The sequence below is a fragment of the Lycium ferocissimum genome, chromosome 4 (genome assembly GCF_029784015.1).
Source record: "Lycium ferocissimum isolate CSIRO_LF1 chromosome 4, AGI_CSIRO_Lferr_CH_V1, whole genome shotgun sequence".
NCBI lineage: Eukaryota > Viridiplantae > Streptophyta > Magnoliopsida > Solanales > Solanaceae > Lycium > Lycium ferocissimum.
Window position 1 is genome coordinate 70,003,254 of NC_081345.1, and position 72,089 is coordinate 70,075,342.

General features: G+C 39.2%; 1 non-coding gene across 1 annotated transcript; it reads left to right on the forward strand.

The window, feature by feature from the left end:
* The first annotated feature begins 19,413 nt into the window (after positions 1-19,413).
* LOC132055006 (small nucleolar RNA R71) lies at positions 19,414-19,519 on the forward strand. The gene has a single exon (XR_009414474.1). It is a non-coding gene; the product is annotated as a small nucleolar RNA R71 (small nucleolar RNA).
* Positions 19,520-72,089: the final 52,570 nt, after the last annotated feature.

A 72,089-nucleotide genomic window follows, 5' to 3' on the forward strand; every position in this document is an offset into this window, starting at 1 on the left:
CGTTCCTAAACGATTTCAAAACTACGAACGTTCATAACTTTCGACTAAGGGCTCGGATCGCCTTGATTTCTTCGCAAATGGTTTCATGACGAGTAAGGACTCAAATTTTCATAGGCGGGCCCGGATTGGGTTGACGCTCGTCCGTGGGTCCCGCGACTTTTTATGTTAGCTTTAAATGACCTATTTTTTTATATAAAAAAAGGAATTTAATACAACTACTTTTCCGATCCCAAGCATGATTATTTATTTATCTGTCGAGTTGGAAATAAGGATTTTATGTCCATGATTTTGATATGTCCTAAAGCGAGAATCGGGAGAAAAACTTGATTTGACTATGGTTTTGGATTTTCAAAAAGAGGGTTCGTTTTGATCGTTCGGTTGAGTCCGTGATGATGTCGATGTGCGTGTGGTTACTTACGATCGCTCGTGCGTTCTATGTTGCCTCTTTCACACGGATCGGGCGGTATATGATCGTGCGCATTATGATATATAGGTGTTATGTCGTGTTACGGTTCCGAGACCTCGCCATAGGGCGGGTTCACCGTTTATGGAGTTATCTTTGTGATATGGCTTATGATGTGTTGTGATGATGTGTTGTGTTCGGGGATACGGAGATTTGAAACACGGTGTTATCTTGTGTTGTGGCGCGGATAGGGCGCGACCACGTTCGTCCGGGTCTATGGGCGCGTATTTGATATGTGATGATGTATGATAAAATGATGAGTTTGTTCACCGATGGTGGGGCAAACCCAATGATGAGGTAAAATTCCACATTGGTTTAGGCAAATCCCACGTCGGTTAATCTTATTTCGTATGGACGATTATGATGTGTTCGGTGTGAGTATGTATAATTTATGCGTAGGATGTAAGTACTTGGGTAATTGGGTCGTACGACTTCATTTACGTACTTTATGCTTTTACATACTCAGTTACATATTCCGTATTGACCCCTTCGGGGGCAATTTGCGTTTACATGCCACGCAGTACCCGCGGATAGTAGATGAGGTTAACGGGAAGATGCTCCGAACTGGATTGGCAAGCTCCACTTCCTCCGGAGTGCTTTGCGCCGAGTCCGAGTGCGTGTATGGTATCGAGACGTTAGTAGAGACTTTGCGGACGTGTCGAGTGTATGATATGTCGGGGTCTGTTTGTAAGCGGCTATGGCGGGGGTGTGTTTGTATGCATTATGCTATATATATACCGATGTGTTAGGCAAGCGTGTTTATATGTTTTCCGAAAGTCTTGTTGTGCCTTATATCACAGTTTTCATACGACTGCAGATTCTATTTGGTTTGAAAGAAAAAAAAACGAAAGGCATGTTTGTTTTCTGAAAAATTTTCATTGCGTGCGTATGTTTTGTTTTGTGGGCCCAGTATGGTTATGTGGATTACGAGAGTTTGCGGGTTCGCTCGGCCCTAGGTAAGGGTCGGGTGCCCGTCATGCCCTATCAGAAATTGGGGTGTGACATTTCTTTTCCCTTATCTAGGACATTCTCTCCTTGAGTTCCAATTGGTTCCTGGGGCGAACTTTCCGCCGCATCCATTAACTTATTAGCCTCTTTGATCTTAGCCTTGACTGCTCTAATTTGCTTCTCGAGCTCCTGAAACTTCAGTGAAGCGAGACCTGATTCTTTCTCATAGCTTCCAATTCTGGTGCGTTCTTGATGTTCATCTTCAGATTCTGAGAAGGTTGCTAGACTTAGTACGGGTATATTTTGTTCATTGTTTTTCTTTGGGAGAGTGGACGGTAGTTGAGATCAATTAAGCATTTAAGAGAAACATATGAAAGTAAGTCGCACAAAGCAGTTTAGAAAATTACACTACTCGGTTCCTAAACACACTAATCGTTTGAAACATAAATATGCCATTTGAATTCAACCATTGCCCCATAATGATTAATAACAATATTCTTCCCCCAAAGGTTACAAAAGATAAAGTAAAGACAGTGCATAATGTAAATCAGCAAAAGCGTCCTCCGGTGAAGGGTGATGAAGCCTGATCTAAATTGGTCTTGGCTTTCTTCACCTTTCGAAGGGTATTCTGGATATGAAGATGGACCGATGTCAAAGTGGCTTCCATCAGAAATCCTTTCTGTGTGAAAGTCAGTGGAGCAACATCATCTAAAGTCTTCTTCATCAGATCATCGAGCTCAACCAAACAGTTATTAGTAAGCTCCAACTCATGTCTCAGACTCTCTATGACGGCTTTGTCATGCTCAATCTTCTCTAAATACTTGGCATCTCTGTCGTTAGCTCTTCTCTGTACCAAATGGGCTCGAATATCGGCTTGCGAATCCTTATCTTGCACACAATGTAGAGAATGGCTCTGGAAGGAAGTGCACCTTGTAAGTTGGCCCTCAACCAATTTTTATACTGCACAACACAACCCGGACAAAAACTAACTTCGGCTAAGGTATCGGGACCCAAAATCATGCAACCCTTTCATTCTCGTATGCAATCCAATGCCCTTGACGTTCTATCGATGTCATAGTCAATGATAAAATCTCCCATGCCTCCGAACAGGGGTACGACTTGGATCCTCCCAAATTGTCTCAAGACCCTAGCAGGTGCATAAGGGTGAATCCCTCGAATTCCTATAAGCGGTAAGAATGGACACTTTCTACCCTTAACCATAACATTATCTGACACGAAGTCATGGAACATCCATTGAACACTTTCTTCTTTCAACCTGGAAAAGGTGAATGTCCAACTTTGTCTGTTTTGTTCCCCTAAGTTCAGGCAAAAATTCAGAAGGCCATCCCTTTTGACTGGCTTACTTAAGTGTTGTTCATCCCTAACTTTGATCATATGCTTAAGGATCCACCATTGTAGGAGTAAGTTACAGCCTTGGAAGTATCTGTAATGATTTTGGCAGAGGCTTAAGGCTCAGTACAAGTCGGCTAGGATGATTGGGGTTAGGTCAAAGTATTTGGTTTCTTCTTGTTGGGTTATGCCGTAGAAGATGGCATGAGTGATCAAAATGACTCGGGTGTGTATGGCTAAGGACCAATCTTTGGGATAAACCATGGCTCCCAGAAAGCAAATGGCGAAAGCTAAAGGTTTGGTGGGCATCCATTCGGCATAACTCTTGAACTCCCCGGATGTTCGACAAATCCATTTGGGCTTCCAAACCTTTTGTATAACTCTTTAAAGGGTATGGTTGGACCATGGGCCCAATTGGCGTAGTTCAAGGAAAATATTTTGCAAATTTGGGAGTAGGTGGGTTTTTATGTGATTAAGGCATTTTGGTCAGGTCTCTTTTTTCTTTTTAATCCCGAGCCTAGGCTAGTCAACACATCCGTGAACTCCTCTAAAGTCGGCATCATCTCGACGTCGTCCCCAAATTGAAAAATCGTCCTATCTCTGTCCCAAAACCCGATAATTACTTCTATTAATTCTTTGCAAGCCCGTCATTGTCATGATGGATGTTAGATTTCCTAAATGACATGAAATCCCTTTTTCTCCTCCTGGGACATTTGGCCCCACCAAATACGCAACAACTCGGGTGTGATCAAAACCATGTCAAAATTCAAATTAATCGATATCTACAAAATAGAAGTCAAGGTTAATCCCCCCCCCCCCCCCGCCCACTAGGCAATGGCTCTATTCATAGGTACATTACATGTTTCCAAATAACATATAATATGAGATGCGGTGTTTTCTGGGTCATGGACCGTACTTGACACAAGGTAGTTTTCGTATCGGGTTCGGATATGTCTGAAATATAACAACCACCCGGTCTACTTCATATTTGGATTTGGCTTTGTTACACCTCTCGTTTTCATTGTTGTGGAACCTATGGTTTCCTAGTCGGGTATACCTTTGGACTAGAGACCCGAGCCCGAGTTTGGACGTAGAAGGTGTCTTGCCTCGTGTACAAGGGTACCAACAGGTATTCCTGGCAATTTTCAGGATTAGAAGTTGAGCGAATCGAATCGACGCGATCTGAACTGAATCTGAGAAAATCTGCAGACACCAGTCATCGTCGACGGGTCATCGACATGTTCGACGGACCGTCGATGTGCGGCGTCGACAGGGTTTCCCAGCCTTGCATCTACAGGCCCAGGTCGACGGAGCAAGTCGACGGACCATCGACAAGTCGACGGGTCATCGACCCGCTCTTCGAATCGGACCGCTATAGCCTTTTTAATTCTGAGTATAAATAGGTGGTTCACGATTTATTTCTCATTTTTCCTTCTTCCAAATCAGAGAAAACCCTAATATATTATCTCCCAATATTTCCTATCATATTAATGAAGATTTGGCAAGATCCAAACCCCGAAAACCCGAGCTTGTAAAGGAGGGGGTTGATTCTAGGGTTTTTCTGAGGTTGTGAAGCTTAGGAAGTTGGATTTAAAGTGATTCTTGGAATCTTAGACCCCTCAAGGTAGGTGAAGGATTTCTACCCTTGTATTGAGTTTATTATTAAGAGTTTTAGTGATTTTAAGTAGAGAGAGGATACTTATGGAAGTGGTAAGTTGATGAAGGGTAATATAGTGGTTTGGGGTTATTTTAAGAGACTATTGGAATTGGATTTAGGTATATTTTGATATATATATGTGTTGTCATCGTGTTGTGGGTATTGTGGTCGATGTTGGATTGAATAAGGAGTTGAAAAGTTGTAAGATTGTAAAGGAAATCATTGTCTATAATTCGGTAGGCCTTATATGTATTTGAGGATGGTTAGTAAGCGAGGTAAGTAGTCTAATTAAGGCCTACGTTATCTTAATTGTAGATTTACAAGTTCAAGAGGTAGAATGTTACACCCCGTACTTCTAAAGAAGCCCTTGTTAAATTTAAGCGTAAGTATGTCGAGCTGTGGCTAAGTAAAATAACTTTGGAATATATGAAGCGAAGTATTATTAAGTATATTTTATGAGTAAAGGACATATATAAGGAATACCAGAAGATCCTATAAGGAAATGAGTAGAAGAAGTTGAGTAATATGACTTTGGAGAAAAGATGGGCAAGGTTTCTTACGATAATTCTGGTCCAACTTGGGGAAGGAATATCTTTTAGAGTATGATGATTTTTGAGGTGAAACAAAATCCTAAAATGAAGTTCGTTGAGTCTAGTTTCTAATTCAACAAACCTCTCATCGATAGGACATCAGAGTAGAGAATTATGGATGTTACAAGTTCGGCTGACAGAACAGAAACGCATGCTACAGTAACCGCTACAGTGACCCGCCCCAAATTTGAACCAATATAAAAGGGACTTGCCCCTCTTTTTTCAGCCAACACCTCTTCCACACTACTCTAAATCCTCTAGAAAGTTCTCCAACTCCTAAACTCAAATTTCAAGCCTAAATCAACTATAATTCTCAAATTTCGGTCCAGGCAACGTATAGTTGCGAGTATAGAATCGTATGGCGACGCGTGTGGTTCGAGTTTAAGGTGAAAAAAGTGACGATATAGCGATATTATCAAGATTAAGGTATGAATCTCCTATTATTAATGTTAATTTTGGTTTATTTACGGAGATAGAACCGTTAAATAGCTGTATAATAATTCTATTGGTGGAGATGTAGATAAATATTATATGGGAGGTTTTATGGAGTGTTTGGTATTGAGAATAACATGGTTGATATTGGTCTTGTTGTTGTTGTTGTTGGTTACTAAATTGTAATTTCGGGTTAGGCATATGAACAAGGGAGATGCTGCCCGAATTTCGACAGATTCTAAAGGGATTTCATTAAAAGGCTTAGGACAAGCATATGACGATAAGCCTAACAACAGTATGAATGGGTTTATATGTAAATTACGAGACTGCGAATGATCTTATTTAGCCTGCAAGACAAGAAGTAAGTTGCAAAGTCAAGAAGCAAGATTCCAGGTATGTTAAGGCTATCCCTTCTTTTCATTGGCATGATTTCTCTTTTGTTGATCCACCTTTGACCATTCGCAACAAGATGTGCTATTCATGAAGATTATAATCGGGTTACCATAACCCTATTGCGATAACTCTCTTAAGTTAAGGACGGGTATAAGAATAGTCAAGTTATATAAGATGATAGAAGGTATAACTAGTGTATGTGTTGTTTATAGGCTTTTATGTTGCCTTCGAGTTATCATTATATGTTTATTGCCTGGCCCACGGGTCATGGAGTTGTTGCCTGGCCTACGGGTCATGGAGTTATTGCCTGACTGATGGGTCACGGAGTTGCGCATACCTGACCTATAGGTTATAGAGTTGATTATACCTGACCTACGGGTCATGGAGTTGATTATACCTGACCTACGGGCCATGGAGTTGCTTATACCTGACCTACGGGTCATGGAGTTGATTATACATGGCCTATGAGTCATGAAGTCATCTATGCCGACCTTTGAGTCACGGAGTTATATTTATAAATTATGTTATCTTGCCTCAGATGAGAGGCAACCCGGGTAGAGTACCTCCAGATGCTTTCTTGAGATATTCGGAGCACGGCATTGTTATTTCATTTCGGTGGTTATCTTGCCTTACATACTCGGTACATTATTCGTGCGCGCGTCCCTTTCGGGGGCGCCGCGTTCATGCTGCGGTACGGATCGACGGTTGATTGAGAACTCCTCAGTAGACAGTACTTGACATCCGCTGGCGGTGATCTCCCTTTTGTTCGGAGTTGCTAGGTCTGTGTGGAGTCTTTCTTTTGTGTTTATGGATGACGGGTGAGCCGGAGCCCTGTCCTGCCCATGACTCAGTTATGCTTCTTTAGAGGTTTGTAGGCACATGTACAGTACAGTCAGTCAGTCCGTGGCCTCGTGGCCCATCCTTTGATCCATAGTTACTTATGAGAGCCGTTTCGGCTTATACAGTGGTTTGAGAAGTTTCGCATATATTCCATGAGGCGGCCGGACCGCATACAATTACGTTTTGTTGAGGAGGCGGCCAGACCGTAGAGAGTTACATGTATATATCTGAATTGGGATTTTTCTGAGTGCAGGTGGCCACTTTAGGCCTATCCACGTTCTTAGATAAATGTAAGTTTAAATGTTGGTTCGCCCGATCCAGGTAGGCACCGGGTGCCGGTCGCGGCCCTCCAGATTTGGGTCGTGACATAGAAGTCCGGCGATTTGATATACGTCGAGGTATGTAAGACTATCCTTTCCTTCTTTTGGCATGATCTTACGATATGAACCAACAAATGAGTAAGTGAGCTTCCATATTACTCCACTCTTAGAAGCTTAGGGAGTACCTCAGTCTTTGATGTTCATATACCCCGTTTATGTTTGCTCCGCACATTCATGGGTCTAGCTTTATGTATACAGTTATTCATGCATTACATTCATTCGTATATGCGTATATTGACCCATGACCAGAATGCGTTATACACGCAAGTATTACATGTATACGGGTATGGAAAATGGGTAGGCGTTACATACGCATTACCACCTGATCAGCTGGTGCACCATGATGATGATATATGGATCGGGCCGTACGTTCCTCGGCATTACTATTATATGATATATGGATTAGGCCGTACGTTTATCGGCATTACTATTATATGATATATGGATCGGGCCGTACGTTTCTCGGCATTACTATTATATGATATATGGATCGGGCCGTACGTTCCTCGGCATTACTATTATATGGGATATGGATCGGGCTGAACGTTCCTCAGCGCTATGACCTATATTTATGTATATGAGCATGATTATCATTGAGAGCATGCATATTGTGCGCCCACAGAGGCATAGTCAGTTGTACAGGTTTATGCAGAGACATACAAATACTAGTTCATACAAATACATGCAGACAGTTATTCCAGCTTATCAGTTCAGATCCTATTCATGATTCTTATATGTACATGATTATTCTTATGCCTTTCATACTCAGTACATTATCCGTACTGACTCCCTATTGCTCGGGGGGCTGCGTTCGTGCCTGTAGGTTCAGGTAGACCGACAGGTGGTCCAGCTTAGTAGGACTTCTATCCAGCAGTGGTCAGTGCGCTCCATTGATCCGGAGTTGCTGTTTATTTTTGTATGCTAGACTTTTTGGATGTATATGCATATAGGTATGACGGGGCCCTGTCCCGCCCTTTCTACAGCTTTCATTCCAATAGAGGTCTGTAGACAGTTGTATGTATTAGTCAGATGATGTAGCCTTGTCGGCTTCCATTCTTTTGTGTACAGTATATGTAGCGGCCTAGCTGGCCTGCACTGATCTTCAGTATGTATGTGTATATACAGATTGTACAGAGTCTTGAGGTTTCCCTTTTATGAGATCAGTTTATGCCAATTACGGGCCCATGATGTTCAGTATGGTTTAGATACGTATTTAGAGGTGTTTGGTCGCTAGAGGTAAAACACTCGTCACGACTCATCGGCTTGGTTCGTGACAGGCTTAGCTCTAACTTAGGCATATGCAAGAGTGGGTTTTTCGAATTGACCTTGGACTGGAGCAAACTACTCAGGGTGAACTGTTGTCGTCCATTGGGTGACAGCACACAAACTTAACATTCAACGTGTCCCAAAGAAAGGTTGTTTCAGGTTTTTAGTGAAGGCTAAACCGCGATCGCGCGTGTCCCTTTTAAAACCATGCATTTTGCCAGGAGTGGCGGAGTTTATGATATGAAATGAATGATAGTTATACTTGCAAAAATTAAACACATAGGCAAACAATACAATTAAAAATCATATTATATTGAAACCCTTATGGTTAGAACCTAGAAAATCCCCAGCGGAGTCACCATCTGTTACGGTTCACTTTTACGTGGGTGCACAAAAGCTACTAAGAGGTTGTTGGTGCTCTAAATTGAATTTCAATGTTTTTAGAGTCGTCACATAATTTATTAAAGGAAATTAGCAAAATCGGGTTTGAAGAATTTTTCAAGCGAGAGAAAAAGTCTTATTGGACCAAAGTTTGAGGTAAGGGTTTTGGTGATCCCCTAGGGAAGGTTTTACTCACCGTAGTATTAAAGATCCGTAGAATACAGTTGACCTACGATCTTCAATGTGTGATTAATGTATTTATTTGCTAAAAATATTTAACTTTCCGCAAAAAATGTCATTCATTCTTATCAAAAACCCAAGGAAACATTTGGCGAAAAGTTCCCCTTTAACAAAGGGGTCTTTGGGTTTTAAAAATCCACATAAGTGTTCAACTCACTTTATTCTTGGGACTAGGACACACCTGGGATTTCTCCCAGGTAGAGTTGCTACTATTCTAGTCCTAATAAAATGGGTTATTTCTTATGGTTTTTATTAGACATATATAGGAAAATATGGAATATATCTCCTTTGTATACATATATACATATATATATATATATAGGAAAAAATGAAAGTTTGTTCAAGTCCAATATCATTCACTTTGAAGCTCATTTAGATCAATCCCATTGTAAATCCAGAATCTGACTTAGTCTCAAAAATCAGTCCAGCAAGTCCTTCTGATTTCAGTCGAATTTTAATGTTGGGCTTCCAGGCCCAAAGTCCTTTTCAGAAAATGGTACCAGAGTCTAGGTCACAAAACAGTCCAGATTTTCTCTTTGAATCAACATCATTCCTTAAGGCCAAAATGTGCTAATTTGTGTCTTAATCCTTAGCCCAGTTTTATAAAATCATTTTTATACCAGTCTCATAGTGTATTTTTTGAAGTCTGTTTTTGTTAACATGAATACAGTTCCCAGCAGTTAAAAAGGATCAATTTTAGTCTTAGGAAAAAAGCCATTTGAACTTAGGCAAATTTCACTTCTTTACATTCCTTAAACCGTGACCCTTTTTGAAAGGAACAGTTTTAAACCAATTAAGTTAAAGGATGGTTATTGGCCATTTTTCAGAAAATTAACTAGTTATGTCAACTTTCCTAACTAACTAGGTGTTTCCTAGGTCCTAACATACATATGGGTTCCAATAATTTCAAGCATTCTTTTACAAATACAATTTTCCACACAAGAATCAAGAAATAAAGAGGAGTTTAGGCTGGTGGGTCTACTAAGCCCACCAGTTACTATTTTCACCCACAGTTGGGTCTTCAATATATTTGCTTCCCTTTATATTATCTCAATCAGAATCAATGAAGTAAATTAGTTGGGTCTCTGGCCCAACAGGTTTATGTACGATGTGGCCCGAATAGCCCAAGATAGAGTCACATAGAACAAGCAAAAGATAAGGATTAATAACTAATCTAAATGCTTAATAACACAAAGTTTTATAATTTTAAGAAGGGTTAAATGAGCAAACGAGGCCATCATATAAAACAGATGAGAGAATTGAGTCATAGATCAGCCCAGGCAAGTATGTTCAAAACCCAAGTAAACCATCAAGTAGAAAACAGGCAGAATGGACCGAAGCAAATCAAGCAGAGACCCAATCAGAAAAGAGAAGAAAGGAAGCCCAAAATTAAAAAAAAAACTAATTTTAACAACAACCCATAATAAAGAGTGATATGCTAAGACTATGCATGCTTCACAGTTATCAATTAAATAGGGCCAAACAGGTTTAGAGCATGGGCAACATACCAAACAGATTTCAGGATACAAATAGTATACACAGATCCACTTAAATAAGTAAAAATATGATCATTTCAAGACATGAATATAAACCAAGTAGACAGAATATACATGGAAATCTTCTCAACATGTTCATCAACTCAAAACAAAACACCCTAAACTAGATTTTTATCCATTTATGTCCAGAATTTCTTCAAGGGATCCTTTAAGTTATTTGAGAGGGTCCCATGAGGCATGGATTTCAATGAGGGAACCCTAGAAACCTAGGATTGGGAATCTAGACTGAGTTAGCTTGAAACTCCAAGTCCTCATCCCTTTCCTTGGGTCCTAGGTAAGTCACACTCATTTGCATCCATCCTCAAGTGCCAACCTCCTACTAATCCATGTACCTTATAGTTTGTAATAGTACTTAAATCCTAAGGTTTGTTTTAAATATGCAAACAGCATACAAAGTGTTTCCAGTATGAGTATAGAAACCCTATACATTAGATCCTTTCATATAAGTCAAGCAAGGGATCATGCCATATCACTCCAATTTACACAATGTCCTTAAGGGCACAAACAAACTCAGGTTTGTCATGAAAGTGATCACATAACATGCAGTTAACATGATTATCAATGGAAGACCCTAAACAGTCATCACAAACTTCATAAATCACCAAACAGGTTTACAAATGCCATAAACTACATTTTTTAGAAATCTTTTAACCTTTCTGCATATATTTCAAAACCCAGAATTCCAGACCAGTTAAAAAAATTCAAATCATAGGCTTCACAACTTGAGAGAGGATCATACAGAAGTCTTGGTTTCAAAACAGGAGCCTTTTTTACTTTAAAGGAGCAGTTTCTTTTTTAGGCTTAATAACACAGAGGTTCCATTTTTATTATGTCTTTGCTATAACATCTATAGGGGCAGTAAAACAAGTCATCATAGAGGAAAACAAGTATGGTGTGCCCAAATAGGGGCTATGAACAACCTTAAATACCAAGCTAAAAAACATATCATGAACATTAAACTAATCTTTATACTATCATAGATTATGTAAGGAATTTTAAAGGTGTTAATCATGTTGTCATAAATAAAGGGTTCATTGTCATATTAGTACATAGAACATGGTAATGATTCCGCACAAGCGATACTTAAACAACATATGAAGCTATAGGACCCTTAATGCACAGAAAAGGACACAAATAGACATTGCATTGGTCTTTACTAGGCATCAATACCTAAGACCACAGTTTGACACCCTAGGCATGGTAAATAGACCACATGACCTAACAAACAAACTAAACACTTGACCTGAATTTTTTAATAACATCTCCACATTATATCATATAAACAGGATGACCATTTGACATAATAGGGACTAACAATATCATAAATTGGGCCATGTCCCAAAAACAAACATATATGTTAAGCTAGATTCACGCTAGCAATATGATAGGAAGCTAAATAACCTAAGTCATACTGTCTCTACAGCTAAGTTACACATAAATCATGCTTAAATTAGCAATTAAATTAATCTAGTCCATCAATATGAGCAGGCTAAGCAGGATCAACAAGTTAACATGTAAGCACTTCTAAATAAACAACCAACTTACACATAACCATGTTTAAACTGAATGGAATAATTATATAAGAATAATGAAATAACATCTAAAGCAACATAAATTTAACTAGTACTATCATATCAACAAATTTCTTTATCAAACAGAGCTAATCCATACTAGTTTGTATGCTTTACTCATAAGAATAACAAACTAGCATACATAAACATATTGGATTTAAACAGCAGATAATTACAACATGCTTAACCAACTAGACTAATTTAATAATCATATTTATCTGCACAAGCTAAACTATAGAAGCACATTTAACTGAGCTAAACAAGCATCTAAAAAGGGCTAAGATATCAAATTGAGCTAAACAAGGAACGTCATCTAACACTTAAGCAAAACAACAAGAAAATCATACAAAATAACAGAAAATAAAGGGAAAAAGAGAATTACCTCTTTTGTGCGCAGCCGTGAAGAGAGTTGGACCTGAAAGCTTCAATAGTCCACCCCAAATACTCAAGAACATAGAACCCATACAAGAAAATAGAGGATAAAACTTTAAAATTTTACAAACTCAAAGTCCTAAAATTTTAAAGCTAAAAGCTCTTAAATTTAGGTATTTCGAGTATATGATTGAATATATGTAAATATTCAGTCCAAAGCTTTTCCATTTTTTTTTTGTCTAACAATGTAACTTTGGGCCCATTTGTATAGAAACCCCCAAATCCTTCAAACCCTAACCGCATCGATGTGTGACAAGTCCATTTTTTGGACTTATTTCCTTACAATCATCAACGTGCGGTGCGGATTTGGCACAAATAAAAAATAAAAGGCTATATTTAAGCCTCCTTTGATCGATCTACTCGATTCCTCATGAACCAATGAGGATCGAGAGTTCAAAATTTAATAACAACAAAAACCATTAAGAAAACTCAATCAATCGACTGTTGTAAAGCAAAAGCAATGTGAAAAAGAGGTGGTAATACCGTGTTTGGGCTAAGTTTTAGTAGTATTGGTTGAGAAATTGCATAGAATTTAATGCTCTTGCCATTCTCGGTCAAGTTCACAGGTGCAAAAGCCATACGGTCCCTTATCTTTGCCATATCCGACAACATGACGTAAGAGAGATGGTGTGGGGAGGGGTGGCCTCGTTAGGGTTTGTAACCCATGAGAGACGAAGCATGTGGGGTGTGTTTGGTTGATGAAGAATGAGGAATGATAGGGGTATTAACCCTTTATTGGACGGCTAGGCTGGGTCAAGTCCATATCGGATTGGGCCTGGCCAATTTTTAAAAGAGAAGGAGGAGGGGCAATTACATACATGTACATATACGTGATATACATGTATACACATGTATATCCGTATATAAGTGTGTATATGTATGGAATGACTCAGATACCCAATTAAAAAAATAACCATAATTAAGGAAGTTAATGAGTTTAACCCTTCAATTAGTAGCCAAACATAACTTAATTAACCAATTAGCCAAACTAATGGATATGGTTAATACGTAAAAGACTTAAATTACAAATATGGCATCAATTGACTCCTACAATTGATTATTTCAATTGTGGAACCATAGGCAATTTATGAATTTAACCACAATTAAGCACATAGTTAATTATGAGCAATCTAAAAATTGCACAAATGCAAATTGATTATGCAGAATTGAGATTTGAGAGGAAAAATGACTAATTCATTTAATTAATCAAATTTCTTGAATTAAATGGAGTAAAATGCTTGTTAACTAAACCTCCAATAATTTTAATAATTAATTAAATATTTTTTTTGAATTATCTTTTTTTTTTTTTTTAATATTTGACAAATGCTTTAAAAAATGTGAAGTGATTTCTAAATGATTTATAATATTATCGAAGTTATTCTACTAAATGAAAATGGCAAACTATTATCTAAATAATTTTATAAAATTATTTGACTAGTAGAAAATACACATTTTATTTCGTTTGATATTCAAGGTCTCTGGGTAATTAAAATGAATTATGGGAGGTAAAAAATTAGCAGTCAACACTATGTCATTAATCAAATCAATCTCAACAGCACCACACATGGCACACAAGTGATACCACTGATAAGACTACACAATAAGCCACAATGGAATCACAATTCTCAACAGTAACCTTTTTTAAAAAAAGGTCACTGGTGGGACCCAGTGATTGTTTTATTACTTTATCCAAGCTGTCCAACATAAAACAAATAGCCTACATCTAAAGACAAAACAAAAGAAAAATAAAATTGTTCCCCCAAAAGAGTAAAGTTGAACCGACGGAGATGGCAAGTTTACTCCGTCCGAGGTGTCTCCGTCGGTGAACTATCCATGGTTTTCGGTGTTCTCTGTGTGTATTCCATTGTCGTGAGCTCCTATGCAGTTGTTGGAAGCTCAAATTCTCAACAGTACCTCCCAGGGCACACAAGTAATATCAATGATAAGGCTACACAATAAGCCACAATAGAGTCACAATCCTTGTCTCAAAGCAATAACAAGTAAGGTGCTACAATATCATCATCAAGATATATCACTAGTCACCAATATCTACCATCGCCACGTGGCAACAACCAATAACAATAGAACAAGATAAGCCACAACACAATGGGGTGGCTAACCCCAATCACACAACAAGGCCCAACCTAAGGCAATATCCAACCCAACTTCATACATGAAGGTTTACATGCATTCTCTGATAGTATCGTCTAAATATATGCTTCGCTAAAATAAGTCTCACCATAGAGTAAACCATAATCTACCTGGAAGGTTGAATAGCAAAGTCTCGACAATCACACCTTACTCTTTCCTTTTCTTTGAGCCTCAAGATAAAGAAGGTCTAACCACATTCGAAGCATGAAATTAGAATAAAGAAGAACATCAATCAAACCCTACGTCTATTCAAGACTCAAATTCCCAACCTATGGAATAGGGTTTATGAACTAGAAAGGGGAAATTAGGAATCTATGGGCCTCAACAAGAAATTCAAACTCTAGGTGATCAATTCCAATCAATATCTAGAAGAACCAACAAATTACTCAAATTCGGATTCTAGGCAAAACCCCCAAATTTGGGTACAAACCCTAACTCCCTATTCAACAACTAGACCTTCATCAAGAAGTAAACATGCTACTATATCTTATATTCATCAAATCCATGCTAAATAAAGCTAAGAAAATCACTAATTGCAGATTTATAGCCAAAAAATCATTTAGGAAGAAACCCATTAAAACCCACTATTGATACCCAACTTATTGATGAACTATGAATTTCTATGGTGATTTAATAATCACGGAATTAAGTAAAAGGTTGGGGAAACTCACCACAAGGCTTAGCCTCTTCAAGAACACCAAAAACCCTCTCCAATAGCCTTTAGACGAAATGGGGAAATGTTATAGACTTAGGGGTTTTTATCACTTAAACCATTCAGTTACTGCCCGACACCCGTTTCCGCGACCAGTATACCACTTTAGTGGCACAGCTGCGGCGGTCATGCCCAAAATCCCACTGGCTGCTTCAACAATAGGGTGACCGCTATAGCAGTACCGCTGCTGGTGACGCCAAAGCGGGCACCGGACACCAGAAAATCCCAAGAGTTCACATTTTCAACCCGAATTTTTTACTATCTCTAGAAGCCATCTGCTCATATACCCAATATGTAGACGTACATAAAAGCACGCTATGAACGCACTTGTAGCCTCAGAATTTCCAACGGAGGTCTCATTGATCGAGTCAGCCCCTGATACTTTAAATCCATCTTCCCAACCCAAGTTCAAAAATGCACCCGAGTGCATTAGAAATCAAACCAGATTTGCACACAAGTTTTAAAAGGCCATCCGGACCTCTCGAAATAAACAAATTTTTAAAAGAGGTCCATTATCCCAAAAGTCAACTTTGAGTCACCTCTTTTCCGCTTGAAGCCCAATTTTTCCAAAACTTGCCCCAAATCAACTCCGATGACCTTGGGAAGTATGCCAACGGTCCTCGCGGGTCAAATATGAGCTAATAAAGCTCGAAAAAGGATCAAAAGGGTCGAAAACACAATAACGACCAAATGGGTGGTTACATCAAGTTTAGATGTGGAGGTTGTTAACTTGAGAACTTGGTATATGGGTATGAAATATGCTTAGATATAGTATAATGAGCTAGTTCCTCTATATTTGAACATAGCATCCCATCTCTATACTTGTTAAGTATGTCTATATTCTGATATGAATAGGTTAGTTGAAGGATGCTGCTTTATGAGTCTATGTTGAGTCTAAAATAGTCCTGATACTCTTAATTAACTTGACCATCTACTTCTTTGAATGAGTCACATGAGGATTACTATTTGTTTTCACTTGTTTTGTCTGAATATAAAATCCACATAAGCTCGAGGCTTGTCAATGTGATCATCATGGGCCTTGTGCAGGTTTTTTTAAACCTAAGTTAATTGCATGACCATCAGTTGTATGCTCCTATGTTGCCTTCTACTGAATCTGAACCTGTTTTTCATCTCTGCATATAGCTGTTGTCTTTAAAATGTCACATGAACATGCTAAGTGCATATTATTCTCCAGAAACCCTATTTAAACCCAAACTTAGATGTTTGTTAGACTATTACTTAAAATCATGTCTCTATGCTGTCTTATGGGTATATGAGAATAGATCACCCAAATATGTATGTCTTCATTTGGGGAAGATTGAGGATCTTGTCCTATCCTTGCCTGCTTGTTGTCAATTAACACTGTTAACATTCATGCCTATGGTCGTTTGGTTTATATAATACTACATCTCCCTCTGTCCTTTAAAACTTGCTGATACTTGGTTGGGCTGAATGTTTGTCTCTCACGAATAATTTGGACACTTTGTGTATATAGTCATGCTAAGTGCCATTTATGCATCACTGAATCCTGTCAATACCTGAACCTTGAATATTATGTACATCCCTTGCATTCTATCTCTAAAACTGTCACTATGTCTTGTCTAAATGTGTCATGACCTGATGAGTAGCAAAAACTGGGCCTTCTATAAAGTCTACATCATTGTTTTACTTGAATATAAGCTGTGTATATAAAAGGTATACCAATGTATATCAAACATGTACAAGCTCTGTATACCTAAGGTATATATGAACCTGTATATCAAGTGTATATATGGTATACCTCTTAGAAGAATTCCAAATTATGTGTTTTGTGTATCATGATGATATAATTTGGGCCTAGTCCCTATTTTACTAGCCATGTTGGACTTGTTTTGTTTCTGGTCATGTACCCTTCTATATTTGGACCTCATTTCGCAGTTCTGTTTTTAAGTTTGGGCTAGTCTACACTTTGTTTAAAAGGACTAGATTAAAATTGGGCTTTTGTTTGTATTGTTTGGCTTAATTTAAAGTCCATATTTAATTTTGTACATTGTTTTTTTATATACATGAATTATACGCACTTAATTAGTTTTGTACTTAGTGTAAACATCCTCTAATCCTTATCCTTTTATGTGCCTCATGTAAAACAAACAACGGGCCACTCGGGCCATTCTCTTCATTTAAACCTGTTGGGCCAGAGGCCTAACCCTCATTTTTTATTGAGTCCAATTATGAAAATATGGGAAGCTAATATATTGAAGGCCCAACCATGGGTGAAAATGGTAGAAGGCCCAGCTATGGGTGAAAATGGCCAACTGGTGGGCTTAGGCAGGCCCCCCAGCCTAACTCTCTATTTATATTCATTTTCATGTGTATATGTATTTGTAAAGACATGAAAAAATATTGAAACCCCTTATGCATGTGTAGAACTTAGAAAACGCCCAGTATTTTTGGAAGTTGCCTAAATCTTTCAAAAAATCGGTTAACATAACAGTTGCTTGAAATTTGACACTTAATCCGTTTCTTCAATGAATTTTCTAAAATCTGGCTCGATATTGAATAAGGTTAAATATTTTCAAAAATGATTAAGTAATAACTTATTTGGGCCTTTAGCCCTTTGTAGGACTTGGTCATAAAATAACAGATACTTAAAACTGTTTCGGGCCTTAAAGCCCAACTGCTGAAACTGAAAGTTACTTATTGAACTTCTAAAAAATGGAATTTGAGGCAAAAATGAAGGAGTAATTTAAAGTTTGTTTGGCAAAATTATTTTGGGTTAAAACACTTCAATCACTTGGAACAAAATTCTGGAAATTTGAGGATAAGGACTTGTGACCATTTGGCAACAGAAATGGGCTCTTTTGAATTGGACTTAAAATGATTTTTTTTAACTGTTTGGGCCGAGAAGCCCAAAATACTACGGATTGAAAATAAAGCGAGTTCTATTTGGTTCAAGTTTGAAGTAAGAAGGAATTTGGACTAGATTATGAGTTGACCCATATGACCTTCAAATAAAAATTGAACTTGATAAAAACTTTCATTTCTTATGTATATGTATAAAATAGGAGATATACTCCATATTTTCGTATATATATGTATAATAAAACCTATAAGTACTAAACTCATTTTATTAGGACAAAAATAGTAGTGACTCTACTTGGGAGAAATCCTGGATGTGTCTTAGTCCGGTAATAAAGTGAGTTGAACACTAATACGGATTTTCAAACCCAAAACCCCCCTTTTCTAAGGGGACTTTTTGCCAAAATTTTGAATTTATGATTAATGAATGACTTTGCGAAAAATTAAACCTTCTTAAGCAAATAAATACGTTAATCACACATTAAAGCACGTAGGTCAATCGTATTCTATGAATTGTTAATGCTAGGGTGCTTAAAACCTTCCCTAGGGGATCACCAGAACCCTTACCTGGAACTTCGGTCTAAAAGCATTTTTCTCTTTCTTGATAAACCCTTTTAAACCCGATTTTCCTAATTTTTCTTAAATAAACTAGGTGGCGACTCGAACTACTAAAATCCAATTAGAGTACCAAAAACCTCTTAGTAGCATTTATACGACCGCATAAAAGCAAACCGTAACAATTACCTTGTCCCTGTTGAGGTCTCTAATGATTCTGAGTTTGATTTTGATAGCCTCCTTGATAATTCTGCCTTTGGTAACCCCCTTGAGAGTTATTGACATAGTTAGCATCCTTATATTGCATAGGAGGCCCCTCTTGAACTTGGTACATTCCCTTGGGCATTCTCAGAACTTCTTCAACAACATTAACCTTCTTCGCTTTCTTTTTATCAAGTCTCTTGGTCAGCAAAGAAATATTGGTTGTCTGCTGAGTTTCTTAGTTATCCTTCACAATGTGATGGATCATTGGAGCTACATAGGCTACACTGTCAGTACCACCGAATGCCATGCTTGATGAGGTGTAAGCTTATCAAGCAACGAAATGATTCGGGCATAAGTCTGGTCCATAAAACACCCACCAGCTACATTTTTTGTGACTGCTTATGTCAACGTATCTATCCCTCTATAGAACTTCTCCATCAAAATATTTTCTGAAACACCATGATTGGGAGACTTCTGCGAATATTCATTGAATCTCTCCCAAGCTTCAAATAGTTGTTCCCCCGGAAGCTGTTTGAAATCATATATCTTCTTACGAATCTTAGCTTTCTTTCTTGGTGGAAACCATTTCTTGAGAAAATAGCAACAAGCTCTCCCCACGTATGAATAGTGTTGTGGCGCAGCTTCTCAAACCAAACTCTTGCTTCATCGGCTAAAGAGTATTTGAAAACTTTTAGCCGAGTAGCATCATCTGGAATAGCATTCTGCATATGTTGGGCATACACACCCACGAAGTTCTTCAAATGTTGGTGAGGGTCATCATCGTTAGAGTTTCAAAAATATCCCTCAAGTTTTACCAGTTGGTATATATTGGAGTCAATCTTGCTGTATGCATCATTAATCCTCGGTGGAAAAATAGCAGAGGCATATTCCACCTCTTCTAATATATCTGCAAAAACATTCTCCATCTCCACTTCCACTGGTGGGTCTTTCACTTGCACATTCCTATTACCACCTGCTCCACATCCTCCTTTATTGTTCATGGTCACCTGGTTCACAATAAACAACAGACAAGGTGTGATGGAATAGAAAAAGACTTTAAGTTTTAGTAATTTCAAAACCATATTCCTTGACAACGGTGCCAAAATTTGATACGCTCAAATTACACCTATTAAATGATGTAAAGTGAAAGATTTCAAATATAGTAATCCAACTAGGTTGGGGTCGAATCCCATAGGGAATATGGTGTGAAAAGGTTACTAAAGTCGTATAGTACTTTCTTGCGGTCTAGTTTCATATTCCGTTGAGTTTGTAGAAGATTAGTTGTTTATGACTAACTGCTAACTAATTGCTTGGGATTGTAATATATGTTAAACGAAACCAAGGTTGCGTCCCCCTTTAGATAAAGTGTATGCTATGGTGATTGATCATGATATACTTCTAATGGATCATTCTAAGGACATACTTAACCTCTAATTAAATCCCTAATATTTCCTACAGTTAAAGATTACTTCTCTTTACGATTTTCCCAAATATAAAAGAGTGTATGTGAAGAATGGTTAATTCATGCCAAGTAAATTTCTCTTATTCCTAAGTGAATTTATTAAACAAGGGTTAACACCTTGAGTTCTTGTTATATATTCCTGCCAAACCCTACTCACTTTCCCAAGTTAAGCAAAGTTTATCACTTTAATCAATGTTTGCAACCATCAATTATGAACGAAGAACGAAAAATAAATAAACCCTAACAATCCATTATGCATCTATCAATCCCAAACACCAATCACAAAACACCCATCCTAGGGTTCACAATCTTAGTAGAGAAATTAGCAACTCATAGTGGAAGAACAAAAAGCGATAATAGAAATCACAATGCCTACTTTTGATTGATTGGAATTGAGAGAAAGTTTCAAAAACTTTGAGTATTCAATCTTTGGAAAAAAATAGTATAAAACTGACAACTCCCCATAAATAAAACCCTACAATGAACTATTTATAAGGTTCCAAAAATATAAAATCACATAATTGCAAATAGGTCCCTGAAGCCATTATTTATAGTCCGTACAATAAAATATGGACCGTGTAAAGTTAAACGGTCAAGCAGTCTTCAAGTCTTCAGTGAAAAGTACGATCGCCTTATACGGCCCGTATAATATTATGCGGTACGTGAAAGTTTTCCGTATTTCTTCATCTTCAAACCCAACTCTCTGCCTCAGTTGTAATCACAAAATACGGTTTGAAGTACGGCCCATATCACAAGATACGGTCCGTAAAATGTGCCCATAAAATAGCAACTTCAACTGCAACGTTCTGCTTCACTATCCATAATTCACGGTCAGGATTACAGTCCGTATAATTATATAGGGCCTGTGAAACTTCATAACAATGCCAAATCATGCAATTTTTGTGATTTTGTCCTTTAACTCCTAAATTTACCTGAAACACAACAAAACACATCAAAATAACACATATTTGCTTAAAAACCAGTAAAACTTCTCTTAAAAGGGTACCAAATGTGCCATAATTTCACAGCACATCAATTATATAAAGCATATATATTATATACATAGAGTATGTAATTTTTATATATAGCTATACAGAATATATATATTACCTATACATCAGTGATACAGTGAGCTACATCGGTTGCAAACTAGATGTGTGAGTCGTATATATACATTATCTATATACCGATGATACAGTGGGTTACATCGGCTACAAACTAAATGTGTGAGTTGTATATATGGATTATAGGATGCAAATAGATGTGTGGGTTGTATATAGGGGTTATTTCCCCTTTTTAGAAAACCCAACACTTTTTGCTGTTCATCCAACATAGGACGTAATTACTACTCCCTCTATTTCAATTTATGTGAACCCAATGACTGGGCATGCAGTTTAAGAAATAAGAGAAGACTTTTAAACTTGTGGTGTTAAATGAGTTATATATATTTTGTGTGGCTATAAATCATTGCATAAAGGTAAACTGTTTGTGGCACGGATAATAAGAAAATAGGTTCACATAGATGGGAACAGATGGTGTATTAAAAATGGTTCGTGCTGCAACTTTCTTGATAAGTAGCATTACTTTTCAATGTTGGCATGTTCTTCCCTTCATTGTTTTTCCCATTTACCAAGTTCTTGCTACAGCTCTCTCACTCTCTCTTTGGATAAAGTTTTTTCTCTGTGGACAAGAAAATGTTTCCCCTAATTAGCATACAAGGTCTTCTACAAAATTAAACTAAATCTATCTTAATCACAACATTGCTTTGAACTATAATTCATAAGGTCTATAGAAACTTTAGCCCCTACATATAAAGACAATTGATTGCTTTACCATCTTAGCCAAATTTAGCAAAACCATACCGACAGATGCACAAAACCAACACAAAATCATCGTACAATTACAAGCAAAAACAGATATTTCATCCTTAAGGGAAAGAGAGAATTGGCAAGCTTTTTTTTTTAATTCTCATGGTCATTTATCTTCAATATGCGAGGATGTTTTACAACTAAATATGTCCATGACTTCATAAAACGCTCTATTTTTGCAATGACAAACATATATCAAATTATTACTAGATGTGATTAATTGGATCTCTAAGTTGGGGCAACCCATAAGTTTTACTTTCCTTTCTCATGATAAAAGAGTGTACCATAACACTTGTTGATCAGCTGAAAATGGAAAGACTTGAGAGCTTATCATAACCAGCCCCATTTCTCCAAAAATAAAAATCCAACCACCCCTTCACCACCACCACCCATCATTCCCAGTAATAGAGAGTAACAACATTTAAGATTACACAAAATAAAACTAGAACAAATTGAATGTCCTAAATAGCGGTTACCATATACTTCACATAGCTAAATAACTGTCAACTTAGAAGTTGAAATAACAAACGAAAATGTCATATTATAACCCACAAAAAAAATTACCACCTATGTCATACTATGGCATCCTACAATCATAACAAAACATGAAAGAGTTGCTATCAAATGTACTAGCTTAAGCCATTAATTATATCACCAAGAAAATTGCTTAGATTGGACATATAAGTACCAAACCATTACTCTAAAAACATATCAACATAGTACTTAGTGCATCCTTGGCTTAAGTTTATTAAATTTTTCAGAGCTTACAACTATAGATGGTGGCGGGTAACAACTTTATACCCTCCCATTGTGAGGCCTCTTGGTGAGTATGACAAATTTATTGGCTTACTCACACCAATTGCATCACCTATTAAGTTGATAGTTCCTGTATTAGTTACCATTTGTGCTTGTTGTCTCTTCTAGAGCCTTGTTCTTGCCTCTAAAACAACTTTAGGCCTCAAGTCAAGCTCCTCTGCATCTGTAAATTCTGAAAACTCAAAGTCTGGACATGAACCGCTAGGGTAGGCATGAAGAACAAATGTCCGAGTTCCTAGATTGTTGGATTCTTTAGTGGTCTGAGTTGCCTCTAGTCCAAGTAGTTGTGTGTCCAGTGGTGTGTCCATATCAATGTCTATATAATCAACAAATTTTTTCTTCCTTTTCACTTGTTGTTTTCCCTTAACATACTATCATAAACATAAGAAAATTATTACATAATTAAAAGTACATTGTTAATGGATATTAAAAGTAACAGTTACCTTCTTACACCCATTCACAGGTAACTTACACCCATTCGCATTGTGGTTTGATGGTCCACAGTTATTGCATACCATAACCCTGCCTTTCCTGAAAGAAGACCATGCTCTTTGTCGCCTTGATTGCTTCATCTTTTTGTCTATTCCTCTTCACCTTAGGCCTGCCAGCTAAGTTGACAATTTGTGGTGTCTCCACTACATGAGAAGGGTCTACCTTCCAGAATTTATCACCCCTAACAAGCTGCGACTTTATATGAATAAGCTCTTAAGGTTTCCTCTTTGTTGTACCACCAATGAATTTCGGTCAAGGGGTCAATCCTCTTGTACATCAAAGCTTTGGTAGTGTGAGGACATGGTATGCCAGAAAGCTTTCATGTCCTGCAAGTGCATTACTTTGAGGTCAAGCTCATTGTGTGTCTATTATCCCCTTCAACACTCTTATATCCAAAGTCACCATTAAAAAGATGAACACAAGTATGAGAATTTCTCAAATAATCAGCATAAAACCTCATGCATTGAGGGCTGAAGTTAGCAGGACATGCCCTCACCCTCTCATCATGTTCCCTCAACATGTTCATAACTTTCAACCTAACATCCTCTAGCATTATAATTATGGGTTCGTACCTTGAATCTAAGATCCATGCATTGAATGACTCTGTAAAGTTTTTATCCACAGCCATATCTATGCATACAGTGTCAAATAATGCTCTACTCCAAGATTGAGAAAGATAATGAATCAAATCTTTGACATGTTCATCCATGTCCCCTAGCTTCCTCAATTGGTCATACAACTCCTCCTAATAGGTGTACCACGCACTCCACTACATCAACTTTTTCATTTCACTAGATCTCCATCGTTTTATTCAATTATGGTTAGCTTCTGGGTGCACAACTTTCATTGCCTCAAGAAAACCGTACAATTCATAAGAAAACACAACATAAGAAAAGATTGCAAGTAAAAGAAGAGTGGACAGAACTGTAATAAAGATAGACTGAACCATTTATATGAAAAAATTGGATAGAACTGTAACATAGAAAACTGGATAGAAACATATTAATGGACAGAGCAATAAAAAATAGAAACGGACAGAAATGGTACCTTTTGCATATCTGAAATAAAAGTGTATCCCTCTCCCATGTTTAGTTCTAGTGACATCTTCAACAATTTCAAGAACTAGTCCTAATTTCTCTTTGTCTATTTGTCATGGGATGTAAATGGTTGTTTGAGTCAAGTGCAATAGCAACAAAAAGCTGACCCTTACCTTTTCCCTGGTGAAATGTCACATCCAATCCAATGAAAGGTCTCAAACCATTCTTGAATCCCAACTTCAATGCATGAAAACAAATACACATTTGACAGGATCTCCTCCTACCTTCAAGAGGTGCATCTTTTTAGCAAATTGATTACTATATCACTTCCAGGATTACTAATCCTCAACTCATAGGCATAGGCCTCTAGCCTATTATAATCATCCTTAAAGCTACCTTGTAGCTTATTTAGAATCAAGTTTTTGTGCTTTCGCACTGGCCATGAATTGCATGAAGCTCAAATGCAGCCTTTAAGAAGCCTATATCTCCTGCACTTTATATTTGAGATTATTTTGAAGCTTCTCTGTAAAATAATGTGCAATAGTGAAGTAGGCAACCCTACTGTTATCATAAACAATGAAAAAATTATGATTTGTGTTTAGGGTCTTGATTCTAACCCCATGGCAGTCCCCATCCTAATAAATAAGATAAACAAATGGGTAACCTACTTGAAATTCACCCCTCAGCCTTTTTGTATCACTTTTAATAACCTGCAACACTTTTTATTTGCTAAAGCATACAATTTTTGACACTTCCTAGCTTCAGGAATATCCTTGAATGTAATACTCTTGTCTAGTTCTTTGTAATCTAACAGTTGATCACTTATGTTCATCCTCCTTTGATTTGCAATAAATCATTAGATTCATAAGTTGAAGAACCTAAGTCACTTTCATCCTCACCCTTAATTGAGCTACAATCAGTAGCAACCCCTACACCAGGTTTAGTAGTCTTGGGGATAGGTTTAGAAGCATCAACATTAGGTTTAGAAGACTCAGCATAATTCATAATATTAGATACATCAAATGCTAACTCACAATCATCATCAAGAAAAAAGTTAATCACAGAGTAATCAGCACCAACCATTGCCAACAATCTCCTAATACCACTATCCCCCTCAATTTCATAGAAACTACCAGAAAGGGCAGCTGCTATAAGTTGTTGAACCCCAATAAACCTTATGTACTTATAATACCATCTACAATATCAATAAAATATAGATGGTCATAACCTTCCTAAATGTAAAATAACTTCTTTTGATACTTGACTTGTGGCTCATAAGTCCAGTCCCTACCATAGTTGAATATTAACTCCAAGTTAACCACGATAAATACGTTGCAACCAAACACATAATAAAAGGATAGAATATTGTTTGCAGTAATTAACAATTATAAAACAACAAAGAATAAGAAAATTGACTTTAAGGGACCAACATAAACTAAACTAAGACATAACCTGTAACACCCCATACCTCTCAACATGTGTATGCCGAAGTTGAAGTCGAAGAATAAACTTGAGTATGGAGGGATAATGTTATAGTTAAGCCTAAGAATCCAAGTGTAAATGAGATTCATAAATGAATAAGACGTCAGACAAGGTAGATGACCTACGAGCTTCATCTACGTGTATCACCTCTGTGCTTCACGTATATGTTTTACCTACGTGCCTCACCTAGTTGCTCACATGTCCTTACACATCTTAGTTTCTTGGCCTACTTAATTCCCATCCTACTTATTAAATGAGGATGATACAAGTGTATAGAGAAAATCAGTAACCTTCAAGATTAAGAAAGTGCCAAGTAGGTGCATCTCTTACTTAGAAATGAGTGGCCCAAAATAAATGACAAGAAATAGGTGAGATGGGGCAAATTCATTCCCAATCATCCCAACCCCATTTAAGGGCTAAAATATATACATAATGCCTTTAGATTTACATTCATTTTTCTCTCACCAAGATAATTAGCCACCTCTTCTCTCTTCCCTCTCTCTATTAACGTTCTTCCCTAGAAAAAACGGCCATGCATTCTCCTCTCTTCTTCCTTTTCTAATAGCTTATAGCTCAAAATAGCAAAGGAAAATCCCTCTTCTCTCTTCATACTCAAGTATTGGAAGCGATTTCTTCTCCTTAGGGTTTCCAGGGGGTTCCTTGAGTTGGTGGGAAGGAGCTTTAGGAGATAGCAATTGATGAAGTTGCAAGTTGAGACAATTAAGGTAAGGTTTCTTCTCTTATCTATGTGTATTGGTTTATTCAATCTCTATATGTGTTTAGTTGCTACAAGTTGGAGGATGGATGTGTAATTGAGTTGAGGGTCATTTATAGGATGTTTTGGGGTTGTTTTGTTTCCTTTAAGGTGCTGGATGTATGGTTGTTGGTTGTGGTTGTTGTTGTTATTATTCTAAACTTGAGGAATGACAAAGAAACTGGGGAGGTGTTGTCCGATTTATAGTAGAATGAGCTTATCGCTCATTAGTTAGTTGGTATGTTTCTCTTGTTAGTACTAGTGTTATTTTATTTTTTGTAGATCAGTTGCTAGGTGCTATGCAGTATGTTGGGTGCTATATGGTGTTGTGAGGCTACTCTTATAATGATTTAGGTGCTGGAAATATAAAAGTGTTTTATATGAGCTAGTTGATATTTTAGAAGCACTTGGTTATTACTAGTTGGTAAGTTGAAGATTGATTGATGTAGTTGAGTTACTAGCTGTGTTGTATAGTATATTGGGACTGTTTTTCTTGTTTGCAGGTGCTAGAAGTATTAGCATGTTGTATTTAATTTAGTTTGATGATTTACCTATGCGTAGAAGGTACAAGTTGTAAGTTGAATAACTAGATGATGTGGTTGAGTGTTGATTGTACTACATAGTGTGTTGGGACTAGTTTGGTGGTAAAGTTAGGTTGTTTTTTTATATGAAGGGGCTAGAGATATTTATGTAAGTGTTTATATGTTGATTGATGAAGTTGCAAGAATTTGAAGGGAGCTAGGTAAAGATACATGTTATAAAAGCTTGTATAGCTTAGTTTGTCGTTCGTTGGTTAGTTGTTGTGTTCCTGGTTGTTAACTACTGTATTGTTTCCTTATTGTAGTTGATGGTAAAAGGAGGATGAGTCCTTCATCGGAATCCGAGGGTCGAAGTTAAAGGTATGTAAGTTTAATGGTACGTAAGGCTATTCTTTGACTCGCCGCTACGGCATGACATGTATTGGTTGCTTCCTATGTGAATTATGGAGCTTAGAGCTCATAAGTATATAAATTTCATGACTTGAACCATAAGAGTTCCTTAAGGAAAGTCGTGTGATCAAGATCAGTCATTATCGAAGCATATCACTTCTCGAAGTCTAAGCTACGAGTTTCATAAAGAAAGTAAAGTTCTTCCCTTAGGAGGGATTATAGTAGAAGTCCACGAAGTTCGAGTCTGAAGCCAAGTCCTAGAGAAACTCTATTCATACATTTGATAGCTTCTAGTACTCTCGATTTGATGTCACCTCAGTAATACGAGCTTCACATGTTTAGTAAAAATCTTATACTCCATTCATGAAGTGTATACGAGCCATAACGGCTCCTATGTAAGAACCTCGGCCACATCGGGTAAATTAGCAAGAATTGCTCCACTTGTCTTGTTCAGGTTCTAGATGTTCAATTTGGTATTTCCCCGATAACTAAAGTTTCATAAGTCTGTTAGTAGCCCCTTGTTTCTTTCCGAGAGTAAGAATGAGCCATAGTAGCACCCTTAAGAGAACTTCTGTAAAATAACATCGGTTAGTCGATGAGGAAAAGGGGAGCTTATATGTTTGATGGTTGTTGTATGTTCCAATGACTAGAGGTATAAGTGGGAAGGATTTACGTGTCGATGATTACTAATTGATAAGAAATGAGAGCCTTGTTTATTTGATGTTAGTGATAGGCCACGAAGTACAAAGCAAGAAGTTATAGAACATTAGTAACGTGAATGATGTCTAGGATGGTTATAAAACGATTCCCAGATGATAGTTAAATGGTTTTAAATCTAAGCTTAAAGTATTGATAAATCCAAGTGCTTTTTGTTTTGATGATTGTCAAACTGATTCAGAACCAGATATAGACCTATTCTGCACTCTGTGTGCCATGCACCGTCAGCAGAGACAACTGTAAAGCCGAGCTACTCACTGCACACACAAGTAAAGCAGTGAGCTGGCCCATGATTTAGGTCAAACTTTTGAATGAGTGGTCTGTAACTATCCCACATGCTTCCCACTATATATACAACATGTTGCAACATATTGTGTGTCACTTGGAAAACCTAAAAATCACCCAAAAGGTGCAGCCGTCGCAAGACTCTCCAAGTGTTCAACAAAGCCAATCACAAACTGAAGGACCTAATTCCAACACTGAAGATGCTTTAGTCTCCTAGTTTGTTTTAAGCTTTGTTTCATGTGTTTTAATTGTAAACCTACTCTTCTCTTATAAGAAGTTGTTGTAGGTATTTCAAGTTCTTAGTAGTTGTTAGGCAGTTTACCTTTCAATCTATTAAGGGGTACCTTTGGCTAGTGTTAGTCTAAGGTGTATTAGTTGGGTCCGGCTAAGAGGTAGTCGACCTTAGTTTCCTTAATTAGAGTTAGTCAAGTGGAGGTATTTGTAATAGGAGTATTGAAAGGTTGAGGGACTATAGGAGTTAGTTCCTAGGTTGCTGCTATTGTAAGGGTTAAGGGATTATGGGAGTTAGTTCCTAGTTTACAATAGTTTGTAATCTGAAGTTGATCGGTTAGTGAAGTGAAATTCTAATGGGGTAAGTCATGGTTTTTAATCTCTTGATCAAGGAGTTTTCTATGCTAAAATCTCGCCTTCTGTACATACTACATTGCGAAAGGGAACTAGTAAACAATTAGGTCCCTGCATATTGTGTTTGGTGGACGCATAGCCTGCCACAATTAGTATCAGAGCAGGTGCTTTCTAAAAGATTAACACCTAAAAAGAATCTGTAAAATGGAAGCCCCACCAAATATGGAAGAAGGACAGTCTTTCACCAGGCTACCTAGATTTAATAGAAATACTATGGGTGGTGGAAGACTAGGATTCATGATTTAATCATGGCTGAAGACTCAGAGTTATGGGACATCATTTGTGATGGCCCTCATATTCCCATGAATCGAGATGAAGATGGTGTAAAAACCACCCAAAATACTAGAAAAGAATACTCCGAGGCAGACAGGAAAGTTATTGAGATGAACTTTAAAGCAAAGAAAATCCTTGTCTGTGGAATAGGAGAAGATGAGTACAACCGAATCTCATCATGCACAACTGCCAAGGAGATTTGGGAAGCTCTTCAAACTGCACATGAAGGAATAACTCAAGTGAAAACTTCCAAGATTGACATGCTCATCACAGAGTATGAGTTGTTCAAAATGAAAGAGGAGGAATCTATCCATGATATGCACGCTAGATTCACCTCTATAATCAATGAACCCAACTCTCTGGAGAAGTCATCTCAACGACCAAACTAGTGAGGAAACTACTCAGAGTTTTGCCTGATTCTTGGGATAGCAAAGTGAATACTATCTATGAAGCCAAAGACCTTACCAAGCTGACTGTTGATGAACTGATTGGAAATCTCAAGACATATGAGATAAAGATGAAAATGAAAAAACCGTAAAAGAATGAACCAAAGAAAGAAGAAATTCTGGTTCTCAAAGCTAGCAGAGGAGATTCAAGTGATGACGTATCTGAAATGGCTTATCTCAGATGGAGATTTAAGAAGATAATCAAGAGAAACAGTGGAATCCTCAAGACTGGAAGCTCCAGCAGAAACTTCAAAGGAAATGACAACTGTTGTCACAAGTGTAGGAAACCTAGTCACTTAATGAAAGGCTGTCCCCAAAACAGATAAGACAATCATGACAGATGTCAGGAGGAACCAGATCCTCGGCCAAAGATTTAAAAGAAGAGAAGTTACTGACGAGCTAGTAAAGCAAGTGCTTGCTACATGGGGAGATTCCTCTAGTGAACCAGAAGATGAAAATGATCGTGGAGACACGTCAATGATAGCCATTGAAGATGAAGCATCTGGATATGAATCAATATTTGCTCTCATGGACGATTATGATATGAGAAGTGATGATAATGAGGTGGAGCAAGAAGAGAACAACCTATGCTTACCCATTGGAGAAGTGAAGGAACCGATCTATGAGACAAGCCAACAAAACATCTCTTTGGAAAGTCAATCGAGAGAAGGTGTGGAAGCCTTTCTTAAAGGAAGAGCTGAAGTAAGTGAAACTTCTCGGGAGTTTTACAATGAGCTAAAGACAACAAAACAAATGCTCATTACTGAAATAGAGAAAAATAGGCTACTGAAGGATGACTTGGAAAGGACCAAGCTTGATCTTGACATGGCTCTCAAATGAGCCTGGTCCGCTGATGTGATCACGCCCCATGTACAAAAGTAAAGGAAATGGTAGAGAAGGACTTGGTTTTGAGAAAGAAGAAATGTCCTACAACACAACAAGTTTGTCTCCTTAATTGAAAATGGGTTGTGCACGCACTGTAGGCAAGCTGGTCACTACAAAGAGACATGCATAGCAAGGATCAAGTCTATTCAGAGAAACAAGAATTTTGTGTTAAGTAAACCTAAAATGGAAGAAGGTGTCCTCAAAAGAAAGGATCATTAGAAAGGAAAAGGGAGGTGCTACCCACATGGCCAAAAGGAACTTGATTCACCCTTTTTTCAAAAGTAAAGGACCCAAACTTATCTGGGTTACCAAAACAAATTAGTGATATTGTCCATGGGGAGAGGAAGAATGAAAGGATGGTGATAATATAGTGGTGATGATATAGTTGGTTGGGGGTGACAAGCTATCATTTCAAACTAATGTATCTCTTCCCTTAAAGCCTTTACTGGAGGATGTTTGCAGTTGGTAACAAAGGGCGAAACTCTCTTCCTGAGTCAAGTGGTGCCAAAATCAAGAATCGAGTCTCTCAAATTTCCTGAAAAATCATGACAATAAGAAAGGTATTGGGCTGATAAGTGTTTTTCGACTATATCTAAGTTACTGTTATACCATTACAGGTATGTGTGCATGACAGAACAAAGAGAGATTAAGCACAAGCAATGTCGCACACTTCAAAGTTGTCTTTTGTCTCAAGAATTTTTTTCAGGGATCTGGTCCCTATGACTCAGGTTAGTAATCCTTTCAGTACTCATATATGTGGTTAAACTGCAAAATTTTCCCATTAAAATCATACACCTTTCACCAAAAGAAATTCTCAAAATAACGTCTCCCACGAATCATTGTCTTTCTCATGAACCGCTTGTTCCCTCTTATTGCACATTCTCCAAAGCGTCGCATAGGCCACCTTAAATGCTTCCTTTGTCTCTCTCTCTCCTTCCATTAGAAATAATCAGATCATCCATCCATCTCTCTATTCTTATTCCTTACACATCAAAATTTCCTTGCATTATCTCTTGTCACCCGATTTCACTTTGTGTCTCTAAATGAAAATGGACTCCAAGTCTTCAGAGTCAAATTGTTTATCTTCCTCTGACCAAAATTTGAATGAATATACCCCAAATCTCTCACACATAGTCCCTTTGAAACTTGAAATCGTAGAACAACAAGGAAATTTGCATCGCTGTCAGCCATCTACAGTCAAAGTGAGAAATGCAATCGAACCGAGAGCAAGAAAATAAAAATAGTGGGAAAGAAAAAGAGTGGTCTTACCGATGAAAGGTAAATTGATGGAGAAGAAAATTCTCTATTTAGAAGGAATTCTAAGAATAGGGTAGTGGGAGAAATAGAAAGCACTCAAAATCTCACATCTGAAGGAGACAAGAGTGAACAAGTTGAAATTAAAAGTTGGAGTGAAAGGGAAGAAAGAGATCACGATATTCAACTTTCTTCTCAAAAGAAAAGAAAAGTGGTGTTAAATAAGGAACATGGTTCTTCCAAAAGACAAAAAGGTAAAGACAATTTGCAGCAACAGAAGCTTCTTTTCTGGAGAATTCTTGATATAAGCCTATGGGAGGTATCTGGGATGCATGAGTTAATGGAGATGGTGGAATTTTAAGGATGGACTCATCTCTTCACTCCACCAACACCCAGCATCTATGAAGCTGAAGTTACAAAACTGTACAATTGCTTGGTCAAAATCGATGATGATACTTTGGCCTTGACAGTAAATGGAAAGGAGTTTGTGCTAACTGAGTCAATACTTACACAAATCTTGGAAGTGAAGACAGAAGGGGTGAGGCTTGCAACAGGAAAGGGCTCTACTAATTTCAAAAAGGTCATCGTAAAGATAGAAAAGTCTGCTACAAAGGCGAGTCTCTATAAGCACGAGCTAAAATCTGGCACCAACTGGTCTTTGAATTCGTAAGCAAAGCACTTTTGCCAAGAGCTACGGAAAGCTCTAGCGTTACTGTCGCAGATTTAGTCCTCATGAAAGCTCTAATATCCTTTGAACCAATCAACCTGTCAGTTATCATGATTGAGCGGATGATAAAAGTGGTAAGGATTATGCAAGGGAAAACTGGACTCTCATATGGCTTCTTTCTCACAAAGGTGCTTATACACTTTCAAATGAAAACTGGCACTGCCTTTCTAGGGACAAAAAGAGCATCTGGTCTCGCTAGCCACTTTGGAAGACTGTGGACTCGCACCTAAAGCAGCGAAGAGTGCCAAACCCACCACTATCTCAATCTTGATTGAAGCTCAAGAGGCAGCCAATGCAGAGATTCAGCAGCTCAAAGCAAGAAATCCACTTTTAAAAGCAAAATTAGTCGAACGAATAGAGGCCTCAGGTTCTAGTACTGAAGAAGCAACTGAAATAGAAAAACTGCAAGCTGAGAGGGACCAGCAAAAAGTCAAATTGAATGAATCTTGGGACCAAATGCTAAAGAACCAACAAGCTCATAATAAAAGAGTTGACAAACTCATTCAAGCCCTAAACAGCTCCAAGAATCCTTCATAGCCCCTGTCTCATTTCCCCCTCTTCTTAGATTCTGCTCTTTTTTGCCTGATATGACTATTGGTACATTTGTAGTATGAATCTATATTTTTGAGTACTGACCAGATTACTCTCCTATTTTCTAATTTCTATTTAGGCAAATTACATTGTCTTATTCTTTATTGCTTGCTTATTTCCCTAATTCTACTCATATTCATTGCCCCTTCGGGTCAGCGTTAATATGTCTAAACTTTTACTAGCTTTCAATGCTTTTTTATAATGCTAAAAGGTGGAAGATGAGTCGATGATGAATAGGTGATTCTCATGCTGAACAAAAGGGGAAGAGATGTTAGGGGGAGAAATGCTGAACAAAAAAAAATGGAAGATTGATATGTAATGATAAGTTGGAGATCTAGTCTTCCAGTTGGAATTTTTTTTATTGTTGCTGCTGCCTTGAAAATGATGGTCTGCTTCGCAGAAGGAACAAGTGGGAAGCAGGTTCTCAGGGGGAACATCATCTATAAGTTTGTTATCATCAAAAAGGGGAAAATTGATAAATCCAAGTGCTTTTTGTTCTAATGATTGTCAAACTGATTTAGAACCAGTTAGAGACCTGGTTTGTGATCTGCTATCTATGTACCATGCACCGTCAACAGAGACAACTGTTAAACCGAGCTACTCACTGCACACATGTGCAACAGTGAGCTGTCAGTGAGCTGTCTCATGCTTTAGGTCAAACTATTGAATGGTCTCTATCAATCCCACATGCTTCCCGCTATATACACAACATGTTGCAACATATTGTGTATCACTTGGAAACCTAAAAATCACCCAAAAGGTGCAGCCGTCGCAAGACTCTCCAAGTGTTCAACAAAGACAATCACAAACAGAAGGACCTGATTCCAACATTGAATATGCTTTAGTCTCCTAGTTTGTTTTAAGCTTTGTTTCATGTGCTTTTACTTGTAAACCTACTCTTCTCTTATAAGAAGTTTTTGTAGGTATTTCAAATTCTTAGTAGTTATTAGGCAGTTTACCTTTCAATCTATTAAGTGGTACCCTTGGCTAGTGATTGTCTAAGGTGTATTAGTTGGGTCTGGCTAAGAGGTAGTTGACCTTAGTTTCCTTGGCTAGAGTTAGTCAAGTGGAGGTATTGGCAATCGGAGTAGTGCAAAGGTTGAGAGACTATAGGAGTTAGTTCCTAGGTTGCTACTATTGTAAGGGTTGAGGGATCATGGGAGTTATTTCCTAGCTTACAATAGGTTGTAATCTGAAGTGCTCGGTTAGTGAACTGAAATCCTACTAAGGTCGGTTGTGGTTTTTAATCCTTTGAGCAAGGAGTTTTCCACGCTAAAATCACACCTTCTGTACTTACTGCATTGTGAAAAGGAATTGGTAAAAAACCAGGTCCCTGCATATTGTGTTTGGTGGACACATAGCCTGTAACAAGTATATTACCAGACAAGCTACAGGCTGTAGGTATAGGACTACGGCACATTTCTTGAGGTAGTTAGCATGTCACAACTAATATCTAGGTAAGTGGTATGGGGTATAGAAAGTAAAGTAAGATGAATCAACTAATTGAATTCAGGTTATCTCTCACAATTTATGAAGCGTTCTTGTCATGACCCGACTAGGGGGCCGTGACGGGTACCCGGAGCTGACTACCGAGCACCACTCATTGCGCTAATCACCATACCCATCCTAGACACACATAATCTCCAAGATAATACATAAATATACATAAGCCCTCACGGCTGCAAAAATGATATACAAAAACATACACTGACATATTCATGAGACAACTACTACCCACGCATACGTATCTACGAGCCTCTACAAGAGTACTGAGACATAAGGATGGGACAGGGCCCCGTCATGCCCAAATATGTACATAAAAGAATGTATTAACAAATGGCACCTCCGCAATAGTGGAGTGCTCCTGTGAATCTGCTGAATAGCTCCTAAGAATTTGGGCCGCCTCCCTGTCTACCTGGGGGCATGAACACAGCATCCATAGAAAAAAAGGACGTCAGTACGAATAATGTACTGAGTATGTGAGGCATACACAATAACATGATAAAGAGATGCAAGAATATAAGGCAAAGGGGTAACCTCGTAATCGATGCCTCTTAAGGCGGAGTCATGCATGCTAACTCATTTAATAAACAACATCATATCATGTAAACATATGTATGTAAATGCCCGACCATATAGGTGTGGTGTGATCATCATTAGCCAGCGTCCGGGCCTCCCGCGTCCTGGGCAAACATCTCAGGCTGCCCACTAATAGTGTCTGCCCATGCCATCTAGACATGGTGTATATGCCGCCCGCCTTAGAGGTATCTGCCCGGCCATGTAGGTACGATGTAATCTCATCATTATATACTTATCATAAAGCATGCATAAAAACTCAAGTAAAAACTCCGACTCTGTCGGGGTGACGTAAGGTCGAGAACCCCCAATTCCATTACGGAGTAGTAATGATCATCATGTCCCACCTTGAAGGAGCTAGCATCATAAGGTGAGTCTAACATCAATGAATAACATTAAGAAATCATAGCATCACTATCATCATCATTGTCATAAAACATATCTCATCTCTAGTTCATAGAAGCTCTTGAGAATCTCTAACTCTTATCTTTTAGGATGTAAGAAGATCATGGAAACATAAGAAAGGAGTCATATAATAAGAGTCATGCCTTTGAAGGAAAGAGACTTGCCTTACATACCTCTTTGTCTCCTTAACTCTGTCGACTCAATGGTTACCTTTGAAGTCGACGATTCTACATTTAAGAGAATTCGTGCTAAGATTAGATAATCGATAATATACTTGAGCTTAAGCTAAAGCGACTAAAAGCTAATAAAAATTGGGTAGCATTTACTTTGTTTCTACTTTCTCTATATAATATAACAGCTCCCAAAAATCAACAACAACATCCACAATATCATGATCAATAAACATGTTAAGCTAGATATTATTCAATTCTCAAAATTCCCTCTTCAAGTCATCCCTAACCATGGTTATCACCCAAGGTCGTATTCATTCACATATAATACTTCTTTAACAGTCTTAATATCATTCATAACAAGACTATACTCATAACATGTCAAGAACTATGATTCAAATCAAATTACCACTCAAGAATTCCACTATTCTCATATTTGTACTCCATTTTCCACTTCCTTCCATAATCCAAGTCTTTCAACCATTCAATACTCTTAATATTATGAAATGAACATAAAACTCACCTTTGATTGCGTAGGAATGGGTTTTGGATGGAAATGCTTCATTTGAAGAAAACCCTAGCTTCACTTCCAAAGAGATATCTAGCTTTCATCAATCCTAATTAGCATTCTTGCATTAGATTCTACTAGTTATTGGTGTTTGATCTTTGATTCACCTTGGATATGTGTTAGTAAAATGGGTGGAGGGTTCTAGAGGTTTCAAGAAGTGAGGAGGAGGTGAGAAATGAAAATAATAACTTTGGGTCTTATATTTATAAAATGGACAAAGCTGCCCGACGTGCATTATACGGACACTTATACGGTCCGTATAAGTGACCGTATAATGCTTCTAGTGATCACCCCTCACTGTGACTATTATACAGACCATTATACAGACCGTATAAAGAGTCGTATAACTCACCCTTTTTCCGAACTTGTTCTCGTCGTTTCGTTTGACTTCCAATCCTTAAGGAACCTTCTTAGCACTTGTTTAACACTCCATTAACGATCTAAGGAGCGTTGTAACTCTTCATCAAGGCATTATTAAATCAACATTAGCTCGGTACTTTGCGAAATCCTTCCAAAACACGACTTATACCTTGCCTTCCTCAACGAACTTTCTTCTTTTGCCTCAAATGTCTTTGGAATCTTAATTAGAATCGCCAACTAACCTTTCTTGCCTATGGGGACATCGTTACATATCACCCTGTATCTAGTCTACCTACCATATAACGACATGAAATTTTTCAAGGTGTAACACTTTTTCCCCTTTAAAAACATTCGTCCTCGAATGTTAAGTTCTCAGGAACTGAATACAGGAGAAAGGCAACAGGAAGATGAAGAACAAGGGAATATTTATGGAGACTCTTGTAAAAAGGACAGTGTCAAAGAATCAGTTGAAGGAAATCATGAAGGCACTAATACAGTAGAAAAGAGAACAATTTTGAGGCAAGTAGAGATGCCAGACAAAGAGGAGGTGCAAAGCCAAGATGTTCATCCTGATCATGATGAAAATATGGCTACAAATGATACAGGATTAGAGGGAGTTAAAGAGGTGACAGAGGGTTCCCCGTCAGTGATAATAGAGGCAACATTTGTAGAGGCCACAAGTGACAAGATGAAGGAAAAGATATTTGTGGAGCAAGATGCAGATCCACCAGATCAGTCCTCCTCAGAAAAGGCAATGGTGATTTCACATAATGAGCATCAACAGGTGACACTTTGTAGAAAGTCTTCCCTAGTCAAAGAGCTTCATGATCTGATCTCTCATAATATAGATGTATTGGAAGTAGAGGATGATGTCAGAGATCTCCATGAAGAAGATAAGGAGGAGAATATTAAAAAGAATAAGAAAAACATTCTTAAACAGGCTGATATATCTGCTAATAGCAAGTCTAACAATAAGGGTCAGAAGAAAGGCAAGAAGGGTGCTATTGACAAGCAAATTCCACTCAGGGTGGTACCAAAGAGGAATGCTACTAAATCTAATGTTAAATGATGATAAAATCATTCATTTGGAACATTAGGTCAGTGAGGACACAAAAAGCCTTTCATAGGGTACAAATGTTAAACTGGCACCATAAATTCTTCTTGATTGCTCTCATGGAACCATTTCAAAGACGTCGAACAATAAACCATTACAAGGAGGAGGTTGGGCATGTGTTTAGCTAATGCCAACCGTAATGGTAAAATACGGTACTTTGTGGTCGATAATATAGATGTAGAAGTTACGATGGATTCCACTCACGATTACTTTGAAGTCGTTTTTTACAAGATTTGAATCGCATCTTATTACTACTTTAGTTTATGCTAAATGTAGTGCTTACGAAAGGCTAGAGTTGTGGGAGGATATCTATCATCTTTCTAATACATTATCTTGTTCCCGGTTAATAGGAGGAGACTTCAATGTGGTTCGAATGATGAAGAAAAGATGGGGTAATCCTATTCAACTTCGGATATAGAAGATTTTGCCTTTTGCATAAACTCGTGATCTCAAGAGGTAAACTTTAAGGGAAGTCCATTCACTTGGTGGAATGGAAGGGCGAGATGAAGCATGAATTTTTGAGAGATTGGATAGGATGTTGGTGAATTCACTACTTACGGACAACTTTGGATATATTGAAGTGGAACATCTTGCAAGAAGCGGATCGATCATGCTCCACTTCGTGTACCTATGGTGATAAGCGAGAGAATCGATCAGACCTTTTAAATTTCTAGCATTTTGGATAGAACATGCATCATTCCCGGATACGGTCGAAATTTGAATTGGTCCACTTGGGAGCATGAGGATCCTTTCATAAACTTCAAAAGCAAGATGAAAAAGGTAAAAGAGTGTTATCCAAATGGAGCGAGGGGAAGTATTTGGGGATATATTCAAGCAACTGATCATAAGGAGGAAATAGTGAGATTAAAGGAAGAGTTGTTTGAAGAAAATCCAAGCCGACTTAATAGAATGGTTTTGCGTAAAAGCTCAGGCTGAGACTAAAAGATATTTGCATTATGAAGAAGAGTATTGGAGACAAAAATTAGGCCTGGATTGGTTTGTAGATAGAGACAAAAATACTAGATTTTTCCATAATCTAGTAAAGGGAAGAAGGAAGAAATTGCAGATCAAAAGAATTCAAAACTCAGATGGTACATGGATTGAGGATGATGACCAAATGGCGATGAAGGTTTGCGCTTTTATTCTCAACAAATTTTCACAAGAAGAGTTATTTGGAGATGAAAATTTGATGTCACACATTCGTTTTGATTGATCAAAATAGAAATGATCTCCGTGTCAAATGCCTAGTGTTGAGGAAGTCAAAAAGCCGTATTCAACCTTAGTGGATCAAGTGCTAGTGGACACGATGGTTTTCTTGGAATTTTCTATCAGACATGTTGGGACATTATTAGCTTGGATGTTTACAAGATGGTGGTGGCTTTCTTTCAGGGTCATACTCTTCCAAAGTCAGTTACTCACACAAATCTGGTTCTACTACCAAAGAAGGAGTTGGTTCAAAGTTACTCAGACTTAAGGCCTATAAGTTTAAGTAATTTTATCAACAAAGTGCTGTCAAGAGTGGTTCATGATAGGTTGGAAGCTGTGCTACCAGAGTTGATATCTATTAATCAAGGTGTTTTGTGCAAGGTAGAAGCATCATTGAGAATGTGCTCTTGGCACAGGAAATAGTGACAGACATCAGAAAAAGGGGAAAACCAGCAAATGTTGTAATCAAGTTGGACATGGCAAAGGCCTATGATAGAGTTTCTTGGGCATATTTGATAAAGGTACTCAGCAGAATGGGATTTGCTAGTCAATTCATTGACATGATTTGGAGCTTGATTGCAAATAACTGGTATTCCATCCTTTTCAATGGTCAGGCCAAAGGATTTTTCCATTCAACCAGGGGTGTCAAACAAGGTGATCCACTATCACCTGCACTATTCATCTTATCAGCAGAGGTGTTATCAAGAGTTCTAAATGCAGAATTTGACAATGTTGAGTATGTGGGCTATGGCATGCCTAAATGGAGTAAAAATATGAATCATCTGGCTTATGCAGATGATACTATAATATTTGCTTCTACAGAAGGGGAGTCATTGAAGAGAATTATGAAGATACTGCAGGATTATGAGGCAATTTTGTGTCAGCTGATCAATAAAGGCAAGAGTGCCTTTTATATGCATCACAAGATTTCTGGTGCCTTCGTCTCGGCGGGTGGAGCGACACGTGCTTTAAAAGGGATCAATTCCCATTAAAATACTTGGGATGCCCTATATTTCATTCAAGGAGGAAAAAGGTATATTAGAATGAGCTCATCAAGAAGGTGAAAAACAAGCTGCAAAATTGGAAAGGAAAATTACTCTCTTTCGGTGGAAAAGCAGTTCTTATAAATAGTGTGCTTCAGAGTATTCCAATATACATGCTGTCAGCTGTTGTTCCCACAAAATATACCATAAATGAGCTTCATAAAATCTTTGCAAGGTTTTACTGGAGTACTAAAGAAGAAGGTAAAAGTAGGCATTGGTCCTCCTGGGACAAGGTCTGTTTACCAAAAGAAGAAGGAGGATTAGGATTCAGATCTCTAGATGATGTGTCTAAGGCCCTTTTTGCCAAATTATGGTGGAGATTTAGAACATCAAACACATTATGGTCAGCCTTCATGTGGAATAAATATTGCAAGAAGAAGAAACCTACAGAAGTGCAGTGGAAAGGTGGATCACAAGTGTGGAAAAGAATGCTAGAATCAAGGGATCAGGTGGATCAACATATATGGTGGGAACCTAGAAATGGAGCATGTGATGTATATGAGGATAACTAGACTAAGCTTGGGTCACTAAAACATGTAATGCCTCCAGATTTTCAGATTGACACCAGCATTGAAGAAGTGTCATACTTTATGACTGCGGAAGGCTGGGATGTACAGAAACTGCATAACAAGTTGCCAAGTAATGTATGTGATCATATCCTACAAGAGTCGAATATAGTGGAGCACTCAGAGGAGAAAGATAAAGCCTGGTGGATGGCTAGTACTACAGGAGATTTCACTATAGGGAGTGCTTGGAATCTGCTCAGGAAAAAGGCTCAAACTTCAGCTCACTTTCCAAAATTGTGGTTCAAAGGAGTTCCATTCAAAATATCATTCTTCCTTTGGAGATTGTGGAAGTTCAAAATCCCAGTGGATGATGTATTAAAGAGAATGAATATCAGCATTGTATCTAGATGTAGATGTTGTCTGAATCCTCATCAGGAGGAGACAGTTCAACATCTATTCCTAACAGGTGCATTTGCAGCAGAAATTTGGCAATATTACAATGCTGCTGTGGGGATAATTGTTCCAAGGATTCAGATTCATCAGACAATAGTGCAATGGTGGTACATGCAAGTTCCTACAAAACTCAAGTCAGTTATGCAGGCAGCACCAGCATTCATATGCTGGCAATTATGGAAGAGAAGAAATACCATCATGCATGGGGGTAAGATGAATAAAACAAAGGTGATAAATGGGATCAACTACAATCTACAACAACTGGTGAAGACATTATATCCTTGGCTAAGAAATATTCCACATGATTGGCCTCACATGGTGAAATATTTGGAGGATTATAGGCCTAGAATAGGATATAGGAGGGTGCAATGGAAGGTTCCTGATGCTGGTTGGTTCAAGTGCAATACAGATGGGGCCTCTAGCGGTAATCCAGGGTTGAGTTCAGCTGCTTTCTGTATTAGAGATGAGGTTGGAAACCTGATATATGCTGGGGCAAGAAGAATAGCTGATACAACTAACATCAAAGCAGAATCTGTAGCTATACTGGATGGAATTGAGTTCTGTATTAAAAATAATCTGGTGCTTGTAATGATTGAATCAGATTCTTTGTCCACGATAAATATTATTCAAGGAGTATGGGAGATTCCAAGGAAAATCAGTATGGAAGTCAGTAAGATCAACTTTTGGAGGAACAAGGGACAAGTGCAGTTTGCTCATATCCTTAGGGAAGGCAATGCACTTGCTGATTTTTTAGCTAACTTGGTTTTTGATTTTGCAGGTACAGTTCATTTTCATTCATTTGCTGAGTTACCAACAGGTGCAAAGAAGATCCTCAATAGTGATAAGATGATGATGCCTAACTTCAGAAGCAAGATATACAGAAATAGAGAACCAGACTGAATTCATATGCATCTGATTTCTGTAGACATGTCAACAAGTGATTACACAACAGTTAGTTTTACAAGGGAGTGAAAGTTCTTGATAACAGTTTCATCTGAGTATTGTAGTCCTGGTTGGATGACTAAGGTTATCCTTGTTAGTGTGTGGTATTAACAGCAATGTTCAGCCTACTATCAGGATCTCCTTAGTTACCTAATCCAGCTACAAACATTCGAACTAACTTCATGAGTAAGAGTGATCAGGCATATTGGACAGCAAAGGACAACAACCATGAGGAGCTTCATACAACACTTCTTCTTGAAAGTTTTTCAGTGAGATTAGATACCATAGCACCTGGTGAGAGCTTGAGGTGACTGACAATGGCATCGATCCAAAGGAAATGTGTACTTGTTTGTAGTTCCTTCATTGTTACACTTAGCTGTTCAAACAAGGTTTAGACTTTTATTTCATTCCTAGGATAGAGTAGTATAGCTTTTTTCAGCTTTTTTTCACTTTGTTCTGTAAATATCTTTGATTATTTTTAATAAAATCCAACAGCATCAGGCTGATTGGTTTTGCTTAAAAAAAATAAAATAAATAAGTTCTTAGGAATTCTACAGAAATTTCGCCAGAGTTTCCCCTGTAATATGGCGCTACCATCCTGTCACAACAACCCACAATAACATTGCCTCACAGGGCTACAACACAATGGCAAGAAAAATATGGCCACACACGACCAAAAGCATTAAAAGAAAGCATTACATACCTTATGATAATGGCGTCTCATCTTGAATCTCCTCCAGGGGTGGAAACAATTGCGGGTACTTGGACTTCATGTCTTCTTCCGCTTCCCAAGTCATTTCCTCTCGGTTATTGTTTCTCCACAAGACCTTAACCGAGGCTACCTCTTTATTTCTAAGTTTACGTACTTGCCTATCTGGTATAGCAATGGGTACCTCTTCATAAGCCAACTTCTCCGTAACTTGAACATCATCTACAGGTACGATTCTAGTAGGATCTCCAACACACTTACGGAGCATCGATACATGGAAAACTGGATGGACTGATTCAAATTCTGGAGGTAAATCTAGCTCATAAGCCACTTGGCCCACTCTGCGTACAATCTTATAAGGTCCAATATACCGGCGACTGAGCTTGCCTTTTTTGCCGAATCTCATTACGCCTTTCATCGGTGACACCTTTAGGAATACCCAATCATTGATTTGAAATTCTAGGTTCCGTCGATGGTTGTCTGCATAGGATTTTTGGTGAATTTGGGCCGTCAACAATCGGTCTCTGATAAGCTTGATCTTTTCTACCGCCTGCTGAATCAATTCTGGACCTATCAGTTGTGTCTCCCCAACTTCAAACCATCCAATTGGCGACCTACATTTCCTTCCATATAGAGCTTTATACGGAGCCATCTGGATGCTAGAATGATAACTGTTGTTGTAGGCAAATTCAATAAGTGGCAAATGTTCATCCCAATTTCCTCCGAAGTCTAGTACACATCCCCTTAACATATCTTCCAAGGTCTGAACAGTACGCTCAGCTTGTCTATCAGTTTATGGATGAAATGTTGTGCTAAGTCTCACTTGAGTACCCAAACCTTCTTAGAAAGACTTCCAGAATCTAGCAGTATATTGTGCTCCCCTATCTGTGATAATAGATACCGAGACACCATGAAGTCGCATTATCTCCTTAAGATACAACCTTGCATAATCTTCTGCCGAATATGTGGTCTTAACTTGAAGGAAATGAGCTGATTTCGTGAGTCTGTCAACCATCACCCATATGGAGTCATACTTGTATTGGGAGCGAAGAAAACCTACAATGAAATCCATGTTGATCACTTCCCATTTCAAGTGGAATTTGTATGGCTTGCAACAATCCTCCTAGCTTCTGATGCTCAATTTTCACTTGTTGGCAATTTAGGCACTGAGCCACAAATTTTTCTATGTCCTTCTTCATTCCATCCCACCAATACATTAACTTGAGATCATGGTACATCTTTGTCGCTCCTGGGTGAATAGAATAACGGGAGTGATGAGCTTCTTCCAGAATCTGACGACGTAGTCTTGCCACATCTGGCACACATAGCCTGCCTCGATACCTGAGAATTCCATCTGCAGAAACTTCAAATGGTGACTACTCTTTTTGGGGAAGTGTGCCTTTATAGTGACTCAACTGGGGATCTTCCTATTGGCGCCTTTTTACTTCTATGTCTAAGGATGAAACAGCTGGGTTGCGAATACCAACTCCTGCATCGCCTGAATCAATTAGACGAACTCCGAGGCTCGCTAGCTGGTGAAGCTCACGGATTAATTCTTTCTTTTTCGAAGGGGCTTCACATAGACTTCCCGTTGATATACGTCTAAGTGCATCAGCTACTACATTCGCCTTTCCAGGATGATATAAAATACTCACATCATAATCTTTTAATAATTCTACTACCGCCTCTGTCGTAGATTTAACTCCTTCTACTTGAAAATATATTGGAGACTCTTGTGATCTGTATAAATATCAACATGTACACCGTAGAAGTAATGTCTCCACATTTTTAGCGCATGAATAACCGCAGCCAATTCAAGATCATGGGTCGGGTAATTCTTCTCATGCTTCCGCAACTGCCTGGAAGGGTAGGCAATGACTTTACCGTGCTGCATCAACACACAGCCTAACCCAACACTAGAGGCATCACAATACACAACATAACCATCTGTTCGTTCTGGGAGTGTCAGGACTGGGGCTGAAGTTAATCTATCTTTCAATTCTTGGAAACTACGTTCACAAGCATCAGTCCACTGAAATTTTGCTGATTTCTGAGTTAGCTTCGTTAATGGTCTTTGGAATAGAAGAAACTCCTTCCACAAATCTTCTATAATAGCCTGCTAATCCCAAGAAGCTACGGACTTCTGTAGGTGTTGTGGGCCTTGGCCAAGTCTTCACTGGCTCAATTTTTTGAGTATCAACTCGAATGCCGTCAGCTGAAATGATATGTCCTAGAAAAGTTACAGAATTTAGCCAAAATTCACATTTCAAAAACTTAGCATACAATTGACGAGTCCGAAGAATTCCAAGGACAATACGCAAGTGGTCTGCATGCTCTGTTTCTGATCGAGAATATACTAAAATATCATTGATGAACACGATCACAAACAGATCTAAGAAGGGCCTGAATACATTATTCATCAGATTTATAAACACTGTCGGAGCGTTAGTCAACCCAAATGACATCACCCGAAACTCATAATGGCCGTATCTAGTTCTGAAAGCCATTTTGGGAATATCTTCTTCTCTAACCCTCACCTGATGATACCCCGATCTCAGATCAATTTTGAAAAACCACTTGGCACCTTGTAATTGGTCAAACAAATCATCGATTCTTGGAAGAGGATATTTATTCTTCATCATCACCTTGTTCAACTGCCTATAATCGATGCACATTCGTAAAGAACCATCTTTCTTTATAACAAACAAGATACGTGCTTCCCATGGCGATGAACTGGGTCTAATGAATCCTTTTTCAAGCAAATCCTTCAGTTGTGCCTTTAACTCTTTCAATTCTGTAGGAGTCATTCTGTAAGGAGGAATAGATATAGGTTTAGTATCCGGTAGCACATCAATAGCAAAATCAATCTCCAGCTCCGGTGGAAGGCTTGGAAGTTCATCTGAAAATACATCCGGAAATTCATTTGCTACCGGGACAGATTGAAAAGTCGGTGGCTTTGCTTCGGTGTCATGAACTCGCACTAGATGATAAATATAGCCTTTAGCGATCATCTTCCTTACCTTCAGGTAGGAAATAAAACTACATCTTGGAGACGCTGTATTACCTTTCCATTTAAGCACGGGTTCTCCCAGGAATTGGAATCGAACTATTTTTGTTCTACAATCAACATTAGCATAACAAGAAGCCAACCAATCCATGCCCATAATCACATCAAAATCTACCATTTCCAGTTCAATCAGATCAGCTGTAGTCTGGCGATCACATACCACAACTACACAATTTTTATACACTTGCCTAGCCATTACTAGGTCACCAACCGGAGTAGATACCTCGAAAGGCTTTATTGGCTCGGGTTTCACCCCAATGCGATCAGCAATATACGGAGTAATATACGACAAGGTAGAGCTCGGATCAATCAATGCATAAATGTCATGAGAAAATATAGATAGTATACCTGTAACCACATCCGAGGAGGACTCAAGATCCCGACGTCAGGCTAAAGCATAAATACGGGGCTGGGTGCCACCTGAACTGGATGCTCCTCCTTTGCCCCTATCGCGGCCTACTGGAGTCTAGAAAGTCTGCTCTACTGGGCGCATGGACGAGGAAGAACCAGCTGCGGATCCTTTGGACTGAGCCCCAACTCTACCACCCATCGATGGACATTCACGCATCATATGCCCAACCTAACCACTGGCATAGCAAACATCTGAACCTCGGCGACACTGACGTGAATGTAATCTACCACACTGGCTACTCCGCGGCACCAGTGGTCTCTGCTGTCTAGGATCACCTCCAAAATGAGGACCTGGGACTCTCAAACTCTGCCCCAGACCAGAATAAATAGGGCGATCAAATCTCCTACCCGCGAACCGAGGAGGTGTACAAGTCATGGACTGGCCCGAATACCTGGAATACTGTTGCCGACCCCCTCTATACTCACTACTAGCAGATCGGGCCCTCTTACTCTATCCTCTATCAATATCACGCTCACCTCGTTGTGGTTGCTGCTGCTCTCTAAGTTATGGGCATGGGCCTGAATGCGCGAAATGTCCATCCCCTCATGTGGTGAAGCCGTCAAACAATCATTAAACAAATGTAGATCTAAGCCACTCACAAATCTATTTACTCTATCTCCCATGTCAGCTACCATAGTCGGAGCATATTTAGCCAATGAATTAAAGTAAAGGCTATACTCCCGGGCACTCATATTCCCTTACTTAAGATTCAAGAATTTATCAGCTCTGGCCTGACGGACCTCGGGTGGCAAACAATGACAAATAAAAGCTTTCACGAACTCTTGCCAAACCGGGGGAGGCCCATCCGCTCCTCTTGAACAAATCCAATTATTGTACTAAAGGACCGCTACATCCCGGAGTCTATAAGATGCCAGCTCCACAGATTCTATATCGGAGGCATGGGTGATTCTCAACGTTCTCAACATTTTATCTATAAAACCTTGCTGGTCTTCATCCTGCTTTAACCCGAAAAATTCTGGGGATTTAAACTCATGAAATCACGGGCGCTTGCACTAGTGGCTTTATCACCGGGACCCGCACTTTACCGTTAAGCCTGAACGGCAACCAACTGAGTCAATAACTGAATGGCCTCGGTCATCTGTTGACCCGAAGCACCTGGTGGAGGAACTGGATGCCTAAGAACTGGAGTAGAGAACCCTCCTTGTTCTTCTAGAATAGGCGGAGTGTGAGAGGTATGGGACGGAGCCTCATTATGGGATTCACCTTCTTCTACATTTATTGGTGGCTCCCTTTCCATCCGGCTTTCTGTCGTAGCCATGCCCTTCTGGGCGGCTGTGGCTTTTCTCTTTACCGGCATCGCTGCAATCATAACGCACAATTAGAGAAAAGGAAATCTTATAACATGGCTCTATCGCACAATCTAACAAGAAGAAAGATGGTCATTTGTTCCTAAATGCCCCGCAGCCTCTTGTTTATAAGTGTGGTGCACTTCACACCCATAAACGAGACTCTGCTGGAAACGGCATGTAAACACACCTTAGGACAGAACTGCTCTGACACCACTTTTGTCACGACCCGACTAGGGGGCCGTGACGGGTACCCAGAGCTGACTACCGAGCACCACTCATTACGCTAATCATCATACCCATCCTGGACACATATAATCTCCAAGGTAATGCATAAATATACATAAGCCCTCACGGCTGCAAAAATGATATACAAAAATATACACTGACGTATTCATGAGACAACTACTACCCACGCATACGTATCTACGAGCCTCTACTAGAGTACTGAGACATAAGGATGGGACAGGGCCCCATCGTTTCCAAATATGTACATAAAAGAATGTATCAACAAATGGCAGCTCCAGAATAGTGGAGTGCTCCTGTGAATCTGCTGAATAGCTCCTAAGAATCTAGGCCGCCTCCCTGTCTACCTGTGGGCATGAACACAGCGTCCATAGAAAGAAAAGGACGTCAGTACGAACAATGTACTGAGTATGTAAGGCATACACAATAACATGATAAAGAGATGCAAGAATATAAGGCAAAGGGGTAACTTGTAACTGATTACCTCTTAAGGAGGAGTCATGCATGCTAACTCATATAATAAACAATATCATATCATGTAAACATATGTATGTAACTGCCCAACCATATAGATGCGGTGTGATCATCATTAGCCCGCGTCCAAGGTAAACATCTCATGTCGCTTGCTAGTGGTGTCTGCCTATGCCATCTAGACATGGTGTATATGCCGCCCACCTTAGCGGTGTCTTCCCGGACATGTATGCACGGTGTAATCTCATCATTATATACTTATCACAAAGCATGCATAAAAACTCAAGTAAAAACTACGACTCTATCGGGGTGACATAAGGTCGAGAACCCTCGATTCCATTACGGAGTAGTCATGATCATCATGTCCTACCTTGAAGGAACTAGCGTCATAAGGTGAGTCTAACATCAATGAATAACATCAAGGAATCATAGCATCACTATCATCATTATTGTCATAAAACTTATCTCATCTCTAGTTCATAGAAGCTCTTGAGAATGTCTAACTCTTATCTTTTAGGATGTAAGAAGATCATGGAAACATAAGAAAGGAGTCACATAATAAGAGTCATGCCTTTGAAGGAAAGGGACTAGCCTTACATACCTCTTTGTCTCCTTAACTCTATCGACTCAATGGTTCCCTTCGAAGTCAACGATTCTACATTTAAGAGAATTCGTGCTAAGATTAGATAATCGATAATATACTTAAGCTTAAGCTAAAGCGACTAAAAGCTAATAAAAATTGGGCAGCATTTCTTTTGTGTCTACAACTTTCTCCATATAATATAACAGCTCCCAAATATCAACAACAACATCCACAATATCATGATCAATACACTTGTTAAGCTAGATATTATTCAATTCTAAAAATTCCCTCTTCAAGTCATCCCTAACAATGGTTATCACCCAACGTCGTATTCATTCGCATATAATACTTCTTAAACACTCTTAATATCATTCATAACAAGACTATACTCATAACATGTCAAGAACTATGATTCAAATCAAATTACCACTCAAGAATTCCACTATTCTCATATTTGTACTCCATTTTCTACTTCCTCCCATAATCCAAGTCTTTCAACCATTCAATACTCTTAATAGCATGAAATGAATGTAAAACTCACCTTTGATTGCGTAGGAATGGGTTTTAATGGAAATGCTTCAGTTGAAGAAAACCCTAGCTTCACTTCCAAAGAGATTTCTAGCTTCAATCAACCCTAATTAGCATTCTTGGATTAGATTCTGCTAGTTAATGGTATTTGATCTTTGATTCACCTTGGATATGTGTGAGTAATATGGGTGGAGGGTTCTAGAGGTTTCAAGAAGTAAGGAGGCGGTGAGAAATGAAAATAGTAACTTTGGGTCTTATATTTATAAAATGGACAAAGCTACTCGACGTGAATTATACGGACACTTATACAGTCCATATAAGTGACCGTATAATGCTTCCAGTGATCATCCCTCACTGTGACTATTATAAAGACCATTAGACGGACTGTATAAAGTTATACGGACCGTATAATGGGTCGTATAACTCACCCTTTTTCCAAACTTGTTCTCGTCGTTTCGTTTGACCTCCAATCCTTAGGGAACCTTCTTAGCACTTGTTTAACACTTCATTAACAATCTAAGGAGCGTTATAACTCTTCCTCGAGACATTACTAATTAAAATTAGCTCGGTACCGTGCGAAATCCTTCCAAAACACGACTTATACCTTGCCTGCCTCAACAAACTTTCTTCTCTTGCCTCAAATGTCTTTGGAATCTTAATTAGAATCGCCAAGTAACCTTTCTTGCCTGTGGGTACATCGTACACATCTCACCCTGCATTAGTCTATCTACTAAATAAGGATGGTCGAAGAGCAAGAATACAAGTTTAAATCATAGTCACTTCCTTAGGTATGAAGTACTGCTATACATCCTTCTCTCCATACGTGAGTTATGTTAGATTAGTTAAGTATGAGTTCTACAAGAGTGCAGTGATCCAATGATTAGTTAACACGTTTGAGGAATATGAGACGGGTTTCATAAGAAAGTAAGAGTATAGATCTGTATTGTGTTCCTCAGCATGAAGTCGAGTCATATGTCTTTTACTTTCTATGAGTTCCACGTTTAAATAAGAAATAAGGAATACATTCTTCCACTCATATATAGCTGGTTTCTTCAGGTGATCTCACATCTATTGTACCAAACATTCTATCAGTATGTGACTCATGTCCCTTATATAATGGCTATCCCTTTTCTTTCATTGGCATGAATCCATAGCAAGTAAGAGTTGGATGAATCTTATACGAGAAACACATATTGTAGAGCTCGTGTCTCAGTAGGTGTTACATCTTTCTGTATACTCCCACCGTATCTTATTGAGAGGGTTTTCCCATCCGCTTTATGTTATCCCATGATGTTGGTTTGAGATAGGGAGTTACATACGTACCTTACACCTTATACTACATACATGATATACAACATCATATACATATATTTTTTGTAGCCTGGCCACTTGGTCAGTGAGAGACATTATTGCCTGGCCTTATGGTCAGTGAGAGATACTATTGCCTGGCCACTTGGTCAGTGACAGTTTATATTTTCCTGGCCTTATGGTCAGTAAGAGTTTATGTTTGTCTAGCCCTACGGTCAATGAGAGTTTATATTGCCTGACCACTTGGTCAGTGAGAGATATTATTGTCACGACCCAAACCGATGAGTCATGACGAGTGTCGGACCTCTAGCGATCAAACACCCCTATACTCATATCTGAATCTTACTGGACATCTAGGGCCCATACATGACTGAAACTGCTCTCATAAATAGGCAACATCATGAACAACCGAACAATACGTATATATACATAAACATCTTTGAAAGAACGGTGCAAGCCAGCTAGGTCGCTACATATCGTACACGTACGAATGGGAGCCGACAAGGCTACATCATCTGACTAACACATACAACTGTCTACAGACCTCTACTAGAATGAAAGCTATAGAAAGGACGGGACAGGGCCCCGTCATACCCGTATGCATGTACATCCAAAAAGGCTAGCATACCAAAATAAACTGCTACTCCGAATCAATGGAGCGCATGACCACTACTTGATAGAGTCCTACTAAGCTGGACCACCTGTCGGTCTACCTGAACCTGCGGGCATGAACGCAGCTCCCCGAGCAACGGGGAGTCAGTACGGATAATGTACTGAGTATGTAAGGCATAAGAACAACATATATATATAAGATTCATAAATAAGATTTGAACTCATAAGCTGAAATGACTATCTGCATGTACTTGTATGAACTAGTATCTGTCTGTATCTGCATAAATCTGTATAACTGACAATGCCTCTGTGGGCGCATAATATGCATGCTCATGCCTATCAATGATGGTCATACATCTATATATGTGTGCGTGTATAACGCCTGATATATGTGCGTATATAACGCCTGTCTCTTTTCTCATATCATATCGGCCTCTCTGCGGCCATCATCATATACACTGTTGCGGTAATTGTAGCCCGATTCTCATATCATCATCATAGTGGTAGTGCATATATAATGCCTATATCTCTTCTCATACTTCACATTTATCTAATATTCGCGTATATAACGCCTTCTGGTCATAGGTCAATGTACATAAATATATAATGAATGTAATGCATGGGTAAATTGTATACATATAACTGGCTACCTAAGACTGGACCGATGAACAGAAGGAACACTCATAAACTAGGTACATGAACATCATAGACTGAAGGACTTCTAATGCTTCTAAGAGTAGAGTAATATGGAAGCTCGCTTACTCGCTTGTTGACTTATATCATAGGATCATGCCAAAGGAAAGAAATGATAGCCTTAACATACCTTGAAGTATATCAAATCATCCAACTTCTACCTCTCGAACTTGCAAGTCAACAATTAAGATAACATAGGCCTTAATTAGGCTATTTTCCTTGCTTACTAACCATCTTTAAACGCATATAGAGCTTAACAAATTATAGACAATAATTTCCCTTGTAAGCTTACAACTCTTCAACTTCCCATTCAATCCAACATTAACCACAACAACAATAACAACCACTTATATATAAATATATACTCAAATTTATCCTCAATCATCTCCTAAAATAGCCTCAACTCACTACCTTGCCCTTCATCAACTTACCACTTCCACAAATGCCTTCTCTTTACTTAAAATCACCAAATCTCTTGGTAATAAACTCAAATACAAGGGTAGAAATCATTTACATACCTTGAGGGGGTCTAAGATCCCAAGAATCACTTCAACTCCAACTTCCTAAGCTTCACAACCTTGAAGAAACCCTAGAAACAACCTTCTCCTTCACAAGCACGGGTTTACGGGGTTCGGATCTTACCAAATCTTCACTAATATGATAGGAAATGTTGGGAGAGAAATATTAGGGTTTTCTCTAATTTGGAAGAAAGAAAAATATGAAATAGGATCGTGAACCACATATTTATACTCGGAATTAAAAAGGCTACAGCGGTCCGGTTTGACGAGCAGGTCGATGACCCGCCGACGTGTCGAAGGTCCGATGACTTGCTCCGTCGACTTGCGCCTGCAAATTTCCAGCTGTAGAACCCTGTCAACGCCGCACATCGACGGTCCGTCGACCATGTTGACGACCCGTCGATGATGACTAGTGTCTGCAGATTTTCTCAGATTCAGTTCAGATCACGTCGATTCGATTCGCTCAATTTCTAATCTTGCAAATTGCCAGGAATACCTACTGGTACCCTTGTACACGGGGCAAGGCACTTTCTACCTCCAAACTCGGGCTCGGGTCTCTATTCTAAGGGCATACCCGACTAGGAAACCATAAGTTCTACTACTATGAAAATGAGGGGTGTAACAATTATTACCTGGCCTTATGATCAGTGAGAGTTTATATTTGCCTGGCCTTACTCAGTGAGAGTTTATGTTTGCCTGGCCTTACGGTCAGTGAGAGTTTACTTTTTCCTGGCTACTTGGTCAGTGAGAGATACACCGAGCCCTATATGTGACCGGCTAGCTATATATATTATATTACGTAAGAAATAAGTTAGAGCAGGCAAGTATACCTTCAGAGTATCCTTAATTCTCAATTATTTTCTTATTTCAGTATTATTTGTATAGTATAAGTCAAAAATAGGTGAATACAGTTATAGATAAGTTGCCTACGGGCTATACAGATATTACATTGATATTGTATGTGGTATTCAATTTGGTCTAGTATGGCATACAAGCTCTACAGAAAGTAAATAAAGAATCTAATAAACAATCTCAATACTCTTAATAACGTGTAATGAACATGAAACTCACCTTTGATGATGTAGGAATGAACTTCGGATAAAAATACCTCACTTGGAGAAAAACCTCACTTCAACACCAAAGAGATTCTTGGTTTCCACAAACCCTAGAGGGCATCCTTGCATTTGATTCTACTAGTTTTTGGTATTTGATCTTTGATTTACCTTGGATTTATGCTAGAGAAGTGTATGGAATGTTCTAGAGCCTTCAAGACTTATGAGAAAAGTGAAATCTGAAAAATAAGGGCAGGGGTCATTTATTTATAACTGGAACTGGAAAGTTCCAATAAAGCGGTTCGACGAGCGGGTGGACGACCCGTCGACATGTCGATGGTCCATCGACTTACGCCTGTAAATCTCTAATTGCAGAAACACAGGGACGGTGCACATCGATGGTCCGTCGACATATCGACGACTCATCGACGATCGGGTGTCCGGCAGTTTTCCCCGACTCGGTTCGAGATTCCGCCGATTTGATCCGTTCAACTTATAGTCCTGTACTAGCAGGAATACCTGCTGGTACATTTACACACAGGGTAAGACACTCTCTTCGTTAACTTTCTCCAACAAGCTTTCTTCTCTCCCCTCAAATGTCTTTGGAATCTTAATTAGAATTATTAAGTATCCCTTCTTTCTTGTAGGGACATCATATACACCTTAACTTGCGTTTGTCTATTTACCGCAAAACAACCCAAAATTTCATGGTGTATCATTCTCCCCTTCCCTCCCTTTAAGATCATTCGTCCTCGAATGTTATGTTCTCGGGGGATTCTACAAAAACTTTGCCAGAGTATCCCCTATAATATGGCACTACCATCCCGCCACAACAGCCCAAAATAACATCGCCACACAGGGCTCCAACATAAACACTAAGAGACATGGTCACACACGACCTAAAAGCAATAAAAGAAGCATTTCATACCTGGGGATAATGGCGTCTGGTCTTGAGTGTCTTCCGAGGGTGGCAATAAATATGGATATCTGATCTTCACATCCTGTTCTGCTTCCCAAGTCATCTCTTCTCTATTATTGTTTCTATAAAAGACCTTCACTGAGGCTACCTCTTTATTTCTGAGTTTCCGCACTTGCCTATCTAGTATGGCGATGGGTACCTCTTCATAAACCAACTTTTTGGTAACTTGAACATCATTCACTGGCACGATTGTAGAAGGTTCTCCAATACATTTACGGAGCATCGACACATGAAAAACTAGATGGACAGATTTAAGCTCTGGAGGTAAATTCAGTTCATAAGCTACTTAGTCCACCTTGCGTACAATCTTATAAGGTCCGATATACCGAGGACTGAGCTTGCCCTTCTTGTTGAATCTCATTACGCCTTTCATCGGCGATACTTTTAAGAACACCCAATCATTGATTTGGAATTTCAAGTTCCATCGGGAATTGTCCGCATAAGACTTTTGGCTACTTTGGTGTCACGACCCAACCCCGTAGGCCGCGACTAGTACCCGAATTGGGCACCCGAACACACATATACATCAGAATCCCAACACTGGTCTACGCGTACACAAATATCAAATGTAACGTCACACTATCGCAAACCCGAATACAGACATATCAGAAACCGGTAAGGCTGTGTCTCAAATTTATTTTATTTCCAGAAAAAATTTTGACAGAGTTTCCTTTGTTTTTCTGACTATCCAAAAATAACCCTGCACGCAGAAAATACCAACAGAGGCCACACAGGGCCAACAAAACATCATATATATATACACGGGCCGACAAGGCCGCCATGGCGGGTGAAACCGCCCAACACACGTATCATACAAGTCCAACCAAGCCAACTGGGCACAACCCACGCACGTATATCCACAGACCTCTAAACAGAATGCCAAATCATATGACGGGACGGGGGCCCCGCCGTACCCCCCCGAATAGACAAATATGTACAACGAGAAAAGTATATACCAAAATACGGGCTCCGGAGATAAAGGAGCACTCAACAAGAAAGAGGATGACCTACACTCGCGGATCACCAAGTGGAGCGTCCGGCCGCGGGCATGAAACGCGACCCCGAAGAAAGCGGGGTCGGTACGGAATATGTCGAGTATGCAAAGCGGAAACAAGAAAAACATAGTCATAACCGGAACAAGGAGTGCGGAAAATGTAGATAAAAATGAACTAATTTATGTGAGCTAACATTAATCGGCGGTCAAAGTCCAAAGCTATCCCAACATAGCATACCATATAATATACACACATGTAGACCGCGGCCGAGAATCCGGCGGCGATATCACACATGCACATACACACATACCGCGGCCAAGTATCCGGGCGGTCAAGCACTCCACATACCGCGGTCGAGTATCCGGCGGTCAATAGCAGGCGTACCGCGGTCAAGTATCCAGCGGCAACATCACACATACCGCGGTCGAGTATCCAGCGGCCAACATCACACGCAATGAACAATTAAATGATTGAGATAACTTCCCAGAATTCGATGACCAAATATATTTATTAACATCAGCAAGTGTAGAAACAAGTTCCAGATTTATCGGAATTAGTGTACCAAACCACAGCCTCCTGAAATCATTCTTATGTCAAAGTGTATCATCAACTCAATGAAATAGTTAAAATAATTATCTTATAATAGTCGGAGCAATGGTTAAAAGTTTTCTCTTAATACAAAACCAAATAATCCCAATAGGTCATTTAAAAGAAGTCTCGGGGCTAGCGGGCCCACCTCGGTCAAGTCAAGGTGGCATACATAATTTTTACGAATATTGAACCCTAAGGAAGCATCCATGAAAGTTTCGAGGCGATCCGAGCTCATTTGAAAAAGTTATGGAAGTGTAAGCATTTTTCCAACAAAAGTAAGGAAAGTACTTCAATTATCTTGAATGAATAGTAACCAAAATCAAACTCGGATTTACGTAGAACGTAACGACCCCGAGGCCGCTATCCAAACCTAGTATACCTAAGACATGCCTCGGGAAGGAAAGGGTGAGCTTTACATACCTTACGCGCGTCTTACGTTTGCTTAAACCCGATTCCCGTTTCCTCCAAAATCTGCAATTGGTCACATTTACCAATTGTCACTTGTAAGCTTTAAGGCTAAAATTTGGAAGTAATGCTTGCTTATGGAAATTCCAACAGCACTTCCCCTATAAATTTAACATCCCCGAGGATTCAACTCGGCCAATTCAACAACACAATACCAACAATAACAATCACCAACAACAATATCCAATTCAAAACACATTCTAGCATCAATAGTGCTTTTCTACATAAATTGCCAACATTCATAGTCCTCAAGGTAATCACTTACATGCAATTTAACATTATTATTTATTCATCCAAATACCAATCCGAACTCGTTCCAACGACATTCAAAAGCATTCTACTCAAATCACATAAACGTTCAAACAATCCAACAACTACTCCAATTGACACTCCAAACTCAATACGACATCCATAACACATTTTTAACTTCCAAATTCATTCTTTTCATCAACAATCCACATACTTACAATATCATTTCCATAGGTACAATATTTACATAAAAAGCACATTAAAGTGCCAAACGCCCCAAATCATTTACAATCTTCAACTTAGTTCATAAAACTCTCATTTAAAGCATGACATTCGTAACGGCGACAATCAAACTACTACATAAAATTATTACATTCTTGTCACACATAATGACCCATTTTCGGCCACACCATGCACACACCATATTAATGATTCTCTTCCATTTCATCACACTACAACAACCAAACATGCTAGAATAGAATTGTTCAACACTTCTAACACCACATACATATACACACACCTACACCACACGGCCTCACTTTCTACACACCATATTTCATGACTTTCATCCATTTTAGCATACTACAACATACACACATCATTCATAACACATAAAACAAGCTTAATTCTTACCTTTCTTCTTCAACTTCCAACTTGCCTAGGGTTGTCAAATGTTGAAAACGAATGGCCTATCGCCCCAAACAACAACTCCACGTCGATGAGGACCCTTCAATTAGTGGTTTTACTAGGATGAAATAATTTTGGAAGGACAAATTTTTGGTCTTGAATTTTTTTTTTCTTGGCCGAATATGGTGGCCTTTTTCACCTCTTGTTCTTCTTTTTTTTTCTAAGTGTTTTTGATTAAGAGAGATGACTAATAAGTCATCTTTTATGCTCCAACTTGAAGAATCCAAGTGTCCATGGGTTGGACTAATTAAATTGTGCCAAACCATGTGTGGGACCCACTTGACCTCATGGATGATCTCATGGATTTTTCTTGAATTTTCATCTTTCCAAATTCCTCTTAAGTCCCCATTTTTCCAAATTCCAATTTTGCCCTTAGCCTTTCTCGATATTTCCACAAGCCATTTTGTGAATTTCCACTTTTACCCCTAACCTTTCTTAATATTTCCGCATTAATACTTTCATATGCAACTCATGTAAGTTTAACAAGATCAATATGTAGCATTGACCTTGTCTCGTCGCAACGATTTCAAACTATCCGAATGTGCGAACTCACGGGATATAACATTTGGGCTGTCAACAATTGGTCTCTGATAAGCTTGACCTTTTCCACTGCTTGCTGAATCAGTTCTGGACCTATCAATTGTGTCTCCCCGACTTCAAACCATCCAATTGGCGACCTACATTTTCTTCTATACAGAGCTTCATACGGAGCCATCTGGATGCTAGAATGATAACTGTTGTTGTAGGAAAATTCAATAAGTGGAAAATGATCATCCCAATTGCCTCTGAAATCCAGGACATATGCCCGCAACATATCTTCTAAGATCTGAATAGTGTGTTCAGCTTGCCCATCTGTCTGTGGATGAAACGCAGTTCTGAGCCTCATTTGAGTTCCCAAACCTTCTTGAAAGGATTTCCAGAATTTAGCAGTAAATTGTGCTCCTCTATCTGTGATAATAGACACTGGGACACCATGAAGTCGAACTATTGCTTTAAGATACAGCCTTGCATAATCTTCTGTTGAATATGTGGTTTTGACCGGAAGAAAATGGGCTGATTTCGTGAGTCTATCAACAATTACCCATATGGAGTCATACTTACGCCGAGAATGAGGTAAGCCTACAATAAAATCCATATTGATCACTTCCCATTTTCAGGTTGGAATTTCCATGGCTTGCAACAATCCTCCTGACTTTTGATGCTCAATTTTAACTTGTTGGCAATTTGGACACTGAGCTACAAATTCTGCTATATCTTTCTTCATTCCATCCCACCAATATATTGACTTGAGGTCATGGTACATTTTTGTTGCTCTTAGGTGAATAGAATAACGGGAGTGATGAGCTTCTTCCAGAATCTGGTGGCGTAATCCCGTAACATTTGGAACACATAGCCTGCCTCGATACCTGATTCAACTCTGCCAAAGATTCAACTCCTTTTGCTTGAAAACATACTAGAGGCTCTTATGATCCATATAAATATCAACATGAACACCATACAAATATTGTCTCCACATCTTCAAAGCATGAATAACTGCCGCTAATTCCAGATTGTGGGTTGGGTAGTTCTTCGCATTTTTTCTCAACTATCTGGAGGCATAGGCTATAACTTTTTCGTGCTGCATCAACACGCAGCCCAATTTGACACCGGAGGCATTGCAATAAACAACATAACCTTCTGAGCCTTCTAGAAGCGTCAAGACTGGGGCTGAGGTTAATCTATCTTTCAATTCCTGGAAACTGCACTCACAAGCATCGGTCCATTGGAATTTGGCTGATTTCTCAGTTAGCTTCGTTAATGGGTCCGAAATAAAAGAGAATCCTTCCGAAAATCGCCTGTAATAGCCTGTTAAACCAAGAAAGCTACGGACTTCTATAGGCATTGTAGGCCTTAGCCAAGTCTTTACAGCTTCAATTTTTTGAGTGTCAATGCGAATACTATCAGCTGAGATAATATGGCCTAGAAAAGTCACAGAATTCAACCAGAACTCGCATTTTGAAAATTTTGTATATAATTCTCGAGTCCGAAGAATTCCAAGGACAATACGCAAGTGATCTGCATGCTCCGTTTCTATCCGAAAATATACCAAAATGTCATCGATGAACACAATCACAAATAGATCTTGAAAGGGCTTGAATACATTATTCATCAAATTCATAAACACTACCGAGGCGTTAGTTAACCCAAACAACATCACCCGAAATTCATAATGGTCATATTTAGCTCTGAAAGACGTTTTCAGAATATCTTCTTCTCTAACTCTCACTTGATGATACCCCGATCTTAGATCAATCTTGGAAAACCACTTAGCACCCTGCACTTGATCAAACAAATCATCGATTCTTTGAAGCGGATATTTGTTCTTTATCGTCACCTTATTTAGCTGCCTATAGTCAATGCACAATCGTAGGGAGGTCTTTCCTTCTTACGAACAAGACAGGCACTCCCCAAAGCGATGAACTAGGTCTAATAAATCCCTTCTCAAGCAAGTCCTTCAATTGTGCCTTTAGCTCTTTAAATTCTGCTAGAGCCATTCTATAAGAAGGAATAGATATAGGTTCGGTGTCCGGCAGCACATCAATAGTAAAATCAATCTCCCGTTCCGGTGGGAGACCTGGTAGCTCATCTGGAAATACATCCAGAAACTCATTGACTACCGGGACGGATTGAAAAGTCGGCAGCTTTGCTTCAGTGTCATGAACCGGGACTAGATGATAAATATAGCCTTTTTTAATGATCTTACTTGTTTTGAGGTAGGAAATAAACCTATCCCCAGGAGTCGCTGTGTTGCCCTTCCATTCAAGCACTGGTCCTCCTGGAAATTGGAATCGAACTATTTTTGTTCTACAATCCACATTAGCATAGCAAGATACCAACCAATCCAGGCCCATTATCACATCAAAATCTAACATTTCAAGCTCAATCAAATCAGCTTTAGTCTGACGATCACATACCATAATCACACACCACAATCACATAATTTCTATATACTTGTCTGGCTATTACCGGGTCACCAACAGGAGTGGATACCTCAAAAGGTTTGATCAGTTCGGGCTTCGCCCCTATACGACCAACAATATAAGGAGTAATATACGGCAAGGTAGAACCCGAATCAATCAATGCATAAACATCATAATAAGATACCGTCAATATACCTGTAACAACGTCAGGAGAGGACTCAAGATCCTGCCATTCAGCCAATGCATAAATACGGGGCTAGGAGCCACCTGACCTGGATGCTACCTGTCACGACCCAACCCCGTAGGCCGTGACTAGTGCCCGAGCTGGACACTCGTATACACCTGTTATCTATAGTCATACACTACTGGCACGAACGAGCTGATATAAGTATAAAGACAAGACGTATACAAATCAAGCTACCTATCTCCTGAAGAGTTACAACCTTTAACAATTAATATCGCACAAAAGCCGGCAAGGCTGTCATATATATATATAGGGGAACGTCCCAACAAAACATAAGCCGAGAAGGCTACCTTCATACACAGCTGCCATAATAAACATATATCTACGCAAGCCGGCAAGGCCGCACTACAAATGGGTACGCCCCCAAACACAAGTCATGTCCACACAACAAAACATCAACTACACACGGACCCACACATGTGACCACAGACCTCTAAGAGTGACAATGACATCATATGATGGGACAGGGCCCCGCCGTGCCCTGAACAACAGCATATATACATATCAAAAGGGCTATACCACCAAGCTAGGCTCCGGAACAAAGGAGCACTCCGAAATAGCTGAGTAGATATCCTAGGCTGGCGGATCTCCGAAACGAGTGTCTGTACCTGCGGGCATGAAACGCAGCCCCCCGAAGAAAGGGGGTCAGTACGGAATATGTACTGAGCATGTAAAGCATGGCAAACAGAAAACGAGGTCGTAACCGAAGTAAGAAGTACAGTAAGTGGGCATAATAACCAGAATACCAAAATGCTTGCATCTAGAACACAAATCTTACATCAGAGGTACAGAAGACAGATATAATAATCAGAATGCCAAAATACTTATCGAAATACAAATCATGCATATCAATGTCATGTATCATATCGGCCTACAATGGAGGCGAGTGACATAAGCGAACAATCATCATGTTCATACCGTAACACATCATAATATCATAACTTGCCATATGAGGTGACATTAACCGATGTGGGATTCGCCTACACCAATGTGGGATTCGCCTAAACCAGTGTGGGATTCGCCTAAACCAATGTGGGATTCGCCTAAACCAATGTGGAATTTTGCCTCATCATTGGGTTTGCCCCACCACTGGGTTTGCCCCACCACTGGGTTTGCCCCACCATTGGGTTTGCCCCACCACCGGCTCCGATACCAACCGATCACACTCCATAATACATATGTACATCATATAACGTGTCCCGCCCTCTAATGAGGGACTCGGTGAATAATATAGCAAGAAGCACGAGCGAGAATAATAGCAACCACATAAATGCAATTTATCTTTCGAGACTCGACGGATAGTAAACTTAACAGCTCTCGAACCTCAGGACAATAATCACATTAAGTTCTTCCTAATTACCATCATAGACTATATTAAGGGACGTTTCAGGATTCATATACATGTATCACCCTAGCATGTTACATCTTATGACAGTCAAGCATACCTATGCAATTCCTTTTAAGAATAAGAACTTTTATACATCACATACTAGTCAATTATGTAATAAATAACAAGACCATAACCCGATTATACCAACAGTTTCAACATTAAGAACGAATAACAATCACATGTCATACTAGAGTTAGAGAGTGGAGTTACCCCGAGGCTTGGATTATATCATACTTACTTTAGGACATGCCAAAAGAAAGAATGGATAACTTTACATACCTTTAGCGTTTAGTCGTATTATAACTTGTACTTGCCGCCCAATAGCACTTATCCTATATCAAGATATCAAGAGCTACAATTAGTCTACAAAGGAATTTAATACGCATTCCGACGCTCACAATCCCTTTCAAACATTTAGACGACGTTTCGTTCGCATACAAACCAACTAGTGCTACAAGCTAACATTACTAATCATTCTTTCTTATATCATTCCAACTTGTTTAACATGACTTAGGGGACTTTGGACAGCTTGTATATCATTCTATTCAGTCCCAACTCACGGCCAATCAGCCCATACAACAATACCATTTCACTTTTACTACATGTTCATAACAACATTCAACAACATTACTTCACTTCTAGTACCCAAAACAGTCCACGGTTTTGGACTGCCTATACACCTCAACATGATTTGTTTCATTAACACCTTAATTCATATATTCAACATACATGCAATATACCACAATGTGCATAACAACAACAATCAAAACTTGGCACAAAACAGTCCATAAACTCCCCTAAACAGCCCCCTTACACGGCTTCAATGCCATCCCTACAACTCCATGATTTTTACTCATTTATCCACACTACAACACCTTCAATCCATTTCCAATACATGTACAAGAAAACCAAACATAATTCCATTCAAATCTACAACACATGGCTCATTTAAACTTTAAGAAAACAGCCCAATTCTAACATGCACATCATAAACCAACTTCTACAATTTTTGTTCAATTGCATGTTGACATTCATTTATTTACCAATAATACATGCAAAATGAAAACCAATCATGGCTTCACCAAGCTCACGGCTCACCCTCAAGTCCAACCACAACAACAATCCAACCACAACATACATGAATTATACATTCAAATCATCATACAACACAAGAACAATGATCATTCTTACCTTACAACTTGTCCTCCAACCTTAGCCGAATCTTCAACTCTATTGAATGCTACACCTCCTTGTCTCTTCCCAACAACTACTACACGTTCTTATACACTTGATGAGGAGTTAATTTGACGGAGAAACTAGATTTTTGGATCAATTTGGAGGAGGGTGTTCTCGCCCGACTTGTGCCGAGAGCCTCTCTCTATCACTAAATTTTTGCACTTTGCAATGTTGAAATGAAAGTGAACTGAATTGTGAATCAGAAATTTCCCTTTATATGCAATCCACAAGGTGGACATGTGTCCCACCCAAGCCTTTAGCCAATAATAGTTGGCCAATTCACAAGTGGGGCCCACACGACCACTTAGGCTTCACTAATGGTGTAATTAAGTTCTTAATCTCACTTAGTCATCCAATCTTGGTCAATTGATCCTTATTCTCCAATAATTTTCTTATACCAAACGAAATCCATAGGCAACTTGTGCATAGAAACGAAATCGGGAGGTGAAAACCCTTACCGGGAACCCTAAAACCGCTTTGTCTTTAACTTGTCGCACTTAGCTTTATAATGTCCCAATGTAAGATACGGGACATAACACTACCCCTCTGCCCCAACCACGACCTACTGAAGCCTAGAAAGTCGGCCCTACGGGGTGCACAGACGAAGAAAAACCGACTACTGATCCTGTGGGCTGAACCCCACCTCTAGCGCGCATTGAGGGGCAATCATGCATCATATGTCGCCTTCTGTCTGCAAGCATAACAAGCATCTGAGCCTTGGCGACATGGACCCGAATGCAACCTTCTGTACTGGCTGCATCATGGGACCGGCGGTCTCCTATAACTAGGATCTCCTCTAAACTGGGAACCCGAAACTCTCGAGCTCTGACCCTGTCCTGAATAAATGCGGGAGTCAAATATCCTGCCCGAAAAATGAGAAGGTGCACTAGTCGCAGACTGGACGGAATATCTAGAATATGACTGCCTCTGACCCCCTCTATACTCGCTACTTGCACCAACAGATCTGGCCCTCTTACTCGCTCATCTCTCGTCAACACACGTTCATCTCGGCGCGGTCGCTCGCTCTTTCTAATTTCTCGGGGTACGGGCTTGTATGCGGAAAATGTCCATCCCTTCCTGAAGCGAAGCTGTTAAACAATCTTTGAACAAATGTGGCCCTATGCCACTCACAAACCAATGTACTCTGTCTCCCATATCGGCTACCATAGTCGGAGCATATCTAGCCAATGAATTAAAGTGAAGGCTGTACTCCCGGGCACTCATATTGCCTTGCTTCAGATTAAAGAATTGATCAACTCTAGCACGATGAACCTCGGGCGGCAAATAATAACGGATGAAAGTATTCACGAACTCTTGCCAAATCAGGGGAGGTGCATTTTCCCCTATTGACGAAATCCAATTATTGTACCAAAGAACCGCCACACATGGATCCTATAGGATGCCAATTCTACAGACTCAGTATCGAAACCATGGATGATCCGCAACCTCCTCAACATCTCATCTATAAAGCCTTGCGGGTCTTCATCCGGCTTTGACTCAAAAATTTTCGGAGGATTTAAGCGCATAAAGTCCCGGGCTCTTACACTAACCGCTCTATCACTTGGGCCCATACTCTGTCGTTAAGCCTGAGCGGCAACCATCGCCTCTGCCAAATATTCAACTCCTTTTGCTTGAAAATATACTGGAGGATCTTATGATCCGTATAAATATCAACATGAACACCATACAAACAATGTCTCCTCATCTTCTAAGAATGAATAACCGCCGCTAATTCCAAATCATAGGTTGGGTAGTTCTTCTCATTTTTTCTCAACTGTCTGGAGGCATAGGCTATAACTTTCCCGTTCTAGATCAACACGCAGCCTAATCCAACACCGGAGGCATCACAATAAATAACATAACCTTCTGACCCTTCTGGAAGCGTCAGGACTGGGGCTGAGGTTAATCTATCTTTCAATTCCTTTAAACTACACTCACAAGCATCGATCCATTCGAATTTGGCTGATTTCTGAGTTAGCTTCGTTAATGGGGCCGAAATAGAAGAGAATCCTTCCATAAATCTCCGGTAATAGCCTGCTAATCCCGTAAAAGCTACGGACTTCTGTAGGCATTGTAGGCCATGGCCAAGTCTTTACAGCTTCTATTTTTGAGTGTCTACGCGAATACCATCAGCTGAGATAATATGGCCCAGAAAAGTCACATAATTCAACCAGAACTCGCATTTTGAAAATTTTGCATATAATTCTCGAGTCCAAAGGATTCCAAGGACAATACGCAAGTTATCTGCATGCTCCATTTCTAATCGAGAATATACCAAAATATCAATGATGAACAGGATCACAAATAGATCTAGAAAGGGCCTGAATACATTATTCATCAAATTCATAAACACTACCGAGGCGTTAGTTAACCCAAACGACATCACCCGAAATTCATAATGGCCATATCTAGTTCTGAAAGACGTTTTTAGAATATCTTCCTCTCTAACTCTCACTTGATGATACCCCGATCTTAGATCAATCTTGGAAAACCACTCAGCACCCTGCAGTTGATCAAACAAATCGTCGATTCTTTGAAGCGGATATTTGTTCTTGATCGTCACCTTGTCAATGCACAATCATAGGGAGCCATCTTTCTTTCTTACGAAAAAGACAGGTGCTCTCCACAGCGATGAACTGGGTCTAATAAATCCCTTTTAAAGCAATTCCTTCAATTGTGCCTTTAGCTCTTTAAATTCTGCTGGAGTCATTCTATAAGGAGGAATAGATATAGGTTCGGTGTCCGGCAACACATCAATAGTAAAACAAATCTCATATTCCGGTGGGAGACCTGGGAGCTCATCTGGAAATACATCAGGAAACTTATTGACAACAGGGACGGATTGAAAAGTCGGCGGCTTTGCTTCGGTGTCATGAACCCGGACTAGATGATAAATATAGCCTTTTGCAATCATCTTTCTTGCTTTGAGGTAGGAAATAAACCTACCCCTAGGAGTCGCTGTGTTGCCCTTCCATTCAAGCACTGGTTCTCCTGGAAATTGGAATTGAACTATTTTTGTTCTGCAATCGACATTAGCATAGAAAGAGGCCAACTAATCCATGCCTATTATCACATCAAAATCTACCATTTCCAGCTCAATCAAATCAGCTTTAGTCTGACGATCACATACCACAATCACATAATTTCTATATACTTGTCTGGCTATTACCGGGTCACCAACAGGAGTGGATACCTCAAAAGGTTTGATCAGTTCGGGTTTCACCCCAATACGACTAGTAACATAAGGAGTAATATACAACAAGGTAGAACTCGGATCAATCAATGCATAAACATCATAAGAAGATACCGTCAATATACCTGTAACAACATCAGGAGAGGACTTAAGACCTTGCCGTCCGGCCAATGCATAAATACGGGGCTGGGAACCACTTAAATTGGATGCTACCCCTGTGCCCCTATCACGACCTGCTGAAGCTTGGGAAGTTTGCCCTACAGGGTGCACAGACGAAGAAGAACCGACTACTGATCCTGTGGCCTGAAACCCACCTCTACTGCGCATTGAGGGACAATCACGCATCATATGACAGTCTGTCCGCAAGCATAACAAGCATCTGAGCCTTGGCGACACGGACCCGAATGTAACCTTCTGCACTGACTGCATCGTGGGACCGGTGGTCTCCTATAACTAGCATCTCCTCCAAACTAGGAACCCGAAACTCTCGTACTCTGACCCTGTCCTGAATAAACGGGGTGGTCAAATCTCCTGCCCGCAAAATGAGGAGGTGCACTAGTCACAGACTGGCTTGAATATCTAGAATATGACTGCCTCTGACCCCCTCTATACTTGCTACTTGCACTAACAAATCAAGCCCTCTTACTCTGCCCTTTGTCAACACTACGTTCATCTCGGTGCGGTCGCTGTTGCTCTTCTAAATTCTGGGCATGGGCCTGTATGCGGGAAATGTCCATCCCTTCCTGAAGCGAAGTTGTTAAACAATTTTTGAACAAATGTGGCTCTAAGCCACTCACAAACCGATGTACTCTGTCTCCCATATCGGCTACCATATTCGGAGCATATCTAGACAATGAATTAAAGTGAAGGTTGTACTCCCCGGCACTCATATTCCCTTGCTTTAGATTAAAAAATTGATCAGCTCTGGCCCGACGAACCTCGAGTGGCAAATAATGACGGATGAAAGCATTCACGAACTCTTGCCAAACCGGGGGAGGTGCGTTTTCCCCTCTTGAAGAAATCCAATTATTATACCAAAGAACCGCCACATTACAGATCCTATAGGATGCCAATTCTATGGACTCAGTATCGGAAGCATGGATGATCCTCAACGTCCTCAACATCTCATCTATAAAGCCTTGCGGGTCTTCATCCGGCTTTGACCCGAAAAATTTCGGAGGACTCAAGCTCATGAAGTCCCGGGCTCGTGCACTAACCGCTCTATCACTTAGGCCTGTACTCTGTCGTTGAGCCTGAGCGGCAACCATCGCCTCTGCCAAAGATTTAACTCCTTTTGATTGAAAATATACTGGAGGCGTATAAATATTAACATGAACACTATACAAATAATCTCTCCACATCTTCAGAGAATGAATAACCGCCGCTAATTCTAGATCGTGGGTTGGGTAGTTCTTCTCAATTTTTCCCAACTGTCTGGAGGCATAGCTATAACTTTCTTGTGCTGCATCAACACGCAGCCCAATCCGACACCAGAGGCATCGCAATAAACAACATAACCTTCTGACCCTTCTGGAAGCGTCAAGACTGGGGCTGAGGTTAATCTATCTTTCAATTCCTGGAAACTGCACTCACAAGCATCAGTTCATTGGAATTTGGCTGATTTCTGAGTTAGCTTCGTTAATGGGGCCGAAATAGATGAGAATCCTTCCACAAATCTCCTGTAATAGCCTGCTGATCCCAGAAAGCTACGGACTTTTATCGGCATTGTAGGCCTTGGCCAAGTCTTTACAGCTTCAATTTTTTGAGTGTCTACACGAATACCATCAGCTGAGATAATATGGCTCAGAAAAGTCACAGAATTCAACGTAACTCGCATTTTTAAAATTCTGCATATAACTCTCGAGTTCTAAGGATTTCAAGGACAATACGCAAGTGATCTGCATGCTCCGTTTCTGACCGAGAATGTACCAAAATATCATCGGTGAACACGATCACAAATAGATCTGGAAAGGGCTTGAATACATTTTTCATCAAATTCTTAAACACTACCGAGGTGTTAGCTAACCCAAACGACATCACCCGAAATTCATAATGGCCATATCTAGTTCTGAAAGACGTTTTTAGAATATCTTCTTCTCTATCTCTCACTTGATGAGACCCCGATCTTAGATCAATCTTGGAAAACCACTTAGTACCATGCAGTTGATCAAACAAATCGTCGATTTTTTGATGCGGATGTTTGTTCGTGATCGTCACCTTGTTTAGCTACCTTTATATCAATGAACAACTCCTAAACATCAATGACAACACCCATAATATCATAATCAATAAAACCCACTAAGTTAAGCATTATCCAATTCTCAAAATTCCCTTTCAAGGTCATCCACCACCGAAAATACAACACAATATCATATTCATTCATATATAATATTTCGTCAACATTCTTAATGTCATTCTTAACAAGATTATACTCATAGCATATCAAGAACTATGATTCATGACAACTCCTATTCAAGAATACCACTATTTCCCCATTTAAACTTCATATTCTATTTTCTTTCTTAATCCAAGTCATTCAACCCCTCAATACTCTTAATAACATGTAATGAGCATGAAACTCACCTTTTATGATGTAGGAATGGACTTTGGACAAAAATACTTCACTTGGAGAAAAACCTCACTTCAACACTTCTTGGTTTCCCCAAACCCTAGAGGGCATCCTTGCACTTGATTCTACTAGTTTTTGGTATTTGATCTTTGATTTACGTTGGATTTATGCTAGAGAAGTGTATGGAATGTTCTAGTGCCTTCAAGACTTGTGAGGAGAGTGAAATCTGAAAAATAAGGGCAGGGGTCCGTCGACAGTGACTAGTGTTTGCAGAATTTTCCTGATTCAGTTCAGATTTCGCCGATTCGATCCGTTCAACTTATCGTCCTGTAAATTACCAGGAATACCTACTGGTACATTTGCACACAGGGTAAGACACTCTCTACCTCAACTTTATCCAACAAGCTTTCTTTTCTCCCCTCAAATGTCTTTGGAATCTTAATTAGAATTATTAAGTATCCCTTATTTCTTGTAGGGACATCATATACACCTTAACTTGTGTTAGTCTATTTACCGCACAACAACCCAAAATTTTGAGGTGTAACAGGCACCCGGTGCCACACTCGGCTCGAGCGAATCACTCTGAACTTGTAACTCTGGAGGGATGACCCTCAACTTAGGCCGACAGGGCCTGTCTATAAACAAACAATACCAACAAGGCCATACTCTAAATATGTATAAAGACTGCCTATCTCATCTGAATGGGTCACACACACCCAAGACATAAATATACTGAGCAAGCCGATGAGGTAGCTATGAACGTACACAACCAACAGTATGAAAGTAGATATATACAAGGCTAGAAAGGCTACAACATTGCCATACTACATACATAACTCGTCTACAAGCCTCTAAGGAAAGGACAACTGTATCATGGCCGGGGCCCATCATATCTATAACACAAAGAGACTCCAAAACTAGACCTGGCAACTCCGGATAAGTGGAGCTCACCGATCAGTTGATGTCTAGTCTCGCCTACAGAGGAAGTCTATCTGTACCTGCAAGCATGAATGCAGTGCCCCCGGCCAAAGGGACGTTAGTACGAAATAATATATCGAGTATGTAAGGAAATAAATAACTGAAACTGAAGCTGAACTGAAACCATAATAAGTTGGAGGCCAAAGAATGCCCTGAATGTCTCACCTGACCTGTCTCATATGAAATGTAATGCAATGATATCATATATCTTATTGACCTAGTGTCCAGACCACTGTAAAATCTCACTAACCCTAGGCCAGGCAATCTGTATCACTGACCCATTGGCCAAGAAATACTATCTCACTGACATGTAGGCCAGGCAATAATGTCTCACTGACAAAGTGTCCAGGCTAAGGAAAAATATGTGTATATCATGCTGTATATCAAGTGTAAACTGAAATATATGAAGACGCAACATATCTCTAACTCTTCTTCTAACAGTGAACTAAGGAGCAGATAGAGATCCCTCAGAAGATATATTACCCCATCTAGAAGCTTTACACCGCTATGACAGCTCTAAACAATAGTTCTCTTTCTTTAAGATTCGATAAACGCTTACTATCTACGGATTATGCCAAAAAAAGAAAGGATAGCCATTACATACGTCAAGTCGCCAATATGAACCAACAACGAACTCGTCATAATGCTTGCACCAATCCTATAACAAGGGAATATGTATATGAACTTAGATGATGCTAGTATATCAAATGATAGTTCGATTCTAAAATGAAACGGGCAACATTTTCCCTATTTCCTAATCACCTCAACACATCCAGCACTAACAACAACAACTACTACTTCAATTAACTCCTTTTCTAAACTCAATACATCAAGATACATGAGTATTGTTGACACCTAATTTTCACCCGGTAATAGTCGAATTTAAATTTTAAAATTCCCGAGCCAAAATGGAGTACGGATGTGCTTTTGAAATCTTGAAAAATAAAAATGACTTAATATTAAGGGAAATTGTGAATTTGACGAAACTGACAAAATTGACAAATTTTGAGAAAAATCAAGCCATATCACGTAAGATATGAGATTTGAGAGGGAAAAGCGTATCCCACTCCATTGAATTCAGGAAATTTGAAATTTGAAACGTCGTATAAGTTACGGTTTATTTTGACCGCATTTTTTTACCTTTTTATATATTGCCCGGAAGTATATCAATATTGGGTTCGTATTGAAGCTCGTATTTTAAAATGACGTATTATGAATTTTATTTACGAGTGACCGAGCTTAACCTGCCCGATAACCCAACTTATGTTACCTGTACTCAAACATGGCATTCAATAGGGTCTATTTAACTAAGTTTAAAAGCTGTAAATAGAATACCAAAGTCCATCTGTAACTCAAAACATCTCAAAACATACTTATATATATGTAACATATTACAAGGCAAGCCAACGAGGCTGCCGATACTTCTGTACAATAAAACAATGGCCGGCTAGGCCAAACAGTACCCATGACACCCACGTTGTTCGCAGACTACTAGAAGAGTATGACCGTGCATAAGTGACGAAACAGGGCCCCGTCCTACCCATAATGTATACAAACAAAATTATAACAAAACAGGAACAGT